Genomic DNA, 72,089 nt, shown 5'->3' with positions numbered 1-72,089 from the left:
GGTTTTTGACTCTCCATCTATCAGATTTGAAGACCCTTCTACCTCTGTCAGTCCATTCTCCTTCATTCTCCACATAATTAATGCAAATCCCCAGACTAACTAGAGGAAGGACTGTTTCTATTTTGTCTCCAAGCACATGATTTAGATCCTAGCTCTGCCCTCTTGACTCTGGGGCCCTTGGTTGCCTGAGAAGTGGGAAAGAGACAGTCTTCCTGCTCTGTGGTTATGTGAAGGCACAATGCAAAAGGCCTCCTGACTGGGAAGTGTTCCCTTCTTTCCTCCTGACGTCCAAAGTTTAAACTATCATCTTTCTTTCTTTTTTTTTTTTTTTGGTCCGGTCGTGGGGCCTGAACTCTGGGCCTGGGCGCTGTCCCTCAGCTCTTCAGCTCAAGGCTAGCACTCTACCACTTGAGCCACAGTGCCACTTCCGGCTTTTTTCTTTTTGCTTATGTGGTGCTGAGGAATCGAACCCAGGGCTTCAGGCATGCAAGGCAAGCGCTCTACCACTGAGCCACCTTCCCAGCCCATCTATCTATCTTTCTTTCTTTCTTTCTTTCTTTCTTTCTTTCTTTCTTTCTTTCTTTCTTTCTTTCTTTCTTTCTTTCTTTCTTTCTTCCTTTCTTTATTCCTTTCTTTCTTTCTTTCTTTCTTTCTTCCTTTCTTTATTCCTTTCTTTCTTTCTTTCTTTCTTTCTTTCTTTCTTTCTTTCTTTCTTTCTTTCTTTCTTTCTTCCTATCTACCTACCTACCTAGGTATCTCTTTGCCAGGTCTTGGGTTGAACTTAAGACCTGGGCACTGTCTGTAGCACTCTACTACTTGACCCACAACACCAATTCTGGGCTTTTCTGTGTATGTGCTACCGAGGAATCGTACCCAGGGCTTCTTGCATGCTAGGCAAATACTCTCTCTCTAATCCACACTCCCAGCCCCCTCATATTTTTCTTAATGGTAGTTTTTACATAAGTATGCTACCATTTTACTTCCTCAAGTTTAATTTTCTGAAGACTGGTTACTTCTAAGAAACCCTATCTTCTGTACCCCTGCCTGATTTGTGACTGTTCCTGCATTCTCCTCATAATAAAATGTAAACAAAGACTGCTGAGATCTTCAGTGTGCACCATATAAGGACACAAGCCTGGAACCCTGGAAGAGAAAGCAATGGGTCTGACATGAAGAGGATGATGCAGTAGGCGCAAGGATCATATCTGAAAAATAAATAAATAAATAAGAGAAGCATCATTGCATACAGTGTGTTTGAACTCAGGGAGGTAATATACACACATAAGTAAGTAGGCCACTGATTCATAAACGTGGCCTTCTCTTTTTGAAAACGTTTTTGAGGCTATCCCATGGCTTAAACTCAGGGCCTGATGCATTCCTCAGCTGTTTTTTCCCAAGGCTGAGGCTTTACCACTGCCACAGCTCCACTTCCAGCCATCTGGTCGTTAATCAGACATAAGTGCCTCCCAGGCTTTCCAGGCTGGTCTAGCCTGTTTCTTCTGCTCGACTTTCTCTCTCAAAGCTCCATCTCTACCTTCTGGTCCACTGCTCCACTTCTGGTTTTCTGGTGGTTTATTGGACATAAGAGTCTCACAGACTTCCTGCTCAGGCTGACTTTGAAGGGTGATCGCTCAAAAAGGTTTCAAGCGGCTTTCCTCAGGGATTGACCAAGGAGCACCTCCACACAAACCTGTAGTCTCAATCTCGAGAGACACTAGAAAAGTAATGCATGAAGATGCTTGTAGTATATTCCAGATACTTAAGGTTGGAGACACACAACACTCCTAATTATTAGATCATTTTATAGGCAAAAGAAGCAATGCAGACAATATAAGGATCGCTCTAGCTTTTGGTCCTCCCATCTTGAGACAGTAAATTGCTGTAGCTCAATGCTAACTGACAGAGCTGGCATGTCCTGTGGACATTTGCACAGAAATTCTGTGACACTCATTTCTCACTTTTGGTTTCAAACATATGAACAGATGGTAAGATGAGGAAGGAAAATCCTTCTTAGAGAAAGCAGCTATAAATGACATTGGGTAGTTAACTTATAAATTCATAACACTGGTATGACCCTGTTAAGAAGTCAGGTTTCCAGATTAAAAAGTGAAGAAGAAAAGAAAGAAGGTGCCAGTGGCTTCTCATTGTAATCTGAGCTCCTCAGGAGTCTGAGATGTAGAGAATCTGAGTTTGAATCCAGCCAGCGTAGGAAAGTCTATGACAATGTTATTTCTAAGAGATCACAGAAAAACCCAGAAGTGGGGTTTTGACTCAAGGTTAATGCACTACCCTTTAGCAAAAGGATCTCAGGAACAATGCCTAGGCTCATAGTTCAACACCAGAACCTGCCCCCTCAAAAATAACCTGTACCTCCATATCTTTGTATATGTATGTATGTATTCCTATAGGTGAAGCTCCAGAGTAGTTACGATGAATGGCACCAAGCTAGAAAATTTGTATCCAATAAAATGATTTCATAACAGAGACTGATTTCATGAGAGTGCATGTTCTGCGGCTCCCCTCACTGTTCCCAGTATAGCCTGAGGGTTTCTCTGCATCCCAGGCCTGCTGGAAGAAGTCTCCCTCATTGTCTGGACAGGCAGACAGCTATGTAACAAACAACTCCATCTGTGTCAGATTGTGAGAATGAGTGTGAGTGGGATCTAAAGGTCAGGATAAAGGTCTAATTTTAGCCCAATCTATTTCTTTCCCCAGTGCTCTGGTTTGACAGGAAGCCATTTGTGCCACCTCCCATGGCAGGCCAAGTCCTGTGCACTTATCCTGCCATTGTGAGACTATATTCCTGTGTTCAAATACAGTGCTCAATATAATTCAGCAGTCCTTCTAGCAGACAACTAGGGCACTGAAACTCATGAAATGTTTCATTGAGGATGATGATTGGCCTATGATGTCTCTCCTAGGTTTCTGGAAGCTTGGGAAATCCAAGCACATATCTCATATCACAAAGCTTCCTGTCATTTAGGGCTGTTGAAGCTCTTCAGGTTTTGAAACATTTGACCTCTCCAAGTTGGGCCCTGGCTGGCTAGGTTTGGGGATTGAAAGCAGGGCTGGGGTGCTGACCATGAGCTCAGTGTAGAAGCCCAGTGCTTTACCATTTTGTCTAACAGCATCACTTCTAGTCTGTGAGTGTGTGTGTGTGTGTGTGTGTGTGTGTGTGTGTGTGTGTGTGTGAGCCCACGTGTGCACAGGAGGTTGAACTCAGGTCCTGATCACTGTACCTATTTTCTCTTGTACAAGGATACCCCTCTCCCACTTGAGCAACAGAGACACTTCAGGCTTCTTTTTAGTGATATGGTCCTGAGAAATCAAACCCAGGGTTTCATATATGCAAAGCAATCTACACTCTACACATTCCCAGCCCTCTACTTCAGGTTTGTTAGTTTGTTTCTGTCTTTTCTTTATTGTTGTAGGAGTTGAAATCTGGGCCTGGGTACTGTCCTTGAACTCTTCTCCTCAAGTCTTGTGCTCTACCACTTGAGCCAAACACCACTTCAGCTTTTTGGGGGGTCCATCGGAGCTAAGTGTCTCAAGGACTTTCCTGCCCAGGCTAGCTTTGAACCATGATCCTCAGATCTTATCCTCCTGGGTAGCTAGGATGACAGACATGAGCAACAAGCACCCAGATTCCACTTCGGGTTTCTTAGTGGTGAATTGGAAATAATAAGCTCATGGAGATAATTGGAGATAATAGGCTTTTGTGTCTGGCATAGTTTGGAACCCAGATCCTCATATCTCAGCTTTCTGAGAAGGCAGGATGACAGACCTTAGCTATAGACCCCTAGGCTGTGGCCTCTGCTATAAGGGGATCCATGTCTCCACATGGTAGAGCGCTAGTCATAAGCCCAAGAGGTAAGGGCCAGTACCTAGACCATGAGTTCAAGGTTCATGACTGAGAAAAAACAAAACAAAACAATTGTCTGCAGGAGACAACTTACTAGTCTTCAGTAATACATCTTTGTCCCTGCCATGGGGACATAAATGAGCCTCAATATTCTTGTCTGCATAATCATCTCAGTTGTGGAGATCTTATAAGGACCCGAAGAAAGAATGCACCCCGTGAAGGACACAGCACATTGTACTCTTTGCATGACTCAGCACACAGCATCCTTTGAAAGACTCAGCACACAGCACCCAATGCAGGATGCAGCAAACTGCACCCTGTGAAGGACTCAGCACCTAGCTCTATTCCACAAGCTTTCATTAGAATTAGGGTGCTTTTATCAGTATCACCATTCTTTGAGGAACAGTTCACAAACCACTCAAGTTCACATCTAATGGTTTAGTGTGGTGTTTTTTTTTGGGGTGGTGGTTAGCCATGGTGCTTGAACTCAAAACATGAGTATACTATTCTAATAACATTTGATCAAGACTAGAGCTCTACCACTTCAAGCCATATTTCAAAGTTTCTAGCAAACTTCCTGCCAAGTTTTAAAGGCCCTGAGCACCCAGGTTATGGGGATAAGCCAGGGTAACCAGGATGATGGGGATAGCCCATGGATCTGGGTTGCAGCAGTTTACATCTGGCTAAGTCAGGTTAGGTGGAAGCTGTCAGCCCCAGACTCCTAGATTGCCCTGTGATGAGGTATTTGAAGTCCTGTCCTTCTTACCCTTCTATAGTTCCAGTTAAAACATTCTACTTTTTTTTGGCGGCAGTCCTAGGGCTTGAGTATGCACTTTGACCCTGTTCCTAAGCGTTTATGCTCAAGGCTAGCACACAATTGAATGAAAGACAGCAGAACTTCTGGGTTTTTTGTTTATGTGCACTGAGGAATCAAACCCAGTGCTTCATGCTTCCTTGGTGAACATTCAACCACCGAGCCCCAGGAGTGAATGAGATATAAATAGATAGAGATTGTTGTATACAAATATTATATACACAAAAAGAGAGATGTCTGGATATTATTAAATCATAGATAGTATTACTACCAATTATTAGGTATTAAATTATGTTTCCATTTAATGAAGTGTCCCAGTTAACAATTAATAAAGCATTAATTAAAATTACTCAATATCCTGTTATTGTTTACCACATATGTACGTTCATTCCTACTATAATTATGTATTTTATAGAATGAGACATATTCCTATATATTATTAAATTATGCATCGTGTGTTACTACCAATTATTAGGTATTCGTGTTTCCATGAAATGTTTATTCGGTTAATGCTTAATAAAATATTAAACTTAATCCACGTCCTATAATTTTTGTGTTTAATTTTATCTTAGAATGATTCCCTACTAATTCAATCTTTTTTTCATTTATTGTAATGACAATTCTTCCACCTATGACATTTTTTACATTTATTACATCCTATTACATAGCATATAGATTTGCATCTGAATTATACATCCTACCTGTCACTGAGCACTTTCAAAGAAAAAGAAAACATGTTTCACGCTCGGCTTCTCACATCTGAACTCACAGTCTACAAAGCCCAGTTCATTAATGGGTAAGTGTCAGCATGCCAGCCTGGAGCATATTAAGCTTACTAGCATTTCTAGCACCTGAGATTGAGCCCTAAGAGTTGACAAAATAAGAACACATTGATATGCAGATTGTAGTACACAAATAAATATAGATCATTATAGAGTGCCGGAGATGTCTACACATTATTCAGCTATATAGGCTATATTCCTGACAATTCTTGGGTGTTTATTATGCCTCCATGTAATTAATATTATTGTTTTCAGCCTTAATGAATTATTAATTAAATCAACCACTGTCCTGAAACTATAGCATACATGTAATTAATAGTATTTTTGAATATGTCAAAAAGCATTCATTAAAATCAATTGGCCTCCTAAAATCACTCTAATTGTATAATAGTATTCAGAAATAACTAATTCAACCTTGCTATTCATAATCTTCCATCGGTATTCCTATGATTAGGAACGAGACTCTTGGATCTCTTAGGGGTCAGGACTGGGATTCAAACACAGGGCCTATGTTGCTGTGTTGGCCTATGGCTTCCTTGGTAGCCTGCCAGCTTTCAGCAATGCCAGGTTACCAACATTTTTCAACTGTGTCATTCAGACCCAGTATGGTCACCTAGCAAAAAAAAAAATGTAAAATTGGCAGCCATCTGCAAATTGCCAGTGTTTTTTCTGTTTTGCATTAAATTTTTTTTCCTGTCAGCCATTGGGACCCAGGAACCCAGGTTCGGCTATGGGTCCAGTGGCTGCACCCCAACCTAGAGTGATCAAACCTGAGGCAGAACTGCCACTACCTGAGTTCAAGCTCAGTGCTTGACAAAATAAAAATACATACAGGAGTTCCAGGTAGATGGCAGAGGAGAAGCTGGAGGCTAAACAAGCTCTCACATAGAAAGCAGTTTTAGTGCTCCAGTGAACCGTCCTAAGCCAGAGAATCACACCAAGTGTGCCATCACAGTCCACAGAGTTAGGCCAGAGAGAGAAAATCCAGCAAGGAAACAGATCTGTGCACTTGTCAGCAGCCACCGCTGTGGCGGCCATAGCCACCATACCTGCAACACAGAGAGTCCAGGGCAACGACTCCAGATGCAGCAGGCGAGTTGATTCTACTCAACACCAGGAAGAACTGACAAGGAACAGACATCTTCATCCTGCAGATTGCAGAGACGTCCCAAGAACCAAGAATCTGGCATGAGTAGAAGCCTGACATCCTCACTCCTTCTCAGGGAGCAGAGGAGTTAAGAACATCCCTCCCCTCCCCAATACCAGAGATCTCCATCTTTGATACTGACAAAGGCCTGGCTGAGCAGCTAGCTCCAACTCAGGCCTTGAAAGAATACAAGAGTCATTTACCAGGTCACAGGAACCTATTATGACATTCCAGGCTCAGCTACACCCAGCTGAAAGTGACCCAGCACAGCTGAGAAAGCTCCACCAGCCCCAGGAGTGGCTTTCTTCTCTGGGTAAACAGAGCCAGAGGCTGCACCTCCCTATAGTAGCCTTGACAATCAATTGACATTCAGTAAACATAAACCCTGAGAATGGCTCCAGGCTGGGCTCTGTCAGTGTCTCAGAAGCTAGCCCCCCAGGGAAAAGCTACTGTTTGCTAAAAGGCCTCCACCCTACCAGAAACTAGCCTCATCACAGCATCTCCAAACTAGAAGAAACAGCCATCTCCCTCTTTTGTGAAACTCAAAGCAGATCTCCTTCTCATTGAACTAGCCTGAGAGGAGGATCACAAAATTCTGGGTAAAGCAGAGCATTTTTCTGCCTGCTCAAACAAACTGACTTAAGAGACCAACCAAGCCACAGGAAAATCAAACACCACAAGCAGACCAGAGACTCCAACTAGAGACAGTTACAGACACAAGGGAGATACAGGATCTACCCATCCCCACCAAAAAATACCAAAGAATTCTTTTTTTTGTACATTTTATAATTTTTTTAAACTTTTTAATTTTTATCTTTAAAAAATATTTTTTATTAACTCTTTTTTTCTTGCTCTTATACTTTTTATTTTAAGGGAATATGTGTGTGTGTGTGTGTGTGATTTTTTCTTTTTTTTCTTTTTATTCATGTTTTTGTTTAGCTCTACAGACTTTTGATCCCTTTCTTTCTTTCTTTCTTTCTTTCTTCCTTTCTTCCTTCCTTTCTTTCTTTGTTTCTCATTCTTTTCACTTTTCCTCTCTTTCGTTCATCTTTGTGTGACTTAATTGCTGTTCTGCTCATCCTCAGATATACCCGTAGTCGATTATTAAACATTATCCCCCATTTTGTACACACTTAATCCAGAAATTTATTACTCAGTTCAAAAACTCTTAGAGTTAAATTCCTTAATAGCAGTATCACTTCTATGTACCTATATGATATTTTAAGTATTTTTATTTTTAAGTTTTTCACATCTCATTCTATCCCTTCACTTCTCTTATCCTATCCTCGTTCTTCTCTGAATATTACTTTGTTAATTTGCATAATTTATGTGTTTCACTTTTAATTTTTAATTTTTGTTTCTATTTTTTCTTGCCCTTTTTTTCTTTCTTTTTTTTCTCTCTCTCTACTATCATTCTATCCAACCTATTTCCCACTTAGATATTAGTATTTAGTCAAGTTAACTCTCCCTCTACATTTCCACATCCCTCTATTCCTATTTTTATCCACATTTCTCCCTTAACCTAATAATGTCTGCTTTGCCAAATTCTTCTTTGCAGTTCGCAGCACACTAATACATACTTGTTTGATGTTGAATATATATATATCTGTTGAACTAGATTGTATCTGCAGACTTTTTACTTTGCAACTACAGATTTTGGTTGATGCTTGCCTAAAGATACTATTCTAGCACAAAACTGGTGTTTCATTCATCCCAAATGGGCAGAACAAACCTGAAAAACACAAGAAAAATGGTAAATCCGGGTATCTCAACTCCCACTCATGGTAATCAGGGGACAGAACAGAAAATGAATAATCCAGAGGAGAGATCCCAAAAAACTCTGCAAACACTACTGGTAAACATGATAAATGAAAAGATTGAAAACCTGCAAAGACTTCGTGTGAGCATGATAGGAAGAGAGAGACGACAAACGAAAGGTCAATACAGGAATATCATGAGCCTGAGGAAGCTACTCAAAGATTGATACAGGAATTGTATGAGCAGCTTGAGAACACTCAAAGAGAAATAAAAGAATGGTGTGAGCAGGCTGAGATCAGTCAAAGAGATAGACAGGAATTGCGGGAGTTGGAGTAGAAGAGACAAAGAGAAAGTCAGGAATGTTGTTAGGAGGCTGAGAACACTCAAAGAGAACTACAGGAATTGAGTGAACATAAGGAAGCTAATCAAATAGTGATACAGGAATTGAGAGAGCAGCATGAGAATACACAAAGATCACTAAAGGCATCCATGGAATCTATAAACAGAGAGCTGAAAGAAGTCAGGAAGTCCACAAAGGGAATGCTGACTGAAACCCAACAGAAGTAATGGGAGTCCAAGGAAACCATAACCAATCAACTAAGTGACTTGAGAATAAACACTGAACATTAAATTAAGGAAGTAAAGAAGTTCACACAAGATCTAAAACAAAGCTCCAACAAAGAATTGGAAGCCATCAAAGCCAACCAACTAGAAGGAAAAGAAATAAATAACAAAGTAGAAAGTCTTGATAGTAGGTCCAATCTCAGGGATTGAAGACAGCCTAGATATTATAGGGAAAGAACATACAACCATTCAAGAAAAATCCAGGAAATACGATAGATCTATTCAACACATGGAAGAAACCATCAGAAAGCCTAATCTGAGGATAATGGGTGTAGAGGAGCACCTAGAAACAGAAGTTAATGGTCTAGGAAATTTGTTTAACAGGATCCTAGCAGAGAACTTCCCAAACATGCAAAAAGATAGGCCTATTAAGATACAAGAAGCTTTTAGAAATACAAATAGACATGGCCAAAACAGGACATCCCACTCTCACAGTATAATCCTCGCAGGATCAATTCAGACCAAGGAAAAGATCCTTAAAGCTATCAAGGAGAAAATATCAATCACTTATAAAGGGAAACCAATTAGAATCACCTCAGATTTCTCAGCAGAGATAATTCAAGCAGGAAGACCTTGGAACGATATATGCCATGCCCTAATGACAAACAAATATCAACCAAGAATACTTTACCCAGCTAAACTCTCATTCATAACCCAAGGTCAAAGAAAGTCCTTCCATAGCAATGAAAAAATTAAACAATTTATCTCCACCAAACCAGCCCTACAAAAGATTCTTAAAGATGTCCTACACATAGAAAACCAACAAGACCGCAATAAAGGCCAAGAAACTAAACCCAAACTGAGAATCCAAGCAGCATAGGAAGAACTCAGTTGCCTCAGCCCCCAAGAAGGTGGATAAAATGGCAGGAACTCCCTAATACCTCTCAGTCCTCTCTCTCAACATTGATGAACTTAACTCTCCAATTAAGCTACATAGACTGTCTAGTTCAATTAAAAAGCAAGATCCTTCCATCTTCTGCCTTCAGGATTCACGTCTTGCTCATAAAAACAAAAATATTTTCAATATGAAAGTCTGGAACAAAATCTACCAAGCAAACAGCCCCCATTATCAAGTGGGAGTTGCAATACTAATATCAGATAAAATACACTTCAAACTAAAACTAGTGAGAAGAGATAAAGAAGGTCACTACACACTAATTAAAGGATATCTACTTCTGGAGGATATTACAATTCTAAATATCTTTTCGCCAAACAATGGAGCACCCAAATTTATCCAAGCAACACTACTTTCCCTCAAATCCCAAATAGATCCAAGGACATTAATTGTTGGGGACGTTAGCACACCACTTTCCCCACTAGATAGATCAACTCGGCAAAAACTGAAAAGAGAAATTGCGGATCTAAACAACTGCATAGGTAAATTAGATTTAACAGACACCTACCGAATATTTCAACCAGCAGCATCAGAATACATGGTTTTCTCAGCAGCACATGGAACATTTTCCAAAATAGACCACATTTTAGTCCACAAAGCAAACTTGTCCAAATTCAGATACATTGAATTTATACCTTGCTTTCTCTCAGAACACAAGGGAATAAAATTAGAACTCAACACTGAAAACCACCAAAGAGGATCCTGTAACAACGCAAGGACCCGGAACAACACACTGCTGAATCACGATTGGTTCATGGAAGAGATTAGAAAGGAAATTCAAGTGTTCATGTTATTCAACAAAAATGAGCATACAAACTACCAGCTCCTCTGTGAAACAGCAATGGCAGTACTCAGAGGCAAGTTTATAGCTCTCAGTTCTTACATCAACAAATTGGAGAGATCTGAAACCAAAAATTTAATGAGACATCTGGGCCTCCTTGCAAAAGAGCAGTAAAATAAACCCCAATGCAGTAGACTAAAGCAAATGATTAAAATTAAATCAGAATTAAATGAATTAGAATTAAAAAAAAACAGAAAGAATCAACACAACAAAGAGTTGATTCTTTGAAAAATCAAAGTGATTGACAGACACTTAGCAAATCTTATCAGAAAAAAAGAGAACACACCCATAATATGTATTATAATTTAGGTCAGGTGGTAGGAAAGGAAGTGGAAAACAATACTACATCCAGTAAAGCTGTCATTCCTATTACATCACTAAGGAAAGAGTATTAAGACCTGCAAGATTCATAGGGTGGTTGCATGTGACATTACTATGTAAAACACTATTAACTATCATCTCAGACATCCATAACATTTTGCTTTCATTTGCAAGATCAATAGCCAAATATCTATGACTTTTTATTAATTTTGTGTGTTTCTTAGGAAGGAAGAAGGAGGGTTTGGTAGTTGATGATGGAAAAAAATATATGTATTATCTCCTTGTCCAAATTTTTTGCAGTTTTATTTATTTATTTTTCTTCTTTATATTATTTTTATTGTGAAAATACTGTACAGAGGGGTTACAATTACATGGGCAAAATAATGAGTACATTTCTTAGCAAGCGTAGTAGCCTCCTCTTTTGATTCCCCTTCCCATCCCTTCCCATGTCCCCCCACTCAATCCTCCCCGCTACCCTCCCCCACCAAAGTTGTAAAGTTCATTTTTCGACATAACGTCTTGTACATCTCATTGTTGCAATGGGTCCACCTGTATCTCTATTTAAACGAAGTTTTGCAGTTTGAAAAAGTGCTACTGATGAACTCACACTTACAGCTAATTGACTTGCTGTCTGCACAAGATGCATATAAATGAAGACATTTATTCTGTTGGATAGTCACATATATTAACAAAATCCATTTCTGGAAAATAAAAGATACTAGATAAGAAATTATAAAGTATTGTTTTTAAAATGGTTTATTTTCTTGGAGAACAAAAGGTAGTATTGAAATGATTAATCCAGCTTTCTTCGAGATTTTATGCTGTCTCAGTATCAAAATGTTCTCTAATTCCTGTAACATCCAAGCATAAAAGACGTGATTTGAAAATCTCAGTAGTTTTAGAAACAAAGGTATATAATACCTTCCTTCCTGCAGAGACATGTGAGCACAAGTATGATTGATTATATTATAGTTCTCTTTTTTTTCTCTTTATCTCAAGTGTTGCATACCTTGGTATATTACTCTATTTGTTGCATCAGCTTCTGTAGGTGAGATTTACTTCTACCTGCAATGTCAAAATGGGTTATATGAGTTATTTCCGCTTACAAAAGTGAACCAGAAGTGGAGAAAGATTATTTCTAGGGGAAGATTTCTATCTCATTGTCTGTGTCTAAAAGCTGACTTGTTTTCCCTTAGCCATAAAAATAGCATATTTCAGAGGGAGTCTTCCTTCAGTTTATATACTGGAAGAATATAGCATGTGAAATTGAAGCAAAACTCAAATACAGCCTCATACATATAAGACAGGCAGAATTAAGCTAATATTAGAAAGTGATATTAAGATGTTAGTTTCTTACCATCCTTGTACACCATTATGATAGTTGACTATAGCACACCAGAATTAAACAAATCCTAACCAAGAACTTAACAAATAGATAACATTTTCTGTAGGAAATTATTACAATATTTTATAAATAAGCATTTTCCATGTGATCACTTGTAGGGTTATCTTTTCTATAGATGGGTTTAATCACTCTAGAGCACTGTGTCTAATATCCATTATCATTATCCGGACCTTGTGATTTTGATGAGGAAGAATAAAATATCTAGATTTCTTCTTCTCTTTCCCTCTTCTCCTATTTCTAGTGTGAATTCTCTTCCTTTCTACAAATTCTATTAATAATGGAAGAATGACACATTGTGGATATCAAGCAAAAGGCTTCAAATCAAGAATTTCATTCTTTCAGAAACAAATGAAGTAAATCAGATTGGCTCAAGGGAGAATAACATCAGGATTTTTTTCCCTTCTCTGGCTTTCACCTTAGAGTCTGAACATGACTCTAAATATCTAATAAACCATCTCCCTCGACTAATTTTTAAAAATATATTTTATAAAATAAATGATAATTTAAAAATAAATAGTAATTTTGTGTTTGTTTTTGGCAAGCATGAAATAAGACTGCATTAACAATGTGTGAGTTGAGAGACTAAATTATATCAGAATCTTATATAATGAAAAATAGTAGTTTTTAAGATAAATAGCTTGTAGATATATGTTTAATGTAATATACTCACAAAGTCATCAATTTTCTTCCTTTCCTCTCCATGCTGATTCAACTTCAATAAGCAGTTCATGTAACTCAAATGGCTGCCTTTCTTTCAAAAATAGATTAGACCCAAAAAAGTTAGAATAAGACAACCAGTATTGGGTGATGCATTCTTTAAAAATAGCAGTCAAATAAATATTAACCATAATTCCAAAATAATAACAATCAAATGCTCTTGAAAAGAGAAGAATGTATGCAGAATATATAAAATGTGATAGTGCCAGAACTGCTTCAAGCATTTATGATTTCTAGTACATGACAATGTTTTAATCAGGATTAATTGCTTTCAGGGAATAAATATTTTCTAGTTATATTTCATTGAAGAAATATCTTGTTCAAGTTAATGAAAGGATAACAGGTTATAATAGAAAGAATGCTACACACTCATTGTACATAGCAAAATACCTTCACAGAATATCTGTCTTTCCCACATACCTAATCCTTCAATTGTAGATTTGCATTATATATATGTTTGTAAAATAATAACCTCTCATTACCCAAGGTGAACAAATTTGAATAATTATCATATGGGGGAAGTATACTCAAAGGTAGTTAAAATTCCCAGGTGTAGTTCAAAAGGGACATGATTAGGTTAGAACCATCAAAAAGATATAAAGATGCTACATTAGAAGATAAAGGAAAAAATAACAACCCAGATTCTGAATTTCTGGGAGGCAGAACAGGAGATAAATGTCTTTTCCACTATAATCATTTGAAAAATATTTTAGCTCTGTGGGTGTCTCTATTTTAATCTAGTGAGACTTCTTTTAGATTTCTGTCCTTTAGAACTGTAAAATGGTAAATACGGATTATTTAAGCCAAATAACTTGCAGAAATACTTTACAGCAGATTTGGTTTAGTAAATTAATTCAACTATAGCCTTTTCCTAATGAAACTACAGGGACACCATGTTTCCTAGTTTCTGAGAATAAGAAAAAGTTGCCGCCAGCTTAGTACACATGTATGATGTACATACTACTAAGGGCCTGGAATTAATGAAGCCTTGAAATTCTAAATAATATCTAAATAAGAAGCTCCCTGTCTTTATTTTCACATTTGGGGATCACTAAGTACCAAAATTATGTTGAAGGCTAGGGTAAGAATATGGAAATGAAATCTGTTTGCTAATATTATAAAGATAATTTATGTCATGTTGAGTTAGAATTTCTAAAGTAATTAAAAAAAGGTAAAACAGAAACAGAGAAATTAGAGAATCCAGTAAAGTTATAGTCATCAGAGGATGGTATAGAATATTATAGGAACACTAGATGGTGAAAAAGAAGATAACAAAAATGAGTTCCCTGGAACAATGCGAAACAAAATCTACACCACAGATTGTCATATAGCTAGAAAATAGTTTCCACTATGCTGTCTTTGATATTTTAGGTTTGTTTACACAGCAACTTTCACCTCTTAGGAAATGACCTTTATTAATACTCAAGGCTTTGCGGCTTATAACCCAGAAACAAATAATGCTTCTAAATTTAAACAAGCATGATACTAAGTGTAACCCAGGCTATAGCTAATAAATAAGAATGATCTTCGGGAATAGTCAAACAATCTTGAAATTTTTCATACCTTTCCTCTTCTCCAACATGAGAAGTTCTAGTCAAGATATGTAAAACCTTAATAAAAGATTTTTATATTTTTTATTGTTCACTCCAAAGCAAATACACTTTCCTCTTTGCAAGCCTGACTTTGGAAGAGTCACACCCTCACGATTATTTTATAAACAAATGTTTACTGCTTTGGCTTAGGTGTTTTCCTGCCTTTGGGTGTTGCTCTCTATTATTTTGGCAACTCCATAGAAAAACAAGATAAATCCATTATGCTTATATTGAATTGTTCAAAGTCAAGATGTTTTCAAACACTGTTTTCTGTTATCTTCTTCATTGCTAATTAAAGTTTCATTATTGCTCTTTAAATGCAACAAAAACGTGTTACTTTAATGTATATTCTCATTGAAACTGGTGATTAGAGGAGTATTTGTGATTGCTTTTTTAATTGTTTTCAAGTATTTTCCATATTGCCTTTGTTGTGGTCTTCTAGTCAGGAAAAGAGGGTTACCCAAAAAGATCTTCCTAAGATATAAGATGTTAGGCAGAAAAAAACTAGATGTATAATTAAAGATTTTCATCTCTTAAGAGACTGCAAAGCTCAGAAGACATTTTGCTATTATTGGCATGGTTAAGATGACATGAATGTTTTGGATCTTAAACTAAGTGAAATTCATGTAAAATGTTACAGTTGTTCCAAACAATGATTATACCTTATGCTTTTTTGCTCCAATGACATGAAATTTCTGATAAGGTTGGAGGGTATATCGATTTTAGGGTAGAAGGGTTAATGTTAAAAAGCCAAGTGAAATTTCTAAAACAGTATTGCTTATCACATATCATTTAATTATACTTACGGTATATAAGTATATAAACATACAAATATGAATTGAGTGACAAATATGTGATTTACAAAATTCAATGACAACTAAATCCAGAAAAAAACTTCTCTATATTTATATAAACTAGTATGTCTATTAGGATTTAAAATTTTTAGAATAGATATTTTAACATTTATGTCAAAATATTTATTTTAATTGTTTATTTTTATTCAGTTGTGGGACTTGAAATCTGGGCCTGGAACTGTTCCTCAGCTCTTTAGCTCAAGACTAGTGCTCTACCTCTTGAGCCACTGTCAGTTTTTTGGTGGCTCATTGGAGATAAGAAGGTCATCGACTTTCCTGCCTAGGCTGGCTTTGAACCATGATTCTAAGCTTTCAGCCTCCTTAGTAGCTAGGGTTACAAGCATGAGCTACTGGCTCCTAGATACATAATTACTTTTTACATATTTCTAAAGTATTGAGTGGTAATCCCATTTATTTATATATTGTGTAATGATAAGCTCCATCATATCCATTAATTTCTGCATGTAACGTTTCTTTTTAGTGAGAATATAATAAAACGTATCTTCTGGGTGTGATGAAATATTTATTCTTAACTATAATAACTTTGTTTCTTGTGGTATACAATTAATATATTTACTTTTACTCAAGGAAGTCTGCTAATTTAAGTTAAATAAAACATGATTTGTAAAGTGAAAGTAATTTATGGTTTCATTGATTGTTTAAGAAAACAATTATGCCTTTTATTTTCAATTATATTTCTGTGGGAATGTGTGACACTCATTGATTTAACTTTAAAATTAATAACAGTTATATTATATCAAGTTGATTCAAACTTGTATTTGAAAATTGCACACTTAACACAAGTATACTTCCACTTTCCACTACCACATAATTAAAATAACAGTAAAGCAAAGATTGGTGTTAGCCATTCATGTGTATAATCCTAGAACTCAGGAGGCTGAGACCTGAATATTTTAGTTCAATGTCATTCCAAACAGATAAAATGTGAAAACTTATCTCCAATTATCCAGCAAGAAACATAAGGTGAGCATGTGACTCAAGGATAGAGTGTCATCAGCCATGAGCAAAACATACAAGGGAGACCATTAAACATCTAGTCAAGCCCTAAAAATGACATATACACACAACAACAACAAAATATACTACGATTATCAATAATGAAGACAAAATAGTAAAAAAAGATCCTGAGAAATGTGTAAACATCTGGAAGACAGAAATCATTTGACAGAATTTTGATTCATGAGAGGGAAAAGTCACAGCCTCATTTCTACAATCTCATTGTAGTCATTTGCGTTGAAACCTGGCTACTGGGTAACATGTGAAAGAGTAGACTGGATTACCTGACATAGGAGAAATTGCCTTTGACTATGTACCATCCCACTCTGCAAAATTTAAAATCATGCTTGTTAATTTAAATAAAACTTATTGTTAGAGACTGTTTGGTCCACACAGACTGAGGTCCTTATTTTGAGGCTTCAGACAATTGCTTTTGTTTACAACCACTCCTGTTTTACCCCTCTTCCCTTGTGCAGCTATGCCTTACTTAGCTGGCACCAAGCCAAGTCTTTGAACTAGACACTCCTGCCTTAATGCCTCCCTTTCTCCAGCTACAACTCATTTCACATACTATCTCTGTCTTAGCATTAGTTGTTTTCTGATTAATCCCCATCAGAAAACACTTATATTCATGTAAACGCACTATAAATAACCTAGTTAGAAAAGGGAGAAAGGGTTTACCATTGGCTGAGGCTCTTATCTGTAGGTTTGCTCCCTAATAAATCTGTGCTACACTATCTCTTTTTTTCATTGCTTTTGAGTCTGACAAATGATTGATTTGGTTTGATGTAATCCCATTTATCCAGACTTTCTTTGGAAATTTTGACCTATTCCAAGGAGCCCTCATGTTTCCCCTAACTCTTCCTGTAAGATTCTTAAGGCATCTGGACTTACATTGAGCTCTTCAATCCATTTGGAATTGATTCTGGTGCAGGAGGATATAAAATGATCTAATTTCACTTTTCTGTGTAGAGCCAGTTAAACCAATTTTTTGAAGAGGCTGTTTTTCTTCCATCCTGTGTTTCTGGCTTCCTTATTAAAGATTATGAGCCTATAGGAATGGATTCATTTCTGGATCTTGAATTCTGTTGCATTGATGGAATTTTGTGCTTCCATGGGAAAGAATGGTATTACCCCATTCTGAAGAAATGGAAAGACTGGGGGGGGGGGGAATGCTATTAAGGGAAATAAACCAGATCCAATTAAATATATGCTCCATGGTTTTCCTCATTTCTAATAACTAGATATGCCCATAAATCTACAAGTTAATCCAATAGATAGTAAAAGACAAATAATTAAACTTGGATATGATTAACAGCACTCTAAGCATTCACATGGCAAGAACAATGGAAGCTATCCTTAGGAGAGGATCACAATGGCTCAATAACTATTTGCATATGAACAGATAAATGTTGCTTATTGCAATGAACTCTAAGAATCAATCATATATATGAAATACTTATATCTATATATAATTTTAAAAGATGTCACAAATAACTGACTTCTCTGTAAACTCAAAAGCAAATTTCTAAGCTTAGAAGATAAAATTGAGTTTTCAACACATAAAATAAAATACATAGGGGAAAAGATGGGAGAGAAAATATAAGATGAAAAGTATAATATTTAACTATTGAAGAATTCATAAACAATTTTCAAAACTATACAAGAGAGCTTGGGTACAGCTAAGTTGTAGAACGAGACTAATATATACAAAGCCATGATTTCAATCTCCAAACCTATAGGTCCAATAATAAGTTAATAAATAGTAATAATAAAATATTTACTTGAAATAAATGCTTTTATATTAGAGAGGCCTGAATCCTGAAACTGTAAACAAAGTACTGTCAATTTGTGTATCCATTGCAATGAAACCAAGAATGAAGAGAAAATATTTTCTTTTTATCCATTCCTTTCATTTTCTGTTTTCTTTTTTTCTTTTTCCTTTGGCACTACTGGTGTTTGAAATTGCTAAGGCTCTAAAAACTTTAGATTATTTTTCAGGCAAAGCCTCCGTTGAGCAATGATCTCTTACCTATGGCTTCCACATCGTGAGATAACAGGAAAATTACATTATATCTAGCTTTCTTTGTTTTTGTAGTTTTTTTTTTACTAATTTTTTTGTCAAAACTGTCCATTATATCAGTCTTCTAAATCTCTGCCTCCTAATTAGCAAGGTATATTTCATCTAAAGTTTGGGAGCAAACTTGGTTTTAATGTAAACATTCAATATTGACTTCTGTTTTCTAGATATCATTAAATTATATTGAGGTTAGTATGGATCTTTATGATGTTGTAAGAACACACATAATTCCCTTCAAATCTTTTTCCAATTTATTTAAGTATTTCTATTATACATCACAAATACGACATTAATATTTCACAAGTACCTTATGGAGACTTCAGTTACTTTATTTTGTGACATATTAACCACAATATAATTTTATCAAGCCTATATGAATATACAATATTTACAGATACATTATTTAGAGAATTAATTCATGTTTACTTTTAATATTTTTTGGTAAGTACTTGGGTTCAAATTCAGAGCCTTGCATTTGCCAGGCAGGCACCTTACCACTTGAATCATGCCACATCCAGTAATTTTTGCTTTGATTGTTTTTGATATAGAATCTTGCATTTTTTTATTCCTAGGCTACCTAGATACTGAACTTCCTAGTTGTATGTCCAGTAATAGGTAGGATGACATCCACACATTGGCACATCCAGATTTTATTGATTGAGATGGAGGTCGCTTGTATGTTTTCCAGTTTGACCTTGAACTTTGACTATCCACGTTTCTATTTTCAGAGTAGCTCGGATTTGGCTTCTATTATTTACGTTTATGAAAAGTCTGAAAATATGAGAAAATCATCTAGAGGTTACTGCCATACCAGATTCTAGGTTATTCATTTGTTTGTTCTTTCACAAACTATTATGTGACAAACTGTTTTATATAGCGATATGGCACATCAATAATACAAATATATATTGCTAATGCCAATTCAAACAGCTGTGATGATCTAATTTCTATGTGTGGATTTGTTTCCTGGGAAAACATCCTGAGTACATAGGTCAAAAATTTGATATTCCTAACAAACAAAAATTTTCTTCCATTATGATCAGCAGTTTGCATGAGGGGTTCCATGCCTGTAGAGGAGACTGGTCACAGGGGAATTCCCTGCTGTAACTCTAAAATAAATCTTATCTTTTCAAACTAGCAGAATGGTAAAAATTTGTCAAAATTATTATATGGGAACTTTCTTGATCTGATAAAGAGTACTGCATTAGAATGAAAGTATTCCCAGTTGCTCTGAAATCAGGCAAGGATGTCATCCATTTTTATTCAAACACATAGGGGTTCCGGGAAGATGGCAGAGGAGAAGCTGGAGTCTAAACAAACTCTCGCATAGAAAGAAGTTTTAGAGTTCCAGTGAACAGTCCTAAGCCAGAGATCACACCAAGTATGCCATCACAGGACAGACAGTCAGGCCAGAGAGGGAAAATCCAGGCAAGGAGACACATCTGAGCTCTTGCCAGCTGCCGCTGCAGCAGCGGCAGCGGTGGCACCAGCAATTGCAGGCACCATACCTGAAACACAGAGAGTCCAGGACGAAGGAGTCAGAAGCAGCAGGCGAGCGGATTCTACTCAACACCAGCAAGAACCGACAAGGAGCAGACATCTTCATCATGCATTTCACAGACCAGAGACGACCCAGGAACCAAGTGGACTCTTATTTCTGCTTGCAAACTTTCTGAGAAGCTTTTGCCAGGCCACAAGAAGTACAGATAAAATTTTCATCCCATATTCTCCTCTCTCAGTTCTCCTGTCCTGAAAAGCTGTTTACTGAACAAAATGGAGCAATGATTGCACAGTGATATAAAGCTGAGCAAGCATTATCACACTAGTAATAACACCAGAAAGGAACAAGTAGAGGAATCATTATCTGAGTTTCACCAGTATCAAATGACCCATTGCTCCACATGTTTAATTGGGACAACTAATAGATGTTTTGCTAGCTGCCAGTGGCTCACACCAGCAATCATAGCTACTCAGGAGACTGAGGTCTGAAGATTGTCATTTAAAATGAGCCCAAGATAGAAAGTCCATGAGATTCCTACCTCCAATTGACTACCATAAAGCTAGAAGTGGTAGTGTGGCTCAAGTGGGAGAGTACTAACCTTTAGCAAAGCAGCTCAGGGACAGCACTCAGGCCCCAAAACCAGCACACACACAAAGAAAGATGCTTCTAGTTCCTGGCCATGTTCTTTTTTATAATGCTTCTTTTGGTGAAGATTTTGTATGTCAAATAATCTCGATGCAAAGTAATAGCTATGCTGTCTTGGGCTTGTAGTCCTCTTCATCTTCTTTACCTGTACAATGAAGAAATTTCTTTGCCAAACTGGTTCAGTGGGAGAATCCAGTCATAATATTCAATGTACATGTGTGAAAATGTGACCATGTAAATGGAGGAGGTGCGATAGAGAAGACAAGATCAAAAAAGTGAAGAGAAGAATGATCAAATTGATGACATCGATCAAGATGTACTCACAAACCGACATATTAAATTAAAACTCCTTAGTACACTACTTGTGTATCATTTTATAAGTAGAAAAAAATGAAACCAGTGCTTCAGTGCAATCCACACATCTTAGGTATAGATTGTTCAAAGCTATTTCTTTTAAAGAATACAGGACAGAGAAGAGTGGAACAAATCATTTCCAGAATAAAACTGATCAACTCTACCCCAAAGTTAACATCAATAGTGATGTTGACCATACACCCTTGATTTCATGCACTGAGAACACATTTCCTCTCTTCCCCCAATCCTGGGTTTAAATTCAGGACCAAGATTCTGTCCCCCCACCCCCACGCTCATAGCTAATGCTCTAGCATTTGAGCCACAAATCCAATTCTGGCTCTTTTTGTTTAATTGGAGATGAGTCTCATGGATTTTCCCGCCCAGACTGACTTCAAATCATAATCCTCACATCTCAGGCTCGGAATATAGGTGTCAGCCATCAGTACCCAGCTTGAGAACTCACTTTTCCATTTTAATTCTCCTTTCCGAAACTTCATAGCCACAATCATGGGAGAAAAGATTCAGAGAGCTGCCAAGCCTACTCCAGTGGAGTCTGCTTAGCATGGAAAACCAGCTTTCAGACCTGAGAATGGGGCTTCAGAGACCCATCTCTGCGTATTGGGACTTCACTGAAGTTTACCTCAGAGAATGGGGCTTTACAGTGACCTATCTCTGAGTATTGGGACTTCACCGAAGTCTACCTCAGAGAATAGGGCTTCAAAGAGGCCTACTCCTGGAAAAGCTGGCAAACCCCTGGGAAAGATGTGTTTCTGCTTTTCTTTTCTTTTCTTCACTGTATAAGAGTGCCTATTAATCTTTTACTGTTCTGCTGCTCATTGTACTTACTCATGCTCAACGTTCCTTTATTCAAAGCTCTTTCTTAAGAGTGTTGAAGACTCCAACATCTGATGAGTGTCTTAAAAATATGACTAAGTCACCAGAGTTAAGTGCTACCCTGAAACCCCTCTTAAGGAGGCGAGTAGACAAGTCATAAGTAAATATAAAAGTATTGGGGGTTTCATGAAGTCACTTCAGCAGGAGGAATTGTCTGTAAGAGATTTACAAGAAGGTGTAGGCGCGGCTAGAATGGAAAGAATGTATGGCAATTGCTGAGATAACTACTTAGGAGAAAGAACTTCCTGTTACTCTCTTTCATTTACTAAGAGACTTGCTAGATCTAGGCCTCAGTAACCTCACTATTAAAGAAGGAACAGGAAAGATCTTATGGGACAATTAAGGCCTCTATAGAAATAAGGTAATGGTTAGATGGTGACAAACATCGAAACCCATTATATTTCTTAGAGATAAGCCAGAAACAAGTGTCTTTCAGGTGACCAGCTGGTGACCAACCAAGAATGAAGTCCTGCAGCAAAATTGTGTAACCTTTTGCCTTTTCAGGCGACCAGCTGGTGACCACCCAAAAATTAAACCCTGCAGCAAGATTGTGTAACCATTTGCCCTTTCTTAAGGAGACTTTTGCTATAAAAGTTTGTTATCCTCTGCATTAAATCACACTCAGCATCCACTCCTAATGTGTGTTTGTCTGTTTGCCATCTCCCCCCCCATTCCAGGTTCCTCCCCTTGGTATCTTCCATCATCCCGACAGAGCCGGTCCGCAGCAGAGAGCCCCCAATTGAAGAACATTCTATAAAATGCCCTGTCCCATACTCCTAAAAAGGGAGAAATGCTATCTCTCTCCCTTTGATGAAATGATAGATGTTAGATTATTATATGATATAATAGTAGATATTATTATAATGCTCTCAATATCTACTCCCATCCCCATTGATACCAGGCTTGGTTGTAGAACTTACTTTGACAAATGACATGTGAGAAGTGATGGCATGTGTCTTTTCTGAGCTTTAGCCCTTTGGTTTTCACTCTTTCCATCCCCTGGGAACCTCCAGCAATCAGTCTGGATCCCAGAATGGACACCATGCTGAGTGGAAGTAGATCTGGAATAGGCTTTGTAGCATGAGAGAGAGTAATCAAAATTGTAAGGTATTGCATCCTTGGGTCTGGTTTCCCATATTAAAATTAAGCTCACATTGAGGTCCCAGCTCTTGGTAGTCTAGGTCACTTTCTCTCTATTCCCTCCCATTCTTCCTGAATATTTCCTTCTCATTTTTCCTGAATATTTCCTCTTTCTCCCAGGTGACACCAGTTCTTGAGTCTCCTTATCCTAGAAACTGGTTTTAGGTTTAAACATTGTGGCTTTCTGTTTTACATTTTCTCTTAAGTGTTTCTTCACTTTTGTCTTTCTGGAGTTTTCAGCCAAAAGGTCCCAAGTGTGATGGATCTTCAGATAAAAACCCTCTGCCAGGTCTGAGAAGGTGGTACAGTGTTAGAGTGCTTGCTTTGCATGCATGAGGCCCTAGGTTCAATTCCTCAGCCTCATATAAGCTGGAGGCGACACTGTAAAAGCTGGAAGTGACATTGTGGCTCAAGTGGGATAGTGCTAGCCTTGAGCTGAAGAGTTGAGGGGCAGTGCCCAGGCCCAGAGTTCAAACCCCAAAACTGACCAAAAAAATTTTTAAACGAAGTAAGCCAGGCCCAAAGAAGCATAGGTCCCATGGTTTCTCTTATTTTCAATAATTAGTACATGTCTGAGACAAGCAGAAACTGTCAGATAAGTTGATGTTAGGCGAAATGAACCCCAAGATAAGAACTCAAAATTTTTTTCTTTCTTGTGATTGTTTCTGTCATATTTATAAGATGATTTCTTTGTTGCTTTGTATGTCCCTCCGCCACGGTATGCCCACTGTGTTCACTGCACTTGATGTTGGCATACTTTGTGCAGGAGAAGTGAAAAAAACAAATTATTTAAATTGGGATACAGGTGGATCCATTGCAGCAATGAGATGTGCAAGACGTTATGTTGAAAAACGAACTTTACAACTTTGGCGGGATGGGGGTCTGAGGAGGGACCGCTGGGTGGGGGCGGGAAGTTGGGAAGGGATGGGAAGGGGAATCAAAGGAGGCTGCCACAATGCTTGATAAGATATGTACTCATTACCTTGCCCATATAATTGTAACCCCTCTGTATGGTATTTACACAATTTTAAAAAATAAATTCCTCTGCCACATCTGCCTTGCTTGCTTTCACTCCCCTCATGTTGGCATACTAGGAGGCAAGAATAACATGAAGGTCCAGAAACATTTCGGATTGAAAAAGAAACCGCTGCATGGGATGTGAGCGGTGTATTACAAGAGATTGGGGGCTGAACACAGGTAGAAGGGATCACAGCTTCAGCCTCAGCTGTGTTCTGAATCATTGCCCTGTTACCAGCTGTAACCCTTTGATCCAAAATCTATGTGGCGAATTCTGCAATTCTTACTGAATCATCCACACACACAGACTTAGTTAGGCATCCAGTATGACATAAAATAAACATTTCTTAAATCAGAGAAATCTGTACCGGAGAAAATGTGCAGAAAGAACTTCATTTAATCAGGTTCACTTCATTTTTACATACTTATAATTTGACTGAGAGGACAATATCAAATTCTCTTAGCCTTCACAAAATCAAAATATCCAAGCAATACACCACTGTAATGAAAAAAATCTTTTTACTAAAGTGAGTATTTGGAATGGGAAAATCAAATATTATAAAACTTAAAAATTGATCAAATACCAAAAGAAAAAGAAAGACATTGATCAATAATGAACTACCAATGTGTTTAGTAAATAAATGAAATGTTTGAGATTCTTATCCACATAGGAAATACATAGGAAAATAAAAAGGAAAGTCACTACGATCCCATCTTACACACCAGAATAGCTATCACCACGCAAATAAACAAACTCCTGGAGAGGTTGAAATATATCAGGAACTGTGTTTGGTGGTGTGGCATTGTAAACTAGTGCAACCCATATGGAGATCCTGATGGAAGTTTACTTGATACAAAAAAGACACATATCTTGAAGACCATTATTGCAAATTGGATCCATACTGAAAGAATATAAATCAATATGAACAAACATGTTCATGGCAGCAATATTCATAGCAACCAAACTGTGTAATCAACCTGGATGTTCCATTAAGAGAGAATAAAGAAAATTCACCTTTCATAGCTATAAACATGTTTTGGTATATAAGAGAAGTGGATGTTTCTACTATATCATTGCTAAATATTTTTGGATAGATACCTAATCCTAATTTCACTGAGTTTTGTGGTATTGTGTTTTTTCTTTAATGAAGGACTTCCTTATGGATTTCAGAGCAGTTACAATAGGATGAAAATATCATATAAAATGTGCATATTAGATAAAAATTTAAATATGTCAATGAACACATACAGATCATCATATAGAGTTTATAATTTGAGGCAATTTTAAGAAGGTAACAGTAGGGGGAAAATACAATGTTAGAAGCTTAATAACAAATATACAGATATGGAAAAATACCAAAAAAGGTGCAACTAATTAGTGCTAACAGTAACAAAACATTTTCATAAGTTTTAAAAATGAAACTATTAAAATAATACTTAATAACATCAAATAACTATGGCATGGAAGAAAATATAGCATAGACATATTTTCCCAAAAATTTGTTTTATTTTATAACAAATGGATTAAAACAAAATGTAATTACATGTCTGAAGATGACACACTTTCAAGTGTCATTGATTGAATCCAGCAAAGGAAAGTAACCGACAAGTATAGGGTAAGAACAACCTGGTTTATGGAAGAAGACACTGAGTAGAACTTTGTGAGGAAAGAATGTTCTTCTTTTTCCTCATTAAAATAGGACAGCTACCTTTTGAGAGAACACTTGTAATGTATTGAGAGCAGTGGAGTTACTAATTTAGGTAGCAATTTATTACTTTTATTACCTAATCTTGTGATGTGATTCCTAAATGATGTGTGATCCTAGATTTTCTGAGCCCTTTTTTCACCCAGAGTTTCTAATTCCTCCCCATGCCAATGATTCTGCTACTCTCATTTTTTCTTCATTGTCAACTCAACTCCTGTGGCCTTTATTTGCATGAGAAAGAGCTGAAGAAATATGAGGATGGCCTGGTGTCTGAGGTAACATCCACTCCTGTTCGGAGGATCTGGGGAAGGATCACCATGTGGGCCTCATAATCAGATATTAATTGACTTCTTTGGAAATGGAGAAACTCACTCCCTCAGGCAGAATCTGTCATTCCTTGACTTTCTCTGAAGAGATTTGGTAATAGGGAAAAATTCAGAGAATGAGCTTTCTCACCACCCACCACAGCCTTTTCAAAATGAACAGGATCAAAATTAAAAGTGGCCTCAGTTCCCATAGGGCTAATCAAAAGCCAAGAGATCATACATTCCTCCTCACCAGGGACCGTCTGGTAGGAATAGAGTCTGGGCAAAGTCTAAGATGGAGATAAAAATGAGACTGGGCCTAAGGAGGACACAAAAGAATGACCCTCTCTTTGACTACAAGTGAGTTGTGTAGTGAGACATGACAACTTCCTTCATATATGAAAATTCACTAGGTGAGTTATCTCACTGTCACTTTGCAAGAGATCAGTTTCCCCAAAGGAGAAGTTGTTAAATGTTGTGACTGTCAGGTTGCTCTCTAGGCTGTTGTCTCTCCCACCCTTTCCTATGCCAGGAAATTGCTTCTTTTAGGCACTCAACTACTTGTCCTGACTCTTAGGCAGGAATACCGTAGGCTATTCTTTTGCCAACCTCTTTCATTTGAGGTAGAATAGGCCCAGGCACTGCTCATGCCAAGGGGTAAATTCAAGAAGGTGTGTATAAGCTCATATTTGTATTGAAATATAATCATATTCAAAGAATTAAAGAAATTAATAATTGAGAGATTTAGGGTTTATAGCCAATAAATTTAAGTAATTATTACTAACAAATCTAGAATCATGGATTAGGAAGAGAACAGTGAAGTAGATTCAATATAATTTGCAAAAGATACACCATAGCCATAACAAGAGATGAGAGTGTGAAGGAACTATTGGCATAGGTCAATTTACTATCTTAGGAGTGAAATTGGATAGGAGGCTTTTAGAATAATATCTAAAACAGAGGAACTTGCTTGGCACTGGTGGCTCACACTTGTGATCCTAGCTACCCTGGAGGCTGAGATCTGAGTATTATGATTCAAAGCATGTCCAGACAGAAAAAGCCAGAAGTGGTACATGGCTCAAGTGGTAGAGCACTAGCATTGAGCTCTAGGACACTACATAGGCCATGAGTTCAAGCTTCAGGATCAGAAATGCAACAACAACAAAACAATAATGATAAAAATAAATAAAAAAGGACTTAAAGATGTGTGATGGAATGAGGCTGATGTGTAACTTTTTATGGAACCTACAAGGAGACAAAATTTGGAGCAAAATGGTATCTATTCATGACTAATCAAGGATGCAAAGCAAATGCCAAATTCCTCTTCTCAAAAACTTGCAAATGTCGGCCGGGTTGGTGGCTCAGTGGTAGAATGCTTGCCTGGCATGCATGAGACCTTGGGTTCTATTTCTCAGCACCACATAAGCTGAAAAAGCCAGAGGTGGAGCTATGGCTCAAGTGGTAGAACACTAACCTTGAGCTTAAGAGGTGAGGGACAGCGCCCAGGCCCAGAGTTCAGGCCCCATGAATGGCCATAAAAACAAAACAAAACAAAACAAAAAAACTAAACTAAACTTCCAAACATATCTTTTCTCATAATTGAGGAGAGGCTTCTTTTACAGGAATTCTTACCTAGCTCAAGGTGATCAGAACTTCAGTAGAATTTTCCTGTTGAGATGTAATGTGCCTAACTGTACTGAAGCTAATCATGGCTAGGAAAGTATGGACTGATACATTTGTTGTATTTTTCTTCATAAATATATAATATCCTCAGGTATTATATGAAACATATTTCATAATAAACAATATATTATACATTATATATAATATATTAAATATACTATAATATAACATATATATTAACAGACTTCCTAATTTTAGAGTTAGGAATAAGCAACATATTAAAAGAAAAATGCTTGAATCTCTGAGTAATTTCTTTACCACAGGACAATTCCAAGTTTCATTCTTATTACCCAAAGAGCAACCTAGGGAAGCAATGCCCATGGAGGTGGTTCCCTGGATTTTGGAAACTGTTATTGCATATATATATATATATATGTGTGTGTGTGTGTGTATATGTATATGTATATATGAAATATTGTTTTATACTAGTGAATATATCTGAAACTATAATAACAGATAAATAAGTGAACACCTATGTGCACACACACTCAATCACTTTCAAATATAAGAATTTCTTTTCTATGCTGCTATTCACCTACAGAGAGAGTACATGAGTTGCCATTGAATTGTCCTGGAAGTTCTTTATCTGGCTACTCTAGCTTCACATCCTTTGTTCTGTAAGTAGCCAGATGATATGTGTTCAACATACTTATTACAGGCTTAAGTATCCACCCTGACACACAGAGAAACTTGGATTTCAGAAATGCCACAAATAAGTGGGAGGTACACAGTACTTTTCAAAATTGAATAGATTATATATTTATTAGAAAGCTCGTAAGAAAAAATATTCAATGTAGGATGAAACACTTCTGAAACTATAGTTTAAATTAAGTATAACCGGGTGGAGGTAGCTCATGCCTGTAACATTTGCTAATCTGGAGGCTGGAATATGAGGATCACAGTTCAAAGCCAGGTTGAGAAAAGTCCCCGCGGGACACTTATCACCAATTAATCATTGAAAACTAAAATTGATTCTGTGCCTCGAAGTTGTAGAGAGCTAACCTTGAGCAAAAGTCATCAGAAGCAGTGCCCAGGCTCTGAGTTCAAATTCTGTAATAGATAAGAAATAAAATAAAAAATAAATTACATATATTTTTTTTACCAACTCTGTAAAAGGAAAATAGGATATGATACATGGCAACATAAGACTTCAAGTTACAAAGTTCCAGGGCATTTCCTCACTATTGATAACTAGGAGTAATCCATATAAAAAAAAAAAGATGAACGATTTATACCAAATTTCAAAATATGTTATACAAAGTAAATGCTATAAACATGCTTTCCGCAGTCTAGTAACATCATATTGTGTAAAGAATCTGATTAACTGATTCATGAAAACCAATACTATGCAGTTAAAAAATCCTATATCTCAGGTGTCAACTTAGCACAATACTTTGAAGCTATGATGTCTGTTTTGTATATTATCCACCCCTATCCATCCCACAATGGCAGAAAGCTCTTCCTGAGAAAGTCCAGAGACCTATCTACTGTGAGTGCCCAATGTAGACCTGTTCCCATTCTCTATTATTTGGACATGTGATGGACTGAATATCTGATAACTTGGAAAAGGCACAATTTGGGACTGGCTTCCAGTAATGATATTTTAGTTCTCTGAAAAAAAGGAAATTGAAGACAGAGGGAAAATTTACCAGATCCCTGAAAGATTTCTATCATTGTGCTAAAACTGTACCCTCCTACTGACACTTGAACAAATGTCAGTAATTGTCACACCAACCACATGTCCAAAAAATAACTTTCCAAATATTGACCGGTTTTTACTTTGGTAAATCAAGACACAATATTGTGGCCGTGTTTTACTTAAACTATTAGCTATGTTTGGCCCAGGGATAATTGACCTTACAAATTTCTTAAATTTTAGGTCATCACATACTCACTTCGTAGCCCTTAAACATTAAAAATACCTATCCATATAAGTCTGCATTACATATTTATTACTGTTTTTCTTCATTTGTCATGTTTTACATATTTGGCTATCCCAGGGCTTAGTTCTGTAATGTTCATTCTCATGGTTGTTATCACTGAATACATGTAATTATTTCTGTTTTTTCTCTCCAACTCTGTTTTTTTCTTTAATTCAAGTCCTTAATAGCATCCTGTTTACTATTCTCTCCCCTTCTTTGTAGAAAGGTTCTCACTATGAAGTGTCAAGTGGTCTGGACATTTCAAGCCTTGTCTCAGTGACAGAAATGATGGGATTAGGGACATGTTCTCTCATGACTGGCTTTTAGGAAGCTCACAATAAAGCAATACCAATATACATAAATAAACTTTTGTGAATGATGTGTATTCACTTCCTCAACTGCCAAAATTAAATTCATATATCAAAACATCAAATTACTTACATTATAATATATGCGGTTCAACTGGCATCACTAACACCTCCATAAATCAAATGCAAACTAAAAGCTCTACTTCAAAAACCAACTTCAAAGGCAGTATTGGAAATACAAGAAGATAAACAACAAATCTAAAGTAGTGAGATCTTTAACCCAGGCAATGAGCAATGATAGCTGAAATTTTAACCAGGCTTGAAAAGTTCGGTTGACCACTAACTATGTGATTAGCGTTGCAGGGTTGACCTTGGGATCAAGATTGGAGGTAAAATTCAAAGGCAGCTAAGGTTGCCGCAGTATTGTAGCTCGATACAGTGTGACCCTCCCTGATAATGGTAAAGCATAGAGTAGAAGCTAAGTCAGTAAAATGTATAGGAAGGATTCTCCACTGAGAATAATAGCAGGGGGTGATCATCACTCTTGCTTTGAAAATGTTCAGCCCATCATTCTACTTTAAGCTCTAGCATAATTCTGATATAAAGACAATTATGACACAACAATGTGCCATTAGTGCTGAGCAGTGTGGGTGTATATTACACTAACATATGTAAAATCCTTAGAGGTATGGAATGGCCTGACCCTCACACTTCGTTCTATGTTGTTGAGTTTCATGGAGAAATGTTCATAATTAGGGAATTCACACTCATCTAAATCTGATTCAGTCAACTGAGATAAGACATTAGGGTCATTACTCCAGTGACGTGGTTTTGTAACCTATGAAAAAATTAACATTATTTCACAATGTATATATTTTTCTGAAAATTTATGCAATATCAAGTACAAAATATACAAAAAGACAATTATCCATCTCTTTATATTATTAAAAAATAAAGATACTTCTGAATTGTACTTTCTTGCTAGAAAATCACAGGATGACTGCTGATGTTTGCTATCTTTCTAGGTGCTCCTATACACTTCTGAATCTTGTTCAAGGAGGTGTTTTTCCATAGTTTGTTTTGAGGTGATCAGAATATCAATACTGTAACTAACAATAACCATGGAACAGCAAAGATGATGGGATACCTGGCCAAAAATCTCAGAAATCACAGGAAGTGATAGGAAAGAAGACACCAGAGGACCCACAGCCTCATTGCCAGCTTCTGGATCCCAAAATCCTGCTTAACATGCTTTATATTCAGTCTACTACAGGGGTGGGAGGTGGTCAGTGCGTACAGGTATGTCCACAAACTAAGGCATCAATCTAGCTTGTGGTTACAACTATTAACTTGAGGTATTGTTTGTATACATAATGATAAATCCCTTTTTGTTAGAGAGCCGAAGGGAGCAATAGTCATTACAACCATAGCACAGACATCCATCTTGTCTCCAAAGTCTTAATCTTTTAGTGTCCAACAGCTCTAACTTAAATACTCTTGAGGTAATAACTCATACCCTTGTCTTCCCTTGACTGTTTGACCTTCCCAGAGCACCGTTCTCAGCTTTTTGATTGCTGTTTGAGATGGCTTCCCAATCTATCCTTTCCAGGTCTAACAGTTTGACTGTAGATTCCATCACAAGTACTGTTACAGTCAATAGTCAGGAACCTGAAACATGAGAATTAGGAGTTGAAGAAAGCCTGGTCTAAACTGCAGAATCTTGTCTCCAAAGAAAAGAAATTCTATAAATATTAATCTACTATGAAACATACAATACATTAAATTTATATAATGGAACAAATAGATCATTGTTAATGGAAATAAAATTTTGGCAGAAGTTTTAAACACATACATATGTATATATATTTAAACTTGGAGAAATAAAATTTCAAGTGGTATTATATGCAAGTTTCAGTCTACCTGCCACCTACCTATTTACTGACATGCTTATTTCTGATTAGTCTTCACAAAACACTGTTTTCTTACATAAGTACCAAAAAAATTGCAAAACAAAAAGTACAAAAAGTGCAGTATCAAAATACAAGTGTAGTTTAATCCCTACCAAAATAATTTGGAGAAAACATGCATTAAATTAATGGCATTGAGTATTTCTCAAGAAGGAGAGTCTAGAAGAATGTGTATATTTTGTAAATTGTGTGTGTGTTTGTGTGTGTGTGTGTGTGTGTGAATGTGTGTGAGTTTTCCATAAGTAAATAATAGAGTCAGAAGTAGACATATTATTCTTGCTTAGTCTTTTTGCTCAAAACTGACACTCTATTACTTGAGCCACATCTCCACTTCTGGATTTTTTTTTTTTTTTGCCGGTTGTGGACCTGAACTCTGGGCCTAGGCGCTGTCCCTCAGCTCTTCAGCTCAAGGAGAGCACTCGACCGCTTGAGCCCACAACACCACTTCCGGCTTTTTCTGTTTATGTGGTGCTGAGGAATCGAACCCAGGGCCTCATGCTTGCAAGGCAAGCACTCTACCACTGAGCCACCTTCCCAGCCCTGGATTTTGGTTTCTTAATGGGAGAAATATCTCACAATTTTCTGCATGGGCTGTTTTAAACCAGGATCCTCAGTTTTTGACCTCTAAAGTAGCTAGGTTTTAAAACATGAGCCACTGGTGGACAGCACTATGATAACTTTTTGCATGTTTGAATACATTTTAAAGTAAGACATATATGTTACTTGTGAGAATGATGAAATAGTAATTAATGTTTAACAGAATTTAAAGCATACATAACTGAGAATGGCAAGTAGTTGAGAATTGTATGGAATAAATCAAAATTACCTCTGATAGTTTTCATCCGGTGCACATTAATGATTGCATTGTTGGACCCTAAGGCCATCAGATAGCTGAGCTCCAGCTGGCTGCTATGCTCATTATGCCTGCTAGTGCTTTTCACAAAAATGTGATGTTGTTGGATGACAAGGTTCATTTTCAAGATCAGAACCTGAAATATTTCTAATGATCTAGAAGCGGCAACATACCAGGACAAGAAATGTGATTAACAGTGATTAACAGCAAAAACCATCCAATCCAAGGAAGACAGAATAACTTTCTATATCTGAAAAGAGTATCACAAAGAATCGTGGACTGAATATGATGGTCAATGTCTGTAATCTCTGAATTTGGGAGGCTGATTTAGGAGTAGGCTTGGGACCAGTCTAAATTTTAGGCCAACAGAAGGACACATAGTAAAATGCTATCTTAAAACAACAACAACAAAAGACTCAATGACTGGGAATGTAGTAGAGTGCTAGGGTAGCATGCATGAAGCACTTGATTTGATTCCTCAGTATGACATAAATAGAAAAACTGGAAGTGGTGTTGTGGGTCAATTGGTAATGTGGTAGCCTTGAGCAAAAAATGCTCAGAGAGAGTGCCTAGGCCCTGATTTCAAGCACCAGGGCTAATGAATTCTTTATACTCAATAGAAAATTGTGCTGTTGTACATTCATAATAAACTTTGTTAGGAAAAAGTAAAATAAATTAATGAAATATTATCTGGAATTGGACAGGACATAGTGAGATCTGAAAATGATTGCTGCCGATGGTTCCTTGATACAATTTATGTTACAGATACACTTGCCATATTGTGAATTTTTAAGAATACAATCGTGGGTTTTTTTTCTTTTTCAAAATAATTGTACTGCCAGGTGCTAGTGGCTCACACCTGTAATCCTAGCTACTAAGGAGGCTGAGCTTGAAGGTCTCTTTTCAAAGCTAGCACTGGTGGGAAAGTCTGTGAGACCCTTATCCCCAACTTAAGGGTGAGAAAATGTGAACTGGCACTTTTGCAAGTCTTGAGCTGAAGAACTGAGGGACAATGCCCAGGCCTAGTGTTCAAGTCCCACAACCGACAAAAAAAAATACTAGTAATAATAGTAATTATGTAATTACTATTAAGGTGTTATGTATAAGGGCTACCAATTCATAATTTTTTCCTTTGCTAAAATAAATACATATCCATATACATTACCAACAGTCAGGATTTGGCCATCTACTTTCCTGCTGATCTCTGGGTGTAGAGGCAATGTGTAATACAAAACAATACAAATCAGTTCTGACTATAAATAATTTTTCTCTACACATCTTAAAAATCAATGCTGACAACATGAAATAAAAAATCCCTAAGTTTAAAACATTCTTCTAAACAAGTTAGAGAAATCCTGGTAAGAATAATTTCAGAGAGCTTGAACTAAGGGCCTGGGGTCTGTCTCTGAGGTTTATTACTCAAGGCTAGTGCTGCCACTTTGAGCCACAGTGCCACTTCCAGTTTTCTTGTGGTTAATTGAACAGAAACGACTCACCAGCTTCCCTCTCCAAATTGGCTTTGAACTAGGATCTAGAGATCTCTGCCCTCTGTGTAGCTAGGAATATAGGCATGAGTTCCTGGCGCCTGGTTAGAATAATAGCTTACCTGAGACAGAGGCCAGTTAATATTAAATGTCAATCATGTTTAACTTTGTAAAATAAAGTTAACTGAAATGCCTTCCACTAGAAATAAGGAATCAAATGTATAGGTGGGTTACAAAGTTCTTACCAGAAGCTACATATTTTCCTTTTTTTTTCTTCCAAAATTGTGTGGTTTCCGAATCATACCTTATCTTTCCTTGCGATTTCTTTAGTTTATTTCATACATGCCCACAGCTTCTTCAACTATCATTTATTTATGTGAAGAGCTTTCAAATACCTATTTTCAGTACAAACTCCTTGTATGCATCTTTCATTCATATACTCAACTGTCATAAAAACTTGAGAAACAGTATTCATCTCTTTTCATTACTGGATATTATTAATGAGTAAGTAAAATTTAGGAAAATAAAGAATAACATCAATAAATATAACATGATTTTAATAGTACTGTTAAACATAAATATAACGTTGCTATTTTCTGAGCAATTTAATAAAAACCTCAAAGAAAGAAATAAACTTATTTGAGTGCAGATATTGTGGTTTAAACTCTGATATTGTGGTTAAACCTGACCTTCTCACTTAAGCTTTTTCCCTAACTGGTGGTGCTCTATACTTGAACCACAACTCCCTTCCAAATTTATGTGGGGGATTATATACAGATAAGAAGCTTGTGGAATAAAAATCATTTATGTCCCTATCTTGGGGTTCATTTCACTTAACAGCATCTTATATGATTATATGGTACCCTGTATTAGTTACTTCAAGTAAGGGAAACCATGGGACCTATGGATATTTTGGCCTGGCTTATTTCACTTACTATATTTTTTTCACATCTTTCCAATTCCTAACAAATGGGATGATGTCATTCTTTCTGATGCAGGAATAGTATCATATATATATATATATATATGTATACATACATATGTATGTATATACATACAGATATATACATACACATATATATGTGTACGTATATATGTATATGCATATATATACAAGAAAGTGTGGCACATATATATGTATATATACACACATAGGTATATATGTATATATTCCATACATATGTATATAAGTATATATCCATTCATCCACTGAGGTGCGTCTGAGTCCATTTGATATCTTAGCTATTGTAAATAATTCTGCAATATACATAGTTGTGCTGGTAGCTTAGTATGTTCTAATTTTTGATCATTTGGTAAATGCCCAAAAGTGAGATTGCTGGGTGAGCTCTAAGTGGAGTCTTGGAAAAAATTATATTAACTGAAATAAGTCAGACCCAAAAAATCATAGGTCCTATGGTTTCCCTTATTTGCAATAAGTAGTATATATCTGCGACAAGAATAAAAGTTCAAAAAGTATGTACATATGACCAGATAAGATATTCTTAAGCAAATTGAACTACAAGATAGGGATTTATAATATAACATCTGATTTTTTTGTTTCATTGTATGTTCCTCCACCATGGCATAACCCCTGTTTTCTCTGTATTCGGTGTCAGTGCCCTGTATCTTGTATACACAATTCTCTAGCTTTGGGAGGGGAAGGGAAAAAACAAATTGTTTAAATAGGGATACAGGCTGACCCATTGTAGCAATGAGATACACAATGCACTATGTTGAAAAAGGAACTTTGCAATTTAGGCAGGGAAGAGGGGAAGGTGGGAGTGGAGGAGTAATTGTGCAGGTGGGAAGGAAGGAAGGGTAGGGGAAAACAAAGGAGGAGGTAGCAAGGCTTAATAGAAAATTACTCATTACCTTGCTCATGTAACTATAACCCCTCTATATTTTATTTTTAAATAAAAACCTCTTTGAAAAAAAGGTGTCATGTACACCTAGTATAGTTGCCTACATCTGTAAACCCAGCTGATCAGGAAGCAGAAATGAGGCCAGGCCAGAGAAAAAACTGCCAAGTCATCCATCTCAACAAATGAGCTGGCCATAGTGGTTCACATCTGCAATCCTAGCTAATTGTGTGGGAGACATAAGAAGCAATCTAAGATCATTCAGTCAATCTAAGATCAGACCCTGGTAAAAAGTTCAAAACTTCAAGTCAATAAAATGAACTAGAAGTATGCCAAAAGTAATTGAGCTGCTTGTTGATATAAAAATAAAGTCCTATCTAGCAAGCAGAGAATATCTGAATAGAACCCTAGTAATACTCCTCTCTTCCACCAAAAAGCCTAAATAACTTTTTCTCATTTGAACATCTAATTTCAAGGCCACTGAAAGATTAGAGATGGTGATATTCTCTTTAAAATTATGTATTCAAAGGAGACAAAGTTATTTAGGCTTTGAAATAATTGACTAAGAATTAAAATGCATGTGATTTTTGTTAGCTCCATAATTCTCAAAAATATAAAATATATTCAAGTATTTAATATATACCCATATGTGTACAAATATCCATGTATGTATGTATATACATGAATGTGCATATATGTATATATACATACACGTGGTTCATCTCTTTTCTGTGTAGCAAATGGTACAAATGAAACTGTGCAATCACTGCTCAAAGGCATGAATAAACAAAGAGAATGAGCATAGAACTCATATTTAGGAATCTATGGCTAGCCGATAGCACTGACAATCTTTTACGTCAGTTTGCATGTGTCACTTACTGCAGTACAGGGACAGTATGACAACAATGGGATACCAGACAGAAGAAAGGAGAAATGAGAGATACAAATAGTACAATACTCTTTCTGATGGGTAAGTAGGATTTCCTCTGTGTGTGTGTGTGTGTGTGTGTGTGTGTGTGTGTGTGTGTGTGTGTGTGTGTGTGTATTACATTTTCTTGAATCATTTCTCTCTTGAGGGGTATCTGGGCTGATTCAGTAAGCATGGTTGTGCTGAAATATTTACTATATCCTGGTTTGTAATCTTTCAAGTAAATGCCTAGGAGTAGAGTTGCTGGATCATATGTAAGTGGCTAGTCAAAACAGAGGTGAAGGGGGAAAAGGTACAAGAATGACCAGGAGAAAATGGGGGAAGTGCACAGAGTAATCGAGTAAATATCCTACAAAATTAAGAGTGAAGGTAGAGGTGCATAGAGGAAGGATGTGAATGTTGAAAGGGTTGGCATTGATCAACGTATATTGTACGCAGAAACTGCTTTGTTTAATAATACCTTTGCTACTTAAAATAATAATTAAAAAATCATGTCCCTAAAATATTATGCAATTAGAAGCCAATCATAAGAATCTGCTCAGATTACCTCTAGGGTCTATAAATCTGTTTTGGTTAGTATAATTTTTAGAACAACACTAATGATACATATCATCTAAAGAAAATTTAATGATTTCCAGCTATTTAAGATAATCATTTTTGGAGATATAGCTCAAGTGGCAACTTGTTACCTAGTGAGCAATGCTTTCAGATATTGAATTCAATGTTGATCTTGAACAAAAGTAAAAACAATTAATAAAAGTCAGGCACTTTCCATGGCACTTGTAGCTCATTAGTTTAATCCTACCTTTAATAATAAGGCAGAGATTTGGGAATCTCAGTTCAATGTCAGCTTGGATAGGAAAATCTGTGAGACTCTCATCTCCAATTCACTTCCAAAGAAAGATGGAAGTGGAATCATGGCTCAAGTGGTAGAATGCTAGCCTACAGCATAATGCTCAGGGATAGAACCCAAGCCTTGACTTCTAGCCTTAGAAAAGTGCATAAACATACACAAAGGAAGTAAGTCACTCAAGTTCTCAACCTTCCATTTCCATAATCCTAACTCTAATCCTGGTCAGAACCCCGAGAGTAACCTTGATGATAATAGTAACCCAATCCTAAAATTAATGGAAAATATATCCTAAGAGATATTCATGGTCTTTGAAATGCTTTATTTGCACTTTGCACCAAATCCTACAGATTCCCTAAACTGGACTCTGAAATCGTTCCCTATTATGAATATTAACCTCAAATCTTCAACTCATGAAAACTATTATAGTTTCCACTGATCTTAACTTTTACTGAACTCCTATATCTCTAAAAAGAAGTTGCAGGTTTACTTAAATGATACTCTACTTCCTAACCCTAACTATATATCTAAACCTTACTAGAAACCTAACTCTAAATTTAACCCTATTGAACCCTGAACAGGAAAATTAGGAAAACTCTGTAGTTTTTGTTAAATTTCACACTTATTTTACTTGAAAATGTTAGCAGAAAACTCTGTTTTACCTTAAAGCTTACCCTTCCCTAACCCTAAGTCTAACCTGAACTAGAACAGTAACCCTAACCATAGTACTAATAGCCTTTGGATTCTAAAAGCCATACAAATACATTAGATTTATTCATCCTAACTTTGATTCAACTAATCTCTCTAAAAATAGTTTGTAGTTTTACTCATTATCTTGCCATTTTTGTAACCCTAACCTTAACTGGAATATTGAGGCTAACCCTCACACTAACCATATCCTAATCTTAATATAATTAGCAGGTTCATATTTCACATTCATCCTAATTCTAACATGACTTGTTATTCAAAGATAGTTTCAGTTTTACACTAAACTTATCATTGCCCTAATGCTAACACTAACCACAGCTGCAACTGAAACCTAACTTTCACCCTAATGATAGTCCAATTCTAATGTTTAAGAAAAATAGTTTAGTTTTAATCAGTTTGCACCCTGGAAATGAGTTTCAGATTGCCTTGATTCCCACAAATTTTCTGACTCTTCCTCTGAAGTTATCTTGTTCCCTAACATGAACCATTATAAAATAACTTGCCCTCAAATTCTATTATCAGGAAAAATACTGTAGTATCCATTGATCCTACATTTTCCTGAACCCCTGTAGCCTAAAACATTTTCGGATTTACTTACCATCTAGTCCATTACTTAACGCTCTTAACCTAAACTGGATGGAAATGTCTCATTTATTCATTAAAAAATGATCACTAAGAAATAAATATAATGAAAATACTTTAGTTGCATCTCAATCTACTTAAAATAGATTGGTTGTTATTATCATCAAGGTTACTACAGTCTCAATTTGGTACCAAAATATTTGTGTTCAGGAATATCAATCATTTTTAGAAAATGACTATTCAAACAAAGCTTATATTATATTTGAAATTTAAAAAATGAAAAGGATACCCAGATTAATGACCTTACTGAGACATTCAGAGATTAGAAAAATGTAGAAATATCCTCATTTATGTTGGTCAAACATGGAAGAGAGGATAGGGCAAGCCCAAAGCCACATACCAATGGCAGAGATACTTAACAAAGTCCCATGAAGTTGAAATCAGTCTTAAAAGGGAGATTTTGGCATAAAGGAAGTAGGGCATAAGAATGGAGATAGAAATGGTGGACTAATACAGTCATATAACTCAATATAAATAAGTGAGAATATAAGTAGGAGACTGGAAGGGATATGTGGGGTTCGGGTAAAGGAAAAAAGAAAAATGGAAAGGTTGACAATTATCCAGATGCATTGTACATTGAAATGCACATATTCTCTATTCAACACTGACATGATGAAGCAAAACCCCTTTGGACAATTATCTAAAAATTAATTTTTTTTGAAATTTTAATGTTAATGGACCAGATGCATAAAACTTTAGAGATAAATAAGAGGATAGCATTCACATATTGTTGAGGCTTGTGCTCCTTTCAATATACAAAAATTAGTGTGACAAGTCTACTCCGAATGTAAATTGTGTTTTGCCAATTCTTCTTGCCAGTTGCTTAAAATATAGAGAACCAATTTCCAATATCCCTACACTTCCAATAAAAAAAATCTTATAGACCTTTGGGTTTTTCACTTGTTTCTAAATATCTTAATGTAATATATTGGAACTAATTTCATTCCACATTTAAATTTAACTTTTAGATCACTAAATTCTTTTAAAATCATTTCACTCCATCACAGGTATGGACAGATAACTGATGTGGGCAGAATTAGAACTATTCAGAAGGTTGTAAATAGATGCTTACCTAGTTTTCTCTCTTCTGGAGCATAGAATATAGATTGTCTTAATTGGAAAAAGTTTGCCTTCCCAGGTTTTCTGCATATGAACATTACATCAACATTTGGTTATTAGAGGATTATTCAAGATTAGCTAATTGTTGATTGATAATGACTGAGCTTGACAGAAAGGTGAGAGAAAACAATCTACACTTCAATGAGGTTCTGACTTGTGTTTCACAAAGGGTTATGAAAGCTCTCCATTAGAAATCTAGCAGCTGTGCTTCTAAAAAGTCCTTGCGTGGTTAGACTTTCTGATGTCTCAATTCAAGTACTTCTCCTTGGAGTTCCATACTATTCAAGATGCTGTATTAGATCCTTTGAGCAGACAGCCCTTGGTGATGAAATTTGAGCTTTTCAAAATTGCTCTCCCAATTCCATCCACAAAATGCAGACAAAAAGACAAAAAAAATTGAAAAAAATTGTATCTGTTGATAGTGCATATACTTTTATTTTCCATTACAAACATAAAATGTAGTAAAATGTTTCATAGCAATTACTCTGGACTAGGTTATGGACACATTCTAATGTAAATAATATACTGTGTTCAAGTAAAAAGTTTGAGGATCCAACATTTTAATATGCCTGTGGTCCTAAAACCAATACCTTACTGATATTGACTGATAAATACAACTTCTCATAAGTACAGAAGTTTTCCTTGTATCTTTTTAATATATATTATTATTGTAAAGACACTGTACACAGGGGTTACAGTTACATAAGGAAGGAAGTGAGTACATTTCTTATTGAGCATTATTACCCAATCCTTTGTTTTTCCCCTACCATACCTTCCCTTCACATCACCCAAATCCTCCCTCCAACCCCCCTCTGACAGTATATACTCTGATAGGATATTCTCCTGCTCGTTTGGTTGTTGAGAGTCTACAAGAGCAAGCATTCCATGGGGAGCAGGGTGACACCATACGGCCTTTACTTACTGAGATTTCCAAATGACTTCCTATCACTATTACTGCATTTTGCAAGTAGAATCTCATGTCTTAAAACGTACCAGTTTTAAGAGATAAGAGGAGTGGTAAAAGAACTCTTAGAGACAAATACATCTTCAACATATTTGGTTCCAAGAATTCCGTCTAAGGCATATTCAACAACTAGTGAAACTTATGTTGACTGTAACTATGTGTCTTTCTCCATGTGTGCATGTATACATGGGTATATGTATGTGTGTATTTGTGAGCATAGTAACATACATGTGTACACATATAAGGGCACATACATATATGCATATATAAACAAATGTAAATATATAAATATATTTGCATATATATATCAAGCGTTCAGTGATTTAATGTATAGTTCCTAACACATTGTCATTCTCACAAAGTGTACATGATAAACTGCTCTGAGGATCTGTGCTCTATGACGGGTATCCTTTGTACTCACTTCCCCACTATCATGTTTTTCAGTCTACTTTCCATAGAATAGTTTTGTTTTCATTACATGTAGTTACTCACTGATACTCAAAGGAAAAGGTTGTTTGTAAAAGGAAACGTACTTTTAGATCACAGGTTGAAAGTATCTTATCTATCCCAATTATTCCTATGACATAAAATTTATAATAGTAATAAAATTGAAAAGGAATTCCTAGATCTGTTGTTTTACCATTTAGAATGGCAAATAATAATATCACATCACAGTTGTAACTCTTCAATAAGGCAAAGTAACTGATTGTCCATATCATGTTCCCACAAACCAGTGGATCCTGAAGGATAATAGTAGACCACCAGAAATTCTAAGCAGCAGACATGAAGCATGAAAGAGAAAGTGAGGAAATGATAAAGAGTATAAGAGAGAGAAAAATATCATAATAGTGAAAGTGCATAACAGATAAATAAGATCTGTATGAGAATATTCATATGCCTATCTTTTGACACTACATGTACATTTGAAGGTATTTGTTGCATAATAACCAATCAACATAAAATATAAAGCGTTTCATGGAGGTCGGAGGAAGATGGTAGAGGAGAACCTGGAGGCTAAACAAGCTCTCACATACAAAGCAGTTTTAGTGTTCCAGTGAACAGTACTAGCCTAGACAATCACACCAAGTGTGCCAACACTGTACACAGAGTTTGACTAGAGAGGGAAGATCCAGGCAAGAAGAAAGATCTGAGCACTTGCCAGTAGCCACGGTTGTGGCAGCATCTGTGGCACCCATAGCCACCATATCTACAACAGAGTGTCCAGGACAAAGGCGCCATATGCAGTGGGTGAGCGGATTCTACTCAACACCAACAAGAACTGAAAAGGAGCAGATAAATTCATCCTGCAGATCACAGACCAGAGATAACCAGGAACAAAGACTCCTGCCTGAGTAGAATCCTGACATTCTCACTCCTTCTCATGGAGCAGAGGAGGGAAGGCTGCCCCTCCCCCTCCCACCAGACATCATCTTTGATACTGAGAAAGGCCAGGCTGAGCAACTAGCTCCAAGTCAGGCCTTGGAAGAAAACAAAAGAGTCATTTAGCAGGTCACAGGTATCTGACCTGACCTTCCAGGCTCAGATCCACCCAGGAGAAAGTCACCTAGTCCAAGCAGAGAGAGTTCTGCCCCCCAGAGGAGTGACTATCTTCACTGGGTTAACAGAACCAGAGGCTGCCCCTACCTACAGCAGCCTAGACAATCAATTGAAATTCAATAAACATAAACCTTGAGAATGGCTACAGGCTGGGGTCTGGGAGTGTCTCAGGAGCTAGCCCCTCAGGGAAAAGCTACTGTTTGCTGAAACACCTCAACCCTACCCAGAACATAGCCTCATCACAGCATCTCCAAACTAGAGGAAACAGCCATCTTTCTCTTTCGTGATACTCAAAGCAGATCTCCCTCCCACTGAACCAGACTGAAGGAGGATCACAAAATCCTGGATAAAGCGGAGCATTTTATTGACTGCTCAAACAAACTGATGTAAGAAATCAATCAGGCCACAAGAAAACCAAACACCATAAGCAGACCAGAGACTCCACGAAGAGACTGGTTACAGACACAGGGGAGATACAGGATCTTCCCATTCCTCACACACCCACGAAAATTAAACAACTCTTTTTGGTACCATTTTTTTAAATTTTAAATTGTTTTCTATTAATCGTTTTTTTCTTCTTCTCCTAATTTTTATTTTAGGTGTGTGTGTGTGTGTGTGTGTGTGTGTGTGTGTGTGTGTGTGTGTGTGTGTGTGTGTGTGTGTGTGTGTGTGTTTGTGTGTGTGTGTGTGTGTGCTTATTAAAAAAAATTGCTATTGACATTTTGGTCCTTTTTAAATTGTTTTAACTTTTTTTGATTCTTTTCATTTTTTTGTCTTTCTTTTTTTTTTTTGAGTGACTTAATTGCTGTTTTGCCTCATCCCCAGATAAATACCCTTTATCGTTTATTAGAACTTATCCCCCATTGTGTACATAATTAATCCAGAAATGTATTACTTAATTCACAAACTTTTAGGCTTAACTGTTTAATAGCAGTATTATATCTTTATACCGTATAATTTTCAAGTAAATATTTTAAGAATTTTTATTTTTTAGTTTTTCATGTCTCCTTTCTATCATCCCCTCCTGTCATCCTATCCTTTTCTTCTCTCAATATCACTTCTTTAAAGTTACATAATTTTTAAATGTTTCACTTTTTAAATTTAAATTTTTGTTTTTCGATTTTTGATTATCTTCTTTTTAATTTCTCTCCAATCATTCTGTCCAATCCCTTTCCCTTTCTGAGATTAGGACTTGGTTAAATTTACTTTAACTTCTCCACATTTTTCTAATCCTATTTTTCCACACATTTCTCCCTGAACATAATAATTTCTGATTTGAAAAATTCATCTTTGCTGTTCTTAGCCCATTAATGCATAGTTTTTTTGATGTTGAATAGATTGTATCTGTTACACTAGGTTCTATCTGCAGCCATTTTGACTTTGCAACTACAGGACTTTGGTTGATGCTTGCCTTAAAATAGTGTTTTAGCAAAAAAATTGGTGTCACTTTCATATCAAGTGTGCAGAACAAGCCGGAAAACACGAGAAAAATGGCAAGTCTGGGTATCTCAACTCCCATTCATGATAATCCAGTGACAGAACAGTTAATGAATAATCCGGAGGAGAGTTCCTGCAAAGCACTACAAACACTACTGGTAAACGTGGTGAATGAAAAGAATGAAAGCTTTCAAAGGACTCAGTTTGAACGTGATAGGGAGAGACAGAGGAGGCAAACCAAACATTAGTACAGGAATTTCGTGACTGTGAGGAAACTATTCAAAGACTGATACAGTAATTGTGTGAACAGGTTGAGAACTGTCAAAGAGAAATAAAGGAATTGCGTGAGCAGGCTGAGAACAGTCAAAGAGAAAGAAAGGAATTGTGTGAGCAGGCAGAGAACAGATGAAGAGAGACACAGGAATTGCATGAGCAGACTGAGAACAGTCAAAGTGAACTACAGGAATTGCATGAACGTGAGGAAGATAATCAAAGCATAACACAGGAATTGTGACATCGGGATGAGAATAGACAAAGATCAATAGAGGCATTCATGGAATCCATAAACAGACAACTGATAGAATTCAGGGCGACCACACAGGGAATGCTGAATGGAGCCCCGACAGCATGAATGGGAGTCCAAGTAATCCATAACCAATCAACTAAATGATTTGAGAACACCAAATTAAGGAAGTAAAGAAGTTCATAGAAGATCTAAAACAAGGCTACACAAAGAATTTGAAGCCATCAAGGCCGACCAACTAGAAGGAAAATAAATAAACCAAGTAAAAAGACAACAGTAGGTTAGAGCATGCAGAAGATCGAATCTTGGAGATTGAAGACAGCCTAGGTATTATAAAGAAAGAACATACAACTATCCAAGACAAATCCAAGAAATATGATAGATCTATTCAACATTTAGAATACACAATGAGAAGGCCTACTCTGAGGACAAATGGTGTAGAGGAGCCCGTAGAGACAGAAGTTAATTGTCAAGTAAATTTTTTTAACAGGATCCTAGCAGAGAACTTCCCAAACACACAAAAAGATAGGCCTATTCAGATACAAGATGCTTGTAGAACCCCAAATAGACCAGACCAGAACAGCACTTCACATTGTCACATTATAATCCACACAGGACCAATTCAGATCAAGAATAAGTTCTTAAAAATGTCAAGGAGAAAAGATCAATCATCTATAAAGGAAAACCAATTAGAATCACCTCATATTTTTCAGCATAGATAAGTAAAGCAAGAAGAGCCTGGCAGGCTGTATGCCATGCCCTGAAGACAAACAATTTTCAACCAAGAATAATGTACCCAACTAAACTCTCCTTCATAACTGAAGGTAAAATAAAAACCTTCCATAGCAAAGAAAAACTGAAAAATATAGCTCCACAAAACCAGCCCTATAAAAAATACTTAAAGATGACCTACACACAGAAAACCAACAACACCACAATAATGGCTAAGAAACCACACCCAAAATGAGAATCCAAGAACCATACGAAAAACCAAGTTTCCACAGCCCCCAAGGAGGTGGATAGCATGGCAGGAGCTACCAAACACCTCTCAGTCCTACCTCTCAACATTAACAGACTTAAAGCTCCAATTTAGAGAAATAGACTGTCTAGTTGGATTAAAAAGCAAGATAATTCTATCTCCTGCTTTCAGGAGGCACACTTTACCTATAAAAGCAAACACATTTTGTTAATGAAAGGATGGAATAAAATCTACGAAGCAAACGGCTGCCATAAACAGGAAGGAGTTGCAATAATAATATCAGATAAAATATGCCTCGAATTAAAATTAAAGAGATAAAGAAGGTCGCTACATATGACTTATGGGTTCTCTACTTCAGGAGGATATTACAATTCTAAATATGGAATTGCCAAACAATAGAGCACCAAAATTTATCCAAGAGACACTATTTTCCCTTAGATCTCACATAGATCCAACAACATTAATTGTTGAGGATCTTAACACACCACTATCCCCACTATATAGATCAAATCAGCAAAAAAAATCAACACGGCAACCACAGATTTAAACAACTGCATAGAGCAAAGAGATTTAACAGACATCTACTGAATATTTCACCCAGTAGCAACCGAAAACTCATTTTACTCTGCAGTTCATGGATCATTTTCCAAAAGAGATCACATTTTAGGTCACAAAACAAACATGTCCAAATTCAGAAACATTGAAGTTACACCTTGCATCCTCTCAGAACACAAGGGAATAAAATTAGAACTCAACACCAAAAAAGTCTTCTAACACATGGAGGCTGGACGACACACTGTTTAATAACCAGGGGGTCATAGAAGAGATTAGAAAAGAAATTCAAATGTCCATGATATTCCACAAAAATGAACACACAAATTACCAGCTCCTTGGGGACACTGCAAAGGCAGGACTCAGTGGCAAGTTTATAGCTCTGAGTTCCTACACCAAGAAATTAGAGAGATCTGAAACCAACCACTTAATGAGACATCTGAACCACCTTGACAAAGAGCACCAAGATAAATCCCAATTCAATAGATGGAAAGAAATAATTAACATTAAATCCGAGTTAAACGAATAAGAAATAAAAAAAAAAACAGAATGAATCAACAAAAAAAGAGTTGGTTCTTCGAAAAAATTAAAAAAATTGACAAACCCTTAGCAAATCTTATCATAAAAAGAAGGAACACACCCAAATAAATAAACTCAGATGTGAGAATGGAAACATCACCACAGAAACAACCAAGATTCTGAACATTATAAGGGAATATTTTCAAATCTTTATGCTAATAAGTTTGAAAACTTGGCAGAAATGGACCTTTTGCTAGCAATTATCAACATGAAAATACTAAACCAAGATGAGTTAAAGCATATTAAGGGGCCCACATCAAGCATTGAAATAGACACAGCAAAAAGAGACCTCCCATGTAAGAAAATCCCAGAACCTGATGGATTTACAGTGGAATTGTACAAGAGCTTCAAAATAGAGCTCACACCAATACTACTCCAACTCTTCAATGAAATTGAAAGAGAAAGTTCACTACCGAACACATTCTATGAAGCCATCATAACCATCATCCCGAAACCAGGCACGGACTCATCAAAGAAAGAGAAGTATAGACCCATTTCTTTGATGAACATTGATGCAAAACTTCTCAACAAAATTTTGGCCAATCGACTTCAACAATTCATCCAAAAAATCATACACCAATATACAGGATTTATTTCAGGGATGCAAACCTGTTTCAATATACACAAATCAATTAATATAATTTATCACATCAACAAGAGCAAGGATTAAAACCACATGGTTATCTCAACAGATGCAGAAAAAGCATTGGACCAGATCCAACACCCCTTTATGATGAAGGTTCTGGAAAAATTAGGAATCCATGGAACTTTCCTCAATACAATAAAAACTGTATATGGAAAACCTACAACCAGCATTATAATTAATGGTGTAAAACTAAAGCCATTTCCTCTTAACTCGGGAATGAGACAAGGATGTCCACTCTCTCAACTTCTCTTCAATTTAGTATTAGAATGCCTAGCTACAGAAATAAGACAATATGCCAACATAAAAGGGATCCAAATAGAGAAAGAAGAAGTAAAATTCTCTCTCTTTGCAGATGACATGATCTTGTACTTAAAGAATCCCACGGACACTACTCCCAAATTACTCAAGCTGATTCAAACCTGGAAAAATAGCAGGGTATAAAATTAACCCTGAAAAATTAATGTCTTTTCTGTACGCCAACAATGAGAAAAGTGTGGCTCAAATCAGGAAAGCTTTTCCATTTGTAATAGCCCCACAAAAAATAAAATTCCTAAGATTTAACTTAACCAAAGAAGTGAAGGACTTATATGATGAAAAATTTAAAAATCTGATAAAGGAAATCAAAACAGAACTTAGAAAGTGGCAAAAACCTCCCATGTTCCTCGATAGGAAGGATGAACCTTGTGAAAATGGCAATATTTTCCAAGGCTATCTACAAGTTCAATGTCATACCTATCAATATTCCAACCGCATTCTTCAAGCAAATAGAAGAGGCAATCCAAAAATTCATATGGGACAACAAAAGACCCCCAATTGAAAAAAGCGATCCTTAACAGAAAGAACAGTGTTGGAGCAATATCAATAGCAAATTTCAAACTCTACTACAAAGCCATAGTAATTAAAACAGTTTTGTACTGGCACAAGAAAAGATCTCAGGAACAATGGAATAGAATTGAAAACCCAGAAATGAACCATAATCATCTAATATACGATAAAGCATCTAAAAAGATAAAATCAAAGAAAGGCTGTTCAGTAAATGGTACTGGCAAAATTGGTTAATCACTTGTAGAAAATTAAGGCCAGATCCTTATATATCACCCTGTACCAGAATCAAGTCCAAATGGATCAAAGACCTCGGGGTCAAAGCAGATATTTTGAAAACATTACAGGATGGAATAGGAGAAACCCTAGGTCTCCTTGACAAAGGCTGAAATTTTCTGAAAAGAAATGCAAAAGCACAACAATTGAAAGAAAGGTTGGACGAAGACGAATGGGATTGTATGTAATTGCAGAGCTTCTGCATGGCAAAGGACATAGCTAGCAGGATCAATAGAAAGCCCACGGAATCGGAGAGGATCTTCACTAGCCATACAACTGACAAGGGTTTCATATCTAAAACAGACCTGGAAATCAAAAAATTAAATCCCCCAACAACAAATACTCAAAGAAAATACTGCCCAATAAATAAGTGGGCTAAAGCCATAAATAGAAACTTCTCTGAAGAGGAAAGGAGGGTGACCAATAAAGATATGCAGAAATGCTCAACCTCCCTAGCCATAAAAGAAATGCAAATCAATCAACACTGAGATATCACCTCACCCAAGTTACAATGGCTATAATCAAGAACTCTAATAACAACAGATGCTGGAGGGAATGTGGACAGAAGGGAACCTTACTTCATTGTTAGTGAGAGTGTAATCTTTTTCAACCACTTTGGAAAATAGTATATGTTCCTCCAAAGACTCCACATAGGGCTCCCCTATGACCCAGCAATCCCACTTTTGGGCATTTACCCAAATGAACATAAACAAGACCATACTAAAGCTACCACACAGATATATTTATTGCAGCATTACCATAGCTAAGATATGGAACCAACGCAGATGTCCCTCAGTAGATGAATGGATCAAGAAAATGTTGTATATATACAAAATGGAATTCTATGTCTCTATCTGAAAGAATGATATTGCCCCATTTGTTAGGAAATGGAAAACTTGGAAAAAATTATATTAAGTGAAGTAAGCCAGGCCCAAAGAAACATAGGTCCCATGGTTTCCCTTATTAGCAATTACTAGTGTATGTCTGAGACATGCAGAAATTGTTAGATAAGTTGATGTTAGGTGAAGTGAACCCCAAGATAAGAATTCAAATTTTTTTTCTTTTCTGTAATTATTTCTAACATATTTATAAGATGACTTCTTTGTTACTTTTTATGTCCCTCCCACATGGTATAACCCCTGTTTTCACTGTATTTGATGTTGGTATAATTTGTGGAGGGAAAGGGGAAATTTTTTTTAAATAGGGATACAGGTGGACCCATTGCAACAATGAGATATACAAGATATTATGTCGAAAAACAAATTTTACAACTTTGGTTGGGGGAAAGGGGAGGGGGAAATGGGTGAGATGGGAAGGGATAGTTAGTAGAAACAAAGGAGTATGCAACAATGCTTGATAAGAAATGTACTCATTACCTTGCCCATTTAATTGTAACCCCTCTGTCTGGTATTTTCACACTTAAAAAAACACAAAAAACCATAAAATATAAAGTGATTTTTATAAAAAATAAAAATGACTCAGAATAAATTATCAATGCAAAAACAATCTTTACAGAAGCAAACTCTCAGAGATATTACATGACTTTGAAAAGTATAAAGTGGCTGAATTTAATATAAATTTAGAAGTATGACCATTCAAAAATATAAAAAGATATTCTTTATTTCATTATATAACACAAAACAGAAAGTAAATGTTGTCTCTCAGGTGCTGGGAAGGTGGTTCAGTGTACAGTGCTTGCCTTGCATGCATGAGGTCCTGGGTTTGATTCCTCAGCACCACAAAAGCAGAAAAAGATGGAAGAGGTTCTGTGACTCGAGTAGTACCACTAGCCTTGAGCTGAAGAGCTGAGAGACAGCACCCAGGACCCAGAGTTCAAGCCCCAAAACCAACAAAAACAAAATAAAAACAAAACAAAACACAGTCTCTCACTTTTGTGTGCTTAACATTGTAACACTAGTGCTTCAGTCTAGGGCTAAGATTTTAGGTGTGGACATTTATCAACACTCCTGATTCAGATTCTAATTGATAAAATTTGTTCTTATTAATTTTGCTCTTTGTAAATTCACATATACCTATAAAAAGTGTGGCCATCCCAATAACATTCTCAAAGTACTTCCTAATGATGACTTACAAAAAGTTGTTTTATATTACAACAAGGAAAACAATGCTACAAATAAGGAAAACCAATACATAAATATTAATGATTAATAAAATAAAAAAAACAATTACCACTGTTTCCAGTATTTGTAATGTACTACATATTTGATTTATTATTTTCTCATATTGCTGTACATTTAAAACTGCCTAAGTCTATGATGTTCAACAAGAATTTTGTAGGCTATGAGTAGCCTTTAAATATTATTATTATTATTATTATTATTAAGATTATTATTTATGGTTCATCTCATCATTTGTATATGGTTTATACCATCATTTGTTCCTCACTAACATATAAAGTAAAGAAGCCTTTAAATTTTAACAGAAACTGTGCAGTTAATGTCTTAAATCTGCTTCTTTACACAAACACTTTGCAACTTCTCATTAGTAAAGCTTCTATAAACTCTGAAATGTACATATTTAGTAGTATGTACCATGAATATTAAATGCTTTATGAAAAAGTTTTACAACCTGCTAAATAGTCTTAATTTTTGTATATTTGAGCAAATTCCCAAAATTAAACATATTTAAAACATTAAAACTTTTAACAAACCTTAACACTTTCTATAGTGTTCATTATGGCAGGTTCCTTGTACAGAATAATTGAATTCCTCCTCCTACACATCTGTTGAACAACAAATATTTGGTATTATTTTGTTTTTGACATGTCAAACTTGACTTTATTCTTAAATGTGCTCTTATGTAAGAAATACATGGTTCTAAAATTTCACAACAATTCTTTTGAATTTAATTTTTGTGGAATTGTCTAGGTTAAGAAAATCAATTACACTTTATGTATAAAAAATGTTGTGCTCAATTCAGTAGCACATACACTAACATTGGAACAATAAAGAGAAGAATAGCCCCTGACTGAGGATGACACTCAATTTCGTGAAGCATTCTAGATTTTTAAAAGAACAGATGCTGGAGGGGATGTGGACACAAGGGAACCTTAATGCATTGTTGTTGGGAGTTTAAACTTGTTCGAAGACTTTGGAAAGTAGTATGGCGGTTCCTCAAAAGACTACAATAGAGCGCCCCTAAGTCCCAGCAATCCCATTTTGGGCATTCACCCAAATGATCACAAACAAGACCATACTAAAACTACCAACAAAACTATGTTCATTGCAGCATTATTTACCAAAGCTAAGATACAGAACCAAACCCAAGGCCCCACAGTAAACGAATGGATCAAGAAAATGTGTGTGTGTGTGTGTGTGTGTGTGTGTGTGTGTGTGTGTGTGTGTGTGTGTGTGTGTGTATGTGTGTACTGGAATTCTATGCCTCCATCAGAAAAAATGACATCACCCAGTTTGTTAGGAAATGGAAAGACATGGAAAAAATTTTATTAAGTGAATTAAGCCAGGCCCAAAGAAGTGAAGTAAGCCAGACCCAAACAAAGATAGGTCCCATGGTTGCCTTAATTGCAATAACTAGTATGTGTCTGCTACAAGCTGAAAACATCATATAAATTGATGTTAGGCAAAATGAACCCCAAGATAAGGATACAAATGGTTTTCATTTCTTGCAATTGTTTCTAAGATATTTATAAGATGAATTCTTTGTTGCTTTGTATGTTCCTCCTGCAAGCTAAAGCCCCTGTTTTCACTGTATTTGATGTTGGTATACTTTGTGCAGTGGAAGGGAAACACAAGTCGTTTAAAAAGGGATGCAGGTGGACCCATTGCAACAATGAGATGAACAAGTCGTTATTTCAAAAAATGATTTTGGCCGGGTGCTGAGGGATGTGGACAGTGGGGGGGGATGGGGGAGGGGTTGGTGGGTGTGGGGGGTGGGAGATGGGCAGGGATGGGAAGAGGAAACAAAGGAGGAACAAGTGGACCCATTGCAACAATGAGATGTACAAGTTATTATGTCAAAAAATGAACTTTACAACTTTGGGGGGAGGAGGACAGGGTGGGGAAAGTGGGGGAGTGTGGGAAGGGATGGGAAGGGGAAACAAAGGGGAGGCAACAATGCTTGATAAGACATGTACTCGTTATCTTGCCCATGTAATTGTAACTCCTCTGTCAGTATTCTCACAATAAAAAAAATGTACTCAATAACTCACGCATGTAATTGTAACCCCTCTGTATGGCATTTTCACAATAAAAAAAAAGAAACATAGGTCCTGTGGTATCCCTTATTTGCAATAACTAATGCATATCTGGGATAAACAAAGAAGGTATGGTAAGGTGAAAAAAAGGAGTAGGCAACAATGCTTGATAAGAAATGTACTCATTACATTTTCCATGTAATTGTAACTCCTCTGTATGGTATTTTTACAATTAAAAAAAAAGGAAAAAGCATGTGCATATGACTAGATAAGATGATGTTAAGGTAAATGAACCCCATGATAAAGACACTAGTGGTTTTTTTAATTCTTCCTGTGGTTTCTAATATATTTATAATGTACGATGTGATTTTTATATGTGCATCCCCCACAGTTAAACCCCTGTTTTCACTGTATCTGATGTTGGTGCACCTCCATCTTGTATATACACTTCTCTAATTTGGGGATGGAAAGGGAAAAAACAAAATGGTTAAATAAGGATACAGTATGACCCATTGCAATAATGTGACGCACAAGATAGTATGTTGAAAAACGAACTTTACAATTTAGGAGGGTGGGGGACGGGACTGTACTTGTGGAGGTGGGTGGGAAGGGATGGCGGGGGGAAAACAAAGGAGGAGGTAACAATGCTTGATAGGAAATGAACTATTACTTTTTCATGTAACTGTAACCACTCTGTACAGTACTTTTACAATAAAAATATAAAAATGTTATGGGATGGAAGAGAATATTTTTCCTATTTTACCCATATAATATCGTTAACAAAGAAATTAATGAAAAACACTGATATGTAGATATTTTGAATAAATGTGTTTGTGTATGTGTGTGTGCGTGCCTGCTCATTTTCGTTCTCAGAGTTTGAATTCAGTGCATCAAGGTCCCGCTAGGCCATTCCTCTCTAGATGGATGAGCTACTATATAAGCTACATCTCCATTCTTGGCTCTTTGCTAGTTCATTAATTTTTTTAATATTTTTATTATTTTTTTTATTGTGAACATACTGTACAGAGGGGTTACAATTACATGGGCAAGATAATGAGTACATTTCTTATCAAGCATTGTAGCCTCCTCCTTTGTTTACCCTTCACATTCCTTCCCAGGCTCCCCCCACACCCCCTACCCCAGCCTCCCCCCCACGCCAAAGTTGTAAAGTTCGTTTTCGACATGACAACTTGTACTTCTCATTGTTGCAACGTGTCCACCTGTATCCTTAAACGACTTGTTGTTCCCCTTCTCCTCCACAAATTATACCGACATCAAATATAGTGAAAGCAGGGGTTATACTGTGGGGGAGGGATATACAAAGCAACAAAGAAATAATTTTATAAATGCGTTAGAAAAAATTTCATGAAAGAAAAAAACATTTAAATACATATGTAAGGGTTCATTTTCCTAACATCACATTATCTGACCTTTTCTGCTTGACTCATACATATACTAGATATTGCAAATAAGGGAAACCATGGGACCTATGTTTCTTTGGGCTTGGCTTACTTCACTTAATATAATTTTTTCCAAGCCTTTCCATTTCCTAACAAATGGGGCAATGTCATTCTTTCTGATGGAGGCATAGAATCCCATTGTAATTTTTTTTAAATAATCTCACGAATATTTTTTTGTCCTGATTGGCTTCCAACGGTTATCCACAGATCTCAGGTTCCTGAGCAGATACCCGAGTAGACAGGATTACAGGTGTGACCAACCAGCACAAGGTTTTCAGAATAATTTAAAAAGTAGACGAAAATTTACTTCATGGAGGCTTGTTTATCATCTCCCGCTTTTAAAGCATTTTGGAGTGATTATATGTGAATTTATTTCATTTTTGGATTCTTAAAAGACAGTAAGTGATGGTATTTAAACGTTTTAATCTTTTTTTTTTAATTGGTCATTCGGCATGAACTCTGGGCTTGGGCGCTCTCCCTGCATCTTTCAGCTGAAGGTGAGTGCTCTACCCCTTGAGCAACAGTGCCACTTCTGTTTTCCTAGTAGTTTATTGGAGATAAGAGTCTCACAGTCTTTCCAGCCTGGGCTTGCTTTGAAGCGCATTCCTCAGATCTCAGCTTCCTCTGTAGCCAGGATTATAGGTGGGAGCCACCAGCTACCGGCTAGTTTTAGTACCTTTTTTTTTTTTTATTTTTTTGGGGGGTCCAGTCGTGGGGCCTGACCTCTGGGCCTGGGCACTGTCCCTTACCTCTTCAGCTCAACGCTAGTGCTCTACCACGTGAGTCACAGTGCCACTTCTGCCTTTTTATCTTTCTTGCTTATGTGGTGCTGAGGAATCGAACCCAGGGCCTCATACATGCAAGGCAAGCGCTCTACCACTGAGCCACCTTCCCAGCCCTTTAGTACTTTTTTAAAATATATACTGGAACTGTGGAACAGAAGAAATTTGTCTCTCTTTAGACCTCAATTTATGAGCTCAGCTCTGAGCATGAAAACCCAATATCACCAACACTGTGTTGAAGACAAAATGTGACAGAAAACAATTACCGTGGACAATAATTGCTATGCTATTATTTCTTGGACAGCATGAATATTGAGTTGAGAGAGTAAGGGAATGTAGAGGATTTTATCCACTTTTTTATAGCTTACTTTTTGAAATTTTGAATCATTTCCTTCCCCACTGTGTGTCTTTGGGCCATGCATTTAGTGTCTTTAATTACAATATTTTCTAACACTAAAATGGTACTAATATTAGAATTATAGCAAATGCTTTCTTAAGAATTAAGAGAAAAAAACTTGTGAAATACTTAACATAAACTTCTAGGAATAACAATTACAACTACAGGGGCAAGATAATGAGTATATTTCTTATCAATCATTGTTGCCTCCTTCTTTGCTTCTTGTTCCCATCGCTTCCCATCTCCCCCCACACTCCCCATCCCACAATCTCTCCCCCCCACCAAAGATGTAAAGTTCATTTTTCGACGTAAGGACTTGTACATCTCATTATTACAATGAGTCCACCTGCATCCCTATTTAAATGATTTGTTTTTTCCCTTCCCCTCCACAAGTTATACCAACAACAAATACAGTGAAAGCATGGGTTATACCATGGGGGATGGACATACAAATCAACAAAGAAATCATCTTATAAATATTTGAAACAATTGCAATAAAGAAAAAAAACAATTGAATCCTTATCTTGGGGTTCATTTCAGCTAACATCAACTTATCTGACATTTTCTGCTTGTCTCAGACATATACTAGTTTTTGCAAATAAGAGAACCATGGGACCTATTACCTATGTTTTTTTGGGCCTGACTTAATTCACTTATTATAATTTTTTCTAGGTCTTTCCATTTCCTAACAAATGGGGCAATGTCATTCTTTCTGATGGAGGCATAGAATTCCATTGTGTATATATATATATATATATATATATATATATATATATATATATATATATATATATATCATATATATATATATATCATATATATATCATATATATCATACATATATATCATATATATATCATACATATATCATACATATATATCATATATATCATATATATATCACATATATATATCATATATATCATATATATGTATATATATACATCACATTTTCTTAATCCTTTCATCTAGTGAGGGACATCTGGGTTTGTTTCATATTTTAGCCATGATAAATAATGCTTCAATAAACATAGTTGTCCTGGTAATGGACAAGGGTCTCATATCTAAAATATACCTGGAACCCAGAAAAATTAAATTCCCCAATGACAAATCCTCAAAGAAACAATGCCCAATAAATAAGTGAGCTAAAGACTTAAAGAGAAAATTTTCTGAAGAGGATAAAAGTATGGCCAATAGACACATGAAGAAATGCTCAACCTCTCTAGCCATAAAAGAAATGCAAATCAAAACAACATTGAGATACCATATCACCCAAGTTAGAATGGCTATAATCATGAACTCTAAAAACAACAGATGTTAGTGGGGATTTGGACAGAATGGAACCTTAATGCATTATTGTTGGGAGTGTAAACTTGTTCAACAGCTTTGGAAAGTAGTATGGAGTTTCCTCCAAAGACTCCACGTAGAGCTCCTCTATGATCCAACAATACCACTTTGGGGTATTTAAACAAATGGTCACAAACTAGCCAGCAGTTTTTTTTTTAAATACTAAATAGTATGCAATCAGTATTACAAAAGCCATTACATGTAATGAGAAACCAGAAGGCATGTTCTCTATTGACCATGCTCTGCTTCAAAGTCAGCCAGGTGGATAACTTCTCATGCTGTAAATCAAACTGGTTTTATTATGTCTTGACAGTATAAAAACATCAGGGACAGAATAATGACGGAATGTTGTAGACTGAGGTGAAGTCCATATGAAAATGTGCAAAACTGATGAAAACGTAAAAGTCTCTGAGTAGTATATTGTGTTTTACATCATTTAAGTTAAATTGCAAAAATAGGGAAGACCGAGAGGAATGAATTCTCTATTTGATAGCCAATCAAAGGTCCTTAGAAGATTGAACTCTTTCCTCATTCTTGTAGAGGCATCATCAGATGAGAGGAACTCTATTGTTTTTGTGCTTCTTTCCATTTATACTTCAGTTTGAAATCTGAACTACATGAGACTGAAAGAAACCTAGAAAAATTAGACACGCAGGCATGGAAAGAGCCAGGAACGAAAAATAAATAAAATACATATAGCCTTGTAAAAGGTCTAACTAAATTTATTTATATAGTCTTAAGTGTAAACAAAAAATGATTTAAACAATATAATATTATTGAAAATTAAAAAATGTTAGGAGTTGCTTAATTTTTTCTTTCTACTATATTGAATTAAGTATTGATTTTGTATAGAGAGATTAAAGATGAGATTAACAAGAAATGATTAAAAATGGACAAAAGTTCATAATAGACACATTTTCCAAAAAGTCCTGAAAAGCACCAGTTTGTTTACAAAGTTGTGTTTAATACCACTTCTATGCTAGGTTAATGCTTTGTGAACAGAAGTCATTATAGAAATGCAATTGAAAATTACTAGGATACTACTTCATAACTATAATAACTCTTATCAAAAAAATCAAAGGAACCAGGTATAGTGAAAAGGCTTGCAATTCCAAGCATTTAGCAGTTTGGAGTAAGAGGATTTGGGTCTAAGGCCAGTCTGGGGTTCTGCACATTGTAAAAACCTGCCCTTAAAAAACTCAAAATGTAATAATGTTGGTGAGAGTGTGAGAAAAGGAAATTTTCTACACTCTTGGTCAAAATACAGGTTAGTATTCTCATTTTAGAAAGTAATTTGCAGTTTTCTAAAGAAATGCAAAGTTGAAATACCATCTGACACAACAATCATTTGATTATTTCTCTCTGGGTAACTCGAAAATATATCTGTAGTTATTTGTTATTCACATTGTTCACAACAGCCACCCAGATATAAATAGAAGTTAAGTGTTCAACAACAGACTAATAAGGCAACTGTGGTGCATGCACAAATATATTTTTCTGTTTCATCTTTAAAATAGCAAGAGATTTCTCCAATTAGGCATAACTTACAATGACCTGAAAGATGTATTCTAAATGAAGAAAAATGTTGTCTTCTGATATTTATAAAACTACACACACACACACACACACACACACACACACCAACCTCAATAATTATGAGAGAAATTTTTATTTAAAGTAAAGCAAACTGGAATTGCTGGGGCATTTAGGTCACAATGTAGAAGATAGTAAATATACAGGATGACCAAGTATACAATTTTAATGTACAACATGAGGATACAGAGGACAACACTGGCCTAAGATAGGAATGAAGCTAAATGAGTAGTTGTTCTTCCTAGTAGGGGCTGCTCTTTTAGATGTTCTTCCTTCAGTAATGGATGACATGAACGTAATTCTTTAAATATACCTGCCTGTTTGCAGAAATAACAAACAAGGTAGCAATAATGTTGTATGCTCAACATAGAACAAAATGTCAAATTTAAATACATGAGATTATCCTAGATGTAAACTATTAATTCCAAATAAGGGAAACCATAGGACCTAGGTTTCTTTAAGTCTGGCTTACAGAACTTAATATGATTTTTTCCCAAGATCTTCCATATCACTACAAATGAGGTGGTATCATTCTTTCTGATGGAAGCATAGTATTCCATGTGTGTGTGTGTGTGTGTGTGTGTGTGTGTGTGTGTGTGTGTGTGTGTGTGTGTGTGTGTGTGTGTGTGTGTGTGTGTGTGTGTGTGTGTGTGACATTCTCTTGATCCATTGATCTACTGAGGAGCATCTGGGTTGATTCCTTATCCTAGCTATGATAAATAATACTGTGATAAACATAATTGTTCTGGTAGCTTTAGTGTGATCTGGTTTGTGATCACTTGGGTAAATGCCAAGAAGCGGAATTACTGTGTAATAGAGGAGCATTATTGTGTACATCAAGGATAATCGTAGTAGATGAGAAGAATAGCTCAATAGCTATGTACATATGAGGGTGTATTGTGATTCCAAGGGAAATGATCTCCAAGATATTTTATTTCTTGTTGTTCTAAATGTAATATGTGATTTCTTTTTATCCTTTTGTGTTTTCCACACCTATCGTTTATCATCTGGAGTAACTGTATTTGATTTTGATACCCTGGATATTGTAACTATGTTGATCCGAACTAGTTAAGGGAAAGGGAAAAAGCAAAATAGTGAGACAAATGACAAAAGGGGGAACTTATGCAACAGTGATACTCACAAGACAATACGTTGGAAATAATCTTGGGGGGGGCATTGGGATGGAAGAGGGAGAAAAATGGGGGAACGGATAACAAGTTATAAAAGAAATGAATTCATTAACTTACTTATGTAACTATAACCCCTCTGTACATTAACTTGACAATAAAATTTAAATATAAAACATAAAATACATGATAGCAAGCAGCAATACAGGAGATGTGAGTGGGGAAATACTGTACTATACAAAGAAGAGTAAAACAGCTATGGACAGCAGTAATTTGACTTTAACTTAGGAAGTAATAAACTAGCATGCAGATTTTCAGCCTCATGTCAGTTACTAAAAAGGGAAAACAAAATGTACAATCAGTAAACCAATAGAGATAAAATAGAAAACTAAACAATTAAGGTGAAGAAATGACTTGGACCAAGAATAAAAAATGACACAATTAGTAAACAAATAACAAGCTGGTAAGTTATAAAATATTACTAATAATTCTAGTAATGTTTTCTTAACCTCATAACTTGTTGGAACTATACTTCAAATCACAGTTTAATAGTATATCATTTTAAAATTAGGTTACTTCTAATTGATTTCTTAATATTGAATGTTTAATATATAATTTTAATTTCAGTAGCTATAGAAAAGAAAGTGAAACTATGTTTAATAATATATAGCATGAATTGTAAAATTGAGAAGCATTAGAATTTAAACGAATAACATCATTATTGTTTCATTTCTGTGAATTAATGTAATAATTCAAAGTGTTTTCTACACTTCGCTCTCATCTTAACATCAAATAATAAATTATTGCACATGACATCGTATTAGGTGGAAGGGTTCAGCACTGTGTTAATATTCACACCACACAGTACATCAGAGTTTGGCTCCTCTCATCTAGCTTAAATTGTGGAAATTTGATTTCTACATGCATGTTAAATTCTTGCCAAGGTGACATCTATAAAATTATAAACAATTATGTATATGAGGAGTGTTTCTGATGATAGTTAAAAGTCACATTCATTAATTAAATTTTATTGTTTTCTACCAAATAAATATTTATAGAGAGACTGAATTTCTGAGTTGAGGATTATTTTATATCCCTGCCATTGTTTCTATAGTTGGATTTAATTTTCCATAAAGGGTTAAGTGTATTATATTGGATATATGAAGGTAAACTGAATGTTTATTCTATCAATATTTTGCCACTTGTTTAATCCCAAGTTTAAATTATCCATATGTTTGAAGTAATGAAAATAACAACAGATATAAAAAAGATAAATCAGTGTGTAGTAGATAAGTATTTTCACCTTTATTTTGATAGTTGGTCCTCTTTTACCCTACAGAATATTATAAGGAAAATGTGCTCAAGGCTGACCACAACTGTAGAATATTATGGTTTGGTCTATCATAAGAGAAGGAAGGATGGGGTACCTTCCTTCCAAAAGTCTGCTCCAAGGAATGTGATCTGTTTTATGTTGGTGACTTGAAAATGAACATTTTTCACAGTCAACCTTGAAAAGCCATCTTGATAGACCATTTTTTAAGTGGTTACATTGGATTATCCATGGCTTTGCAAGGATGCCGGATTGCCTCATTTTGAGACAATTAAAACAGGAATTTATTCAGCTATTCTTTGTATCTTTAGGAAAAAATCCCATTGACTCTAGGTCTGGGGATCAAAGGGGTCCAGAGAAGCTACTACCATGAATAGTAATCCTAGGCCTCTAAAAACAAAACAAAACAAAACTCCAGTAGGAAAAGCAACTCAGGGCAACTATCACAGCCTACATGAAGTCAGACAAAATACGGAAGCTGAGAGTCATTTATCTGATAACTAATATATTTTAATGAGGCAGACTGAAATAAGACTTCAGAGAGAGGGTCAAAAGACTGATCAGAGAGACTAATATTGGTCACATGAAGATTGGAAAATACAATTCCTTGTACAGTAAATAAATCTTAGAAAGCCTGTGCATATAAGAACAAGACAGCAGACCAAATTCCAGATATGTGCATTCTCTTAGAGGTCAGCTTAATGAATTATCAATGGAAATCTTTGTATTCTTAAACATTTGACCACATGTAGGAGAAGGCCAATTGCTGAAGAGAAAGAAAACATCATCACTCAATTACGAGGTCCAATATCACATTAGGAAGGAATCAAGCACAGATTTGTAATAAAAAGAGAAAAAATATTCCAAATGAGGGTTTCATTTGTTTTGATGTTACAGTTTCTGATTTATGTGCTAGCAAATACCATACAATTGATCCATTCCCACAGCTGAGTTGATATTTACTGCAGTATTCCCACATGAAGGAAAAGAGAAAATTTAAAAATGTCTGATGAAATGAGTTGAGGGTGAAGTGTTCTAATAGTGATATCTGAGCTTTAGACATAGATGAAGAGGGGGATTTTCTTTTTTAAAAATCCCCCATTTTTAGCCTGGTGCCAGAGGCTCACAGCTGTAATCCTAGCTACTTAGGAAGCTGAGAACTGAGGACTGCTTTTCAAAGCCAGCCTGGCAGGAAAATCCCTGAGACTCTTATGTCCAATTGAGTTGAAGAGCTCAGAGACAGTACACAAGCCCAGACTTAAAGCCCCTCGACCAAGACCAAAAAAAAATCTCCCTTTTGTTGGACTGCCTACATCTTTTCCTAACATTCAACAAAGAAGCCATTTTATCACCCACAACATTTAAATCCTGTCCTAGCTACTGCAAATAGAATGGTTTGTTATCTTATGTCAAAAAGTTCATATTTTCGGGATCAAATACCAGCAATGGTAACATTTTTTCCAGTCCTTGAACTCTGGGCCCGGGCCCTGAACATGATTATGCTTGTAGCGTTAATGTGAGCTTGTTTATTTATTGGATTACTGCCCATGAGGGGAATTACGGAGTCATAAGAGAGAACTATGTTTAGTCTTTTGAGGAAACTCCATACTGTATTCCAGAGGAGTGGAAGAAGTTTAACTTCCCACCAACAGTGTAATAGAATTCCCAATTGGAGACGGGTGCTGGTGGCTCACGCTTGTAATCCTTACTACTCAGGAGGTTGAGATCTGAGGATCATGGTTCAAAGCCAGCCCAGGGAGGTTCCCAATTGGTTACACCCACGACAGCATTTGCTATTATTAGTTTTCTTGATAATGGCCATTCTAACTGGGAAGGGGTAGAATCTGTCTTGTTTACTTGTAGATTTGTAGGCACCTTCTAGCTACTATAAATGAATGAATCAATGAAACCTCTATTTTTCTGCATCTGCATTCCTTTCTCTTACCATAATTTTCCCAAGCCTTTCATTTTCCTTAAAACTGGTGAAAAGTCATACTTTCTAATGGGTGAATAGAATTCCATTGTGTGTGTGTGTGTGTGTGTGTGTGTGTGTGTGTGTGTGTGTGTGTGTGTGTGTGTGTGTAAGATGACTGTAGGCCCATGAGTTCATTTTTAAGCCTAATTTTTCATCTGTAATTCTCTAATTTCATATTAAATTTGGATTGCTTTCTCTACTGCATTGAAGGAATATTGTTGGGATTTTGATGGGTAGTGCATTGTCAATTGTTTGGGGGCAGTAGTGCAGTTTTCACAATGTTATTTGTGAAAGCATTGAAAGATTTTTCATTTCCTTGAATGTCCTTCAATTTCCCTTTTTAAGTTTTTAAATTTTCACAGTAGAGGTCCTTCACATTTTTGGTTAAATTAATTCCTAGTTTTGTTGTTGTTGTTGTTTTGTTTTGTTTAGATTTGAGTTGATTTTGAGGCTAATACATATGAGATTGTTTTTTGGATTTCAACCTGGATGTTCCCATTGTTGGTAACAAAGAAAGACTACTGATTCTTGTGGGTTTTATACCCTTGCTACATTGCTAAAGGTTAGCAACACCTTTACTAACTTGAGGAAGGTAGGTATATGGTCTCTAAATACAGGATCATTTCATCTGTACAAAGGGATCATTTTACTTCTTCCTTATTTGGATCCCCGTTATGTTTTTCTCTTGCCTATAGCTCTTGCTAGAATGTCCACTACTATATGGAAGAGTAGTAGAGAGAGTGGACATCCTTGTTTCATTCCAGATTTTATTTTATTATTTTTTGAGTTTGCAAAATCTGGTTTAAATCAAACTGAGGAGCACATTGTGAAAATACATATACATAAAAATCTAATAAATGATAGATAAACAACATATTACTTTACAATAGAATAACCACAAATTTGAAGGCTCAAATTGAGTCTGTCAGTTGTAAATACAATTTTATATTTGGCTCAAATGGCTACTGAATTTCAAATGGTGCCAAGTCCTTCCAAAGCACTTCTTGACCCCCTCAGCCTTGGGCGGAGTTTCACCACAGTCTCAGTCGAAATCCCAGTCATCCCTTCAACTCTTGGGGCCAATGGAATCATTGGTATCCAAACACAACTGGAGGCCAGGGATTTCCAGTGGCCAAAAGTTATTGCACAGAGAACTCCATTGTAAGCCAGACTCATGGCTAAGAAGGTGTGAGATTAGCCCTTTAAACAGTGGTGTAGCATTAACCTGGTCTATGTTAAGAAATAGCTCCTTAGTGAGAATGTACTAATTACTAGTTGTCACACCAACAGAAAAAGGCAACATGGGAGCTTCACATTTCACATGAAAGATGAGCATTAACTGGGTCTGGCTTCACTCACGTAGAGTGATTCTTTTATTTTAGACCTAAGAGAAAATGAGTTCATAGCAGTCATTTCTTCATATAAGATTTGTGTAGCATTAAAATTGTTTAACGCTAATGATGAGGCCATGCAGGTAAAAAAATGTGTGATTCTCCACTGCCAAAACAGAAACACCCCATTTCGACTCCTGTCCAGTTTCCAAATTATATATATATATATATATATATATATATATATATATATATATATATATATACATACATACATACACCTTTGTTATTGCACATCTTTCACACAAATCTGTGCATGTATTTTATATAATATATATTTAAATACACTACACATAAAAAGACTATGGCACTTTACAGAATACATGTTTAACAAAGATCATTCATTACACCACAAATGTTTGAAATGATACAAAACCCTTAAATTATTTAATGTAACATTGTGAATTAAAACACAGGTTTAAAGCATCCACAGACTCCAAGACAAACATTTCTGCTTTAGAATTTATTGAGAAGCCCAGCTTATCACAAATCTTCAAGAAACAGATGCTAGAAAAATTAATAAGACTTTTCTGGTATTAGCAATTGTGTTATTAGAAAAATAGTTGTGGGTCAAGTGGTTTTTAAAGAGCTGTGTAGAAGAGTTTTAGTCTAGAATTCATTCCAGATTTTAATGTCTTCATGTGTCCACTGTTAGGTACATTCTTTGTCATATGCATAATCTGTATAATATTGAGGAAAGTTGCATGCATTCCTAGCTTCTCAGACCTTTTAATCATAAAGGAGTATTGGAGCTTATTAAAAGATTTCAAAATCCATATAAAGATCATGTGGTTCTTGTCCCTGCTTCTGCTGATGTTGTGTGTTACATTTATTGACAAGTATGTTGAATCCAATTGTACCCTACGATGAATCCTGTTCATTATACCTCAAGCAGCACCATTGGTTGTTACTGGAAGTAACGGTTACTGGATGTGGAAACTGATCCCAGGAGAGGAATGGAACATAGAGGAATGACAAAGTTCAAGTTAATATGTGCTTTCCTTTTTACTGTACAAGAAAACAATCCCAAGGCTTGAAGGAAACTCTGTCCCTGACTTTTTCGAGTGTGTTATTTACTCATATTAAACTTTTCTGTAAACTTTTAGTTGAATATTACAAAAAGAAATAATGTGTTATTTGAAGGCCAGCATAGAACAAAAAGAAATAACATTGTTTTAAAAGTGTTCTCCTGCAAAGAAACAAAGACATGAAAATTTTAAAATGCCTTATGCGTGGATATTTCGTTCCTGTGATGATCCTTTTGTTGCAGGAGTCAGTTATCAATTACTTAGTATGGTCCTGAGTTCTCCTTAGCAATAAGGATTCCAAAACGCAGAATCCAGTGAGAATGATCAACAAAAGGAGCCCCTTCTCTTAAAAGAGTATTCTTTTAAGGAGGGTCCCAAAGAAATATCTCTGTTGCTATTGTTTGCTTGTTTGTTTAGTTTGTGCTGGTTGTGGGGCTTGAACCCAGAGGCTGGACCCTGTTCTTGAACAGTTGCCTTTCCTGCCCACCTGCCCCCAAAGCCAATACTCTACTGTTGAGCCAAAACTCCACTTCTGGATTTCGGGTGTTTAATTAGAGATAAGAGTTTGACAGACTCTCCTGCCTGGGTTGACTTTAAACTAAGCTAGTAAGAAAGCTATGTGATATCAACTGTATAGACTTCTCTTTTGAAATAAGAAATATTAGATGAAGTTTATTGTAAAGCTAATATTTGACAATTTTTAAAAGAAGAGATTATGTCCAGCAAAAAAGCCATAACTTAAATAATTCAGCAAAAATAGGTACACTGAATCATTTTGGAATTATTTTTTCTGCTTGGAAAGATTATTGAACTTGTCGTTCCTTTTGTGGAAACTTAAAGTCACATTTCACTTTTTTTGTTGGTCGTGGGGATTGAACTCTGATCCTGGGCATTATTCCTCAGCTCTTCAACTCAAGTTGAGCACTCTACCACTTTAGCTCCAGCACCACTTCTGGGATTCTGGTGGTTAATTGAAGAAAAAGGTCTCATTGACTTTCCTGACCAGGCTGGTTTTCAACCACAATCCTCTAGTCTCAATCTCCTGAGTAGCTAGCATTACAGGCGTGAACCATCAGCACCTGGCTCATATTTGCATTTATGTGCACTTAATGACACTATGTAGACAAAGTATGGAAATTTGAACCAAATGATGACATTGCAGCTTTTCAGAAAAATTGAGATAGCAATAAATATGTCCTCCTTTTCCATGTTGTTACATTAATGACTCATGAGACCCTTACATTAACATCCTCTGCCATCTGTATAGGTGTATTTAGTATCAGGAAATGTTCATAGAGAAAAATAGAAAGACTGAGATTTTTAGAAAGCAAAGGAGATTGAGTAGGAAAGGACAGCACAGAAGGAGATACATTTATCACACAGATATTAAGAACTAGCCTAAGTCATTTAGACTGCTAAATGCAATGAGGAATAAGCTTAGTTGATAACTAGTTCTTCAATAACCAAAAATGGTTCTCAAGAACAGTTTCTGGTACACCTTAATTACTATCATTTATTCCTTCCATCGAGTTATTCCTTCTATTCTGTCACAACTGTTAATTAGCCTCTGCGTTTTTGGTACCATGATTGACCAAAAAGATTTCCAAATGTCACTTAGACTACCCTTCTCTCTGTGATTAGCAGTGACCACACAAAATCCTGGCATCAGTTGCTTTGACCTAATGATCAAAACTTTTTTATCAACAGAGTATGCTATTATAAGTAAAGTACATGAATAAGGGACTATTGTCAGGTGTCAGTATGGAAGGAGCAATTATATGTTCAAAGTATGGTTTCTTTATTTTGCATTTGCTAACTAAATGGTTTTTTTTAATTGTGAAAATACTGTACAGAGGAGTTACAATTACATGTGTGCAAGATAATGAGTACATTTCTTATCAAGTATTGTTGGCTCCTCCTTTGTTTCCCCTTCCTATCCCTTACCATCCCTCCCATCTCTACTGCACCCCCCTCCAAAATTGTAAAGTTCGTTTTTCCACATAACGACTTGTACTTCTCATTATTACAATGGGTCCACCTGTATCCCTATTTAAACGATTTGTGTTTTTTTTCCATTCCCCTCCACAAATTATACCAACATTAAATACAGTGAAAGCAGGGGTTATAACGTGTGTGTGGGGGACATACAAAGCAACAAAGAAATCATCTTATAAATATATTAGAAACAGTCACATGAATGAAAAAATATTTGAATACTTTTTTTTATTGCCAGTCCAGGGGCTTAAACTCAGGGCTAGGGAATTATTGCTGAGCTTGTTTTTTTTTTCTCAAGGCTAGCACTCTACCACTTCAGGCACAGCACCAATTCCAGTGTTTTTCTGTTTATGTGGTACTAGGGAATTGAACCCAGGGTTTCATGCATGCTAGGCAATCACCGTACCATGAAACCACATTCCCAGAATCTTAAATGAATTTCTTAAGAAAGCATGACATTTTGATTCTGTAACTATGTATCATAATTTTGGCCAGGTGCTAGAAAATGATGTAGAAAACAATTCAATATGAGAAGTCCAGTAAAGCTGGATGGAAATGAATAACCGTCATGGTCTAGCCAGGGTACAGAGGAGCTTATTTCATGGAGCTGTTTCAACAGGCTGAGTGAGACAGCTCCTGACCCACAGCCCATCTCCAGAATGAGAGGGCCACCATGGGGTCTAGCCACATGGAGACAATGGGCCACCTCCTCCAGCATACATTCAACCAGTTCATGTGAGAGAGAGGGAGAAAGAAAGTGAGAAGTACACTTAAGCCCTGTGCCGGTGGCTCAGAACTCTAATCCCAACTACACAGGAGTCTGAGAAATGAGGATCATGGTTCATAGACAGCCCAGGAAGGAAAGTCTGTGAGACTCTAATCTCCAAAGATCCACCAGAAATCTGAAAGTGGTGCTGTGGGCTTAAGTGGTAGAGTGATAGTCTTGAGCTGAGGAGCTCCTGAACAGCACCCAGACCTAGAGTTCAAGCCCCATGACTGGCAAGAAGTGGACTTCCCACTACAAAAAGTGGACTGAACAGCACCCATTTAACTAGGGAGCGTGGTAGAGAAGTCAGGCCTAGCTTCCTGTGAACTTGAGGTCATAAGTAGGTCACCCAGCTTCTCCATGCTTTGTTTCCCCCAGTTGCAAAACTCAACACAGTGAAGGATACCCTTCCTCATGGGGATAGGGTAATGATGAAAGAGAGCCATGTTTTGTTTCATAATCCCACACCGGTTGCCCCATTCATAACAGGGGCCACCTGAACCCTTTCCAGGTATCTTCCTGTCATATGCTCACAGAATTGGCGAGAACATTACCTGAAGGCCACTCCCTCTGTGCCTAGCCATGTTTCAGAGATCTCTATATATAAATCCCTTGTTTCCTCACAACTGTCCTGTGAAGAGACTGAGTTCCAATGGTTGTGGTCCTACCCAGAGCTTTATCTGTGGTCAAGAATCGGCTGCCATGGCCTAAGATTTTGTGATATCCATCCAAACTGATGACTAAGCATGGCTCTACATGTCTACCATCCCAACTACAGAGGACCAGGACTGGTGGAGCATACATGTCACAGATAGGAGGATCGCCTGACTCAGCCCAGCCTAAGTATATATTGTTTGTTTCTCAGAAATGCACAAGACAGAAAGGTGGCTCCTCAGAGCCAGGGAGACGAAACAAGCAGGGGGTCATTGTGCTCTCAGAGGGGTTTCTGACCCGAGTTGGGAATGGTGTTGGGGCGGCCACTCACCTGTGCTGCTGGGAGACGCTTTTGGCAGCTGATCCAGGTAGAGCAAGCAGGGATGGCGGTGGCATGGCAGACACATGGACCCAGAGCAGAGGACCAGGGGCAGGGACCAGGTCAGGGCCTTAGGCCCGCTGAGATTTGAAATCCAGTACCACAGGAAGTGGGGGAGGAGGGTGGGACATGTCAATTTCCTTCTATTCTCTAAAGTTACCTTGAGTATCTTGCTCACCACTCAGCCACCTCTACCTTCCTTAACTGCTGGTAGTGGTGTACTAAAAGAGGGAATCTAGGTGCTACCAGGCATCATGGAATGTGGGCGTTGACACCATTCTTGTATCCCATTGGTCACAAAGAAACATGAAATAATGGGGGTGTGGCTAGAATCCTGTGATGCAATCAGCATGGGCAGAGTCAAGTTGACAGGGGCTCTCCCAGCCCTTTTCCCAGGGAACTCTGTCCCATTCAGTTGGGGACAAGAGGGAGACCACTTTAGCTGGATGGCTACACAGATTGTTATTTATGTCTGTTTGTTGCCAGTCCCGAACCTTGAACTCAGGATCTGGGCACAGTCTCTGAGCTGCTTTTGCTCAAGGCTGGCCCTCTACCACTGGAGGTACAGGGCTTCTGGCTTTGTTGGCACTGAAATTGGACAGGGTCTCAAGGACTTTCCTCCTCAGGGTGATCTTGACCATGATCCTCCCATCACAGCCTTGTAAACGTCAAGGAGGAATGTTGATAGCCACTGGTGCCTGCCTAATCATTGGTCTTGCTGATGTTCTTGGACAGAACAGTGAGTTCCCTGTTCTCGGGTTTAAGCGGGGGGAGCTAGAACCCAAAGTTCGAATCCTGGGGCTGCCACCTCCAAATGGCAGGAGATCCTAAGACACTCATTCATATCCATATGAATACAAATGGGATGGGATGTATGTCATGATTGAATGGGCAGTTCTTGAATGATTCTAGGATAAAATTATACATAATTATAGGACACTAATCGATTTTATTTAATACTTTATTAAGCATTTAAACAATCACATTCATAAAATGGAGGAATAATGAAATACCTAAGAATTGGGCCTCACATACTATAAAGGTGCCATTTTTCTGCCAGGACTGGGATTTGAATTCATGGTCTGGTTAACACTGTTGTACTGTGTAGGAAGGGGAATCTGGCCTCCTTGAAGTCAAGAAATTCAAGTCTGTTCCTTAGGCCTGAAATCGATCCCCACTATTCATGTACAATTTAAATATTTGATTTATATTTATATACATACGTTGACTCCATATTGCATTCAGTGTAGTTATTGTATTTTTTTGTTTTATTTATGTATTGACCATTTATTTTACTGATTATTATGACACATAGAACATTGGTTACACATTGGGCCTCACATACTATAAAGGTGCCATTTTTCTGCCAGGACTGGGATTTGAACTCGTGGTCTGGGTAACACTGTTGTACTGTGTAGGAAGGGGAATCTGGCCTCCTTGAAGTCAAGAAATTCAAGTCTGTTCCTTAGGCCTGAAATCGATTCCCACCTATTCATGTACAATTTAAATATATGACTTATATTTATATTTATATACATATGTTGACTCCATATTGCATTCAGTGTAGTTATTGTATTTTTTTGTTTTATTTATGTATTGACCATTTATTTTACTGATTATTATGACACATAGAACATTGGTTACATTGATTACATAGGATATAGGCCTGCATATGTATTCCACTTCATATCTGACACCAGGACATTCACAGAAAAGGAAAACGTGTCAGCATCAGCTTCTTACTCAACGATTCATTGGGAGTGCTGGTATCTGAACTCATGGCCTACAGGGCCAAATTCATGAATGGTTGAGTGTGAACACGCCTTCCTGGGGCAAACTGAGCTGACAGGCTGTTCCCAGGACCTGAGATCGAGCCCAGGAGTTAACAAAATATGAACAGATTGAGATGCAGATGACAGTATACTAATAAATATATATCTTTATAGAGTGCCAGAGATGTCTATATGTTATTGTTATAAGACTACATTCCTACCAATTCTTGGGTATGTATTATGTGTCCATGTAATTAATGTTATTGTTTTCATCGTTACACTATTAATTAAATCAATCAGTGTCCTGAAATTATTGTGTTCCTGTAAATAATAACATTCTTTTAATGCTTCATAAATATTAAATAAAATCAATCAGACTCCTGAAAACACTCTTTAATTTTATAGGAGCATCATGATTAACTCTTTCAACTGTGAAATTGACAAAATTCCATTGTTATTCCTATGGATGGGAACCAGTTTCTGCCATTGGTTGGTCAGGTCCTATGTTGCCACGTGGAGCTATGGCTTCCCTAATAGTCCGCCAACCTTCAGCAATGCAAGGTGAAGTACCCTTTGCAACAGTGTCATTCAGACCTAGGAGGGTTACCGTGCAAAGGAAGAAAACGTAAAAAGGCCACATTTTTTTCTGTGCATTGTTTTCCCTGAAAGGCCTGATCCCATTAGCAGCTGTGGGTCCAGTGGCTACATCCCAGCCTAGAGTGATCAAAGCTGAGGTAGAATTGCCACTACCTGAGTTCAAGCCCTGTGCTTGACAAAATAAATAAAACCATACAAACATGCATACATGCATACATATATACATACATACTTACATACATACATACATACATACATTAAAAATATTTAAAATATTATGAGGATCCGTGGCTTGTAATTCTTGCCATTTTTTTCTGCCAGGCCTGGGATTGGAACTCAGGGTCGAGGGAAATCTGGAGCACATTGGGGGATGGGAAGATCACCATCCTGGAA

At 36.5% G+C, this 72,089-nt stretch overlaps 2 long non-coding RNA genes and 1 other non-coding gene across 5 annotated transcripts; 1 reads left to right on the top strand and 2 right to left on the bottom strand.

Annotated features, from left to right (window-relative positions):
- Positions 1-11,819: 11,819 nt before the first annotated feature.
- LOC138838586 (uncharacterized) lies at positions 11,820-13,194 on the bottom strand. The gene is made up of 3 exons (XR_011375675.1): positions 13,120-13,194; positions 12,054-12,109; positions 11,820-11,895 (listed from the first exon to the last, which is right to left on the bottom strand). It is a non-coding gene; the product is annotated as an uncharacterized lncRNA (long non-coding RNA).
- Positions 13,195-28,731: 15,537 nt separating this feature from the next.
- LOC138838585 (uncharacterized) lies at positions 28,732-69,532 on the bottom strand. 3 transcript variants are annotated; one of them, XR_011375674.1, is made up of 3 exons: positions 69,488-69,532; positions 31,701-31,852; positions 28,732-29,004 (listed from the first exon to the last, which is right to left on the bottom strand). It is a non-coding gene; the product is annotated as an uncharacterized lncRNA (long non-coding RNA). The 3 variants fall into 3 exon arrangements; XR_011375672.1 differs by lacking the exon at positions 69,488-69,532 and adding an exon at positions 69,280-69,464; XR_011375673.1 differs by lacking the exon at positions 69,488-69,532 and adding an exon at positions 40,548-40,620.
- Positions 51,857-51,958, top strand: LOC138838596 (U6 spliceosomal RNA). Its single transcript, XR_011375677.1, has one exon. It is a non-coding gene; the product is annotated as a U6 spliceosomal RNA (small nuclear RNA).
- Positions 69,533-72,089: the final 2,557 nt, after the last annotated feature.

Source organism: Dipodomys merriami, unplaced genomic scaffold, assembly GCF_024711535.1.
Source record: "Dipodomys merriami isolate MVZ:Mamm:240054 unplaced genomic scaffold, mDipMer1.0.p SCAF_284, whole genome shotgun sequence".
Classification (NCBI taxonomy): Eukaryota; Metazoa; Chordata; class Mammalia; order Rodentia; family Heteromyidae; genus Dipodomys; species Dipodomys merriami.
The sequence above is the reverse complement of the archived record's forward strand: the minus strand, read 5'-3'. Positions and strand labels throughout refer to the sequence as shown.